This window comes from Ambystoma mexicanum, chromosome 1p (genome assembly GCF_040938575.1).
Source record: "Ambystoma mexicanum isolate Mex_15411 chromosome 1p, UKY_AmexF1_1, whole genome shotgun sequence".
Taxonomy (NCBI): domain Eukaryota; kingdom Metazoa; phylum Chordata; class Amphibia; order Caudata; family Ambystomatidae; genus Ambystoma; species Ambystoma mexicanum.
Window position 1 is genome coordinate 733712166 of NC_090921.1, and position 72089 is coordinate 733784254.

The 72089-nt window shown below is 48.2% G+C and overlaps 1 long non-coding RNA gene across 1 annotated transcript; it reads left to right on the plus strand.

Annotated features, from left to right (window-relative positions):
- Positions 1-5000: 5000 nt before the first annotated feature.
- LOC138563455 (uncharacterized) lies at positions 5001-30296 on the plus strand. The gene is made up of 3 exons (XR_011299483.1): positions 5001-5221; positions 21874-21982; positions 29949-30296. It is a non-coding gene; the product is annotated as an uncharacterized lncRNA (long non-coding RNA).
- The last annotated feature ends 41793 nt before the right edge of the window (positions 30297-72089 follow it).

The window sequence follows — 72089 nt, forward strand, 5'->3', positions numbered from 1 at the left end:
TCACTGGTCTTCTTGCATGGCCACCCCACCCATACTCATGGCAACTCTCATGACCTTGTTTTTCTTTCTTCCGTCATCTTTTGATCCGTCCTCTCCATTGATTCATGTCCATCTGATCACTCCTTGATTCACTTTCCTGTCATGATACCACTACTACCCTCCTCCTCCCCACTTTGCCTTTAACTAAAGGTTCTTTTAAACATGATGCCCTCTCTCCCTATTTCGTGGATGTCAGCGTTCTACTTTCTCTCTCCCCAGCCCAGGCATCAGTCAGTTGACTTCAGCTCAGTCGTTGACTCCTGCTTTGGAAACTACTGCTCCTCTCAAAACTTTACCCCAGCCACCCCTCGCACCAAAAACGTAGATTTCCCCTGAAATCTGCTGCCTCGAGGCAAACATGCATCTCCACTTTGGGCACTGGCACAACAGCCATTCGCCTCTATTTCTGGCCTCTTACATGTCTTCTCTGTCCACCCTGACTACCGCACTTGATGTACCTAAATCCAACTATTTCACCAACCTAATCTCCTCTCTCCAAACCTACCCTTGCAAAACCCTCCCGGTTTGGCAATGCTGCCCCATCCCCACTCCCCTCTCTGCCCATTTTTTAGACCTCTACTTCTTGTCCAAGATCTCCAAATTCCAAGACATGTTAGCTACCCTCCTCTCCCTCTCTCTTGCCTATTACTTCCCTTTATGGTCCTCCTCTCCCCCTTGTGCTCTTCTGCATCCGCTCCTTCTCCACTACTTCCCCAGGCAAATGAGTGCCAATTCTCCTAAGAGTCAGCGCACCCTGGTCGCCAGCTGACACTTTTCTCCTCAGCTAATAAAGGCAGTGGCTCATTTCCCCTGCCCCTACCTCTGCTCACTCGTCATGCTATCTCGGAAATCAGACATCTTCCACACCTGTTTCTAATTAGGCACAGTGATTATTAAACAGGAATCTTCCAATCTCAATAACTGTGTCAGTTATTGACCCTTCCCCCCTCCTGCCATACTAGGCCAAAGCCTTAGGTTGGGTACTCTTTAACTGAATCACCAATTGGCTGGTTCTCAGATCTCCTCACCCTCGCGTTTACACTTCCCATCAAGCTTTATCCACTTGTCAACCTTCTGTCCAGAGACTGGAGCAGTGCTGCACCACGACCCAGCCTCCCTCAATCTGAAAGCCTGGCTCCTGTTTTCTTAGAGTTTGGAAATGTGCCTTTTCCATCCATACTGTCGTAACATTTTGGCAAAAGCCCAGGCTTCATCCACAGTTTCTTGCTATAAGAACAAGCAGAAGCATTTCTCCACTTAGTGTTGTGGTTGTGGCCTCGACCTCTTCTGTGTGCAGGCTCATAACGTCCTGACCTACCTTTTGTCCTTGGTGCGGTCCGGTCTGGCTCACTCTTCCATCAAATTACACCTGGCTACCATTTCCAGATTTACACGTTCCCAGGGACACCTTCTCTACAGTCACACAGGCTTATCAAGGAATTCCTTAGAAGGCTGTTTCATGCTTTCCCTCCTTTCTGAGTACCTACTCCAGCGTGGGAGTTAAACATAGTCCTCTCAAAATTCATGGGCTCTCCTTTTGAGCCTTTACAAAAAAAACCTCTCTAAAGTTTATGTTCTGGAAGACTGCTCTGTTGGTTGCCATCACCTTTGCAAGATGTGTGGGGGAGATTCAGGCTCTCTCGTGCAGACAACCCTACTTGGCTTTTCATGGATTCAAGGCGATCTTTCATGCACAAGGTTCTGTCTTCATTCCACCTAAACAGTCCTGTGGTAGTATCTATCTTTTGTGGTTCTTCGTCCTCTCCTGCGGAATGCTCTTTGCACTCCTTGGATGTGGTACGAGCCCTGAAATTCTACGATTCCCAGACTGAAGGCTTGTGCAAGTCATCACAGCTGTTTGTAGTTTTTAGACCGTCTGGCAGGGGTAATGCTCTTTCCAAAGCATCCATTGCTCTTTGGTTGTCCTCCTGGATTCCCTATTGTCATCAAATGGCAACAGGCCTCTTCCGAGCAGGTTCAGGGTCCATTCCACCAGGGCTGTGGCTGCTACTGTGGGTTTCTTCTCCGGTGTTCCCCTGCAAGACATTTACAGGGCTGCCACAAGGAGATCATTGCATATCTTTGCAAGGTTTTACTGCATCGATTGGGATTAGATGGAGGAGTCCGGTGTCGGTCAAGCAGTGCTCCGTAACCTGCTTGGGTAAGGTGAGTGTTTTTCTGAGTGTTTTTCTGAGGTGTTTCCTTCAGGTGAGCTTTACCTCCGCCCATTGTTGGTATTGTGTGTACTGCTTTGGAATCTATTCAAACAGCATCTAAATCTATGAAAACTTCAATGCTGGAGAAGGAATAAGTTACTTACCTGTAACTCCTGTTCTCCAGCATTGCTATCTTTCATAGATTCACATGCAACCCTCCTGCCTACCCCTCTCATGAATCTTCTGGGTTCATATTGCCACATTCACGTGCACGTAACAATGGGCTAAGGGAGAGCTGTCAATTGGCTGTGGGGGAATATGGCCCCAAAATGTCTCTGATAGAGCACTAAAGTGACAATAATTTTCAAATTTAAATGAAAACTGCTTTACTGTTACCAGCCTGACGACAGGGAATATTCAAACAGCATGTGAATCTATGAACAATACCAGTGCTGGAGAACAGGAGTTACAGGTAAATAACGTATTCCATCTACCCTAATGCTCCTTCACCTAGACGACTGTTAAAGCCTGTTCTGGATCTCCGCGTTATTCCTTTGCACTCCTCAACAGAATCCTACATTTTGTTACTTGCAGTCTAAGCAACCTTTCCCACTCCTCCAGCCCTTCAGCTCATAGACTTTGTGCTGGCGGGCCCAGATGCCCACGGTCTATCCATACAAGTCAAAACTCAACCCTGTAACCAGAACTACCCATCCCTTGATCTCCTCTCCCCTATTCTATACACACTGCCCTTCATCTGACTGTAAATATCCGATCTTTCATTCAAGTTGTCTGCACTATTTGGCCCTTCTTAATGCTGCCAATATCTTCCTCTAACCCCTGGATCTCAACTACCCGTATTGCACCAATAAATAAAAATACGGATTGGGGTTGGAAACCCGCGGCTTGGAAGCCCGTGGCTGAAATGTTCAAGGGAGAAAAGACCAACAGTTATGTTTGCGAAAATAACTTTGTCTTCTCTCCCCAGAGAATTTCAGCCACAGGCTTCCAACCCCACCCCCCTACTTACCTTGTAGCGGCACACTTGGCTGTGTGCCACCAACTCGCTGTGTCCCTGCGACGCCTGTTCCCTTTCACTTCCGTGATCGGGAACCGGCGTCGCAGGGTCCTTTCCTTTTTTAATGTTTTTTAAAACTTTTTTCACATCCCTCGCAGCCCCCACTCACAATATAGTGAGCGAGGGTGTGGGGGACACCCCCACAACCCCAGCAGCCCTTGCCACCGAATGGGGGGATTTGGTCGAACTTTTCAGCTGTTCAGAATTTTTGAACAGCCGAAATTCAGCCAAATCTCCCATTCAGTCTTTTTTTTCTCTGGCTTTTTGGACGTTACTAAAAAATACAGGTCTCTGTGTCCGACAATGACTGCATGAGATGTAGGTCCATAAACTAAAAACAAAAGACCAACATGGAGCAAATCTCCTTTAAAACAGAAATATAACTGTGAGTAAAAGAAAACAATAAATGAAAGGAAAAGACACAGGTGGAAGATAGCTTCTTCTGGGGTCTACCTCTTGGTAGACCCCAGAAGACAGGCCCCAGTAGTACACTCCAGGACAGATCACAGAGATCTGAAATGGTTCCATGTTGGCTGTAAAACATTTAACCAGTCCTGGTTTTTAGGTTCGGATTGTATTGCATTTTGGTACTTGTAATACTGCATTCCTAGTCTGTACAGGAATACAAAACTGCAGGCGCTAAAGACGTCAGGGCCTACTAGCATGTTTCGAGAACTCAGTTTTGGCATCTCCTTAAGAAACAAGTGTGTGACTGAAGTAGTTAGTTACTTCTGCAAATTAAGTGGGTTCATGCCATGGGGCCACGTGCACAGGTATGTACACTCCCAGAGATCTTTGTGCAACCTGCATCTTTGATGGGGTACTCTCTAACCCTCAACCTTAAGCGGTCGATAGAATGTGTTCTGCTTAGTTGGGTAATAGTATCATGTTATTTATAAAGCTATGATGCTCATGTCACTCGCCGGGACTGAGTGGGGCATGGGGGCTCCCTTCTTTGACCTCACATTGAGCGATGCAGATTGCCATGGCAAAAGAAGACTTTCTCCCCGTCTTGCTACTTTCTGCTGGGATAGGAAGTCGATGTCCTGCAGACGAACACGAATCTCAACAGGCACATCAATCCACTGAGCTACCTTACCGCTGTCAGTGGAACCGATGACTGGAAGGGGGTGCTCTTCATGCGTATCAGAACATGAGCTATCTGCCCCAGTGTAGCAGTCAGCCCCCCGCACCCCAGGGTCTAGCGTCCTTTCATCAACAGTTTTTTTTCCAATGGGATTTTTTACGGAAAATGTTGAATGAAAAAAGTAATCGAGTTTTTTTGTTAAAAAATGTTCATTAAAAAACCCATGGAAAGGAAATCTGTCGATGAAATGACATAGAGCCCCCCAGATCCTCTATCCCCCACTGCTACACCTCCTGCCTGTACCCCCACCAACAGCCCCCTATCCCCCACGCACACAAACACACATGCCCACAACGGCTGCACGTGACGTCTTTATTTACCTACGCTGACATTTTTCGACATGTTGAACACGACCCATTGGGGTTTTCAGATGCTAATGTGTCCCGGCAAATAAACCGTAAATTCTGTCACTGAAAAGGTCTTATCAGGGGGTCCTCCTGGCGCCTCGTGCGTGCAAAGCACACAGTGCGTGCGTATTTGGGCCTGCACAGGGCGGAGGTGGTGGGTGGGGTGCTCAGACAATAGGTTGGGGGGCTTATAAATACTGTCAGGGTGGGACATGTTGGGGAGATATATCGGACCAGGAGAATCCTTAAGGGGGTCGAGGAAGAAGGGATAAAGATAGACAGCTTGTAAGCGAGCAGTCAAGAGGTTTTAAAAAAAGCGTTTTTAGAGCGGGCATTAGAAACATGGCTTCCTCCTGGTCGGCGTCTCATTCTCGAACATGGTTGCTGCTGCTCGCTTCCTGTGCCGCCTGGTTGGCCCCCGGCTGCGAAGGGGATTGTTTCTTCGACGCCAAGGGTAAGATGTCATAATCCACGCATGAATCTATTGCGTGCACCTGTGCGGGAACGCGGTGAGAAAGGGCCCTGGTGAATGGCGTGGCTCCAAGGGCCCTGGTGAATGGCGTGGCTCCATGCGCCTAGGGGAGCGGGGAGATGCACACACCAGATGACTGCAAGCTGTGTTCATTGGATCTCGTGTTGCTGGCGGCCTCATATTATGGGGAGGAGGGCTCTGAATGTCGGAACTTTTGGGTTAAGATGGCGTGGTTGTTTATTTCGAGTTAACACGACTGCAAGTGCCTTAGTGCATTCGTTTCTTCAATGGAAAAATTATCTCAGCCCCCAAAAATGTGGAAAAAAGCATTGGCAACGACAACAGTTTGGGCTTTTGTGCAGCCATGGGATAGGCATTGGCCAGGCACTGCCCATAAGGTATTAGCAAACTTGATCGCAAACCATTTGACCTTTTCGATTTGACCGAATTTTTTTGATCGTTTTTTCGGTCAAATTAAATAAAATAAATATATGAGGAGGGATAAGGGAACAGGTTACGGTGTGGGGGGGTTCAGGGGGAGAGGGGTGTTGCATGGGGTCTCCACCTGTATTTCTGACCAAAAAAAGACCCCAAAAAATTTGGTCGAATTGGAAAAGGTCAACTATTTTCGACCAAGTAGACCTAAAACTTGCATAGTAACACATTGCAGACTAAGCCAGTTGTTAGTGGTGCTTGCCTAGCTGGCACTGTTCCGGACCAAAGGGGTCTGAGTGGCACTGCCATGCCTTTAAGTGGGCCAGGGCTAGCACTGGCTCAGACCTGGCAGTTTCCAGATATTGCCTTTGAGCCAGGACTCTGCCAGGGCTCTCCCAACTGAGCTCCTTCCCTTAATTTCTTTCAAAATATGAGTGACAATATTGCTCTATGCCAGTAGATGTCACCTCCAGTAATGTTTAGAATCACAGCACCAGTTAAAGAAATGTGAAATTCTGTATTTTTCAAACAGGAAAGGGAAATTATAAGAGAATAGGTTGTTTGATTTTTGTCACACATTTCATTAAAGTATTATCATTAGAATGCCTTCAATTAGTATGTATGAATAATGGATGTCTTTCAGAAGAACTGTGTGATTGCATGGTGGGTGGAACCCTTTTGATTTGATTTTCTGTTTCATATTTGAATATATTTATTTTGGTCTAACTTTGTACACACATTCACCAGATTTAAATACATCTTTTAACCCAGAATGTTTTCCCTTTCATTGCACATATGTAAACTTGATTGGCTCTGTTAGGTCCCTCCTTTAATTACACAGGCCACTCCTCTTTTAAAGCTTTATTAGCTACTTGGGATTTGAAGCTGTGTGAGACCCTTTTTAGGTCCCGCCTCCAAATATTGCAGATATGTGTCTACAGTTAACCACTGATGTCCATGGCCCACCACTTCCCTCCTGGTGCTCTCTCTTTTACACAGCCATCACAGGACTTTACTTAGTTAAGCACTTTGTATTTTATTGGTAATGTGTACAGTGCCTACAGGCTAAATACTTCACTTCAAAGCACCAGGGAATTGCGAAAGAGATCAAGGAGGATAGGATAAAAAAAGGAATGGATGCCATAAAAATTTCGATCTCAGGCAGAGCAGAGGAGAGTCTACATTCCCAGAATGCCGTGCGCTTTTGGGAGTTGCCCCTCCAAATTTTGGGAGTTGTCCCTGCTTAATTTTTGCGTTCTGAAACACTTGTGTATGAGCGTGATACAAATAAAATATCAATATCAATATCAGATAGAGTTGGATGGGGCAAAGGTAATATTTCCGAGCTTCTGCTGGAGCGCTTTCCTGAATTTCATTTGGCATGGATGTTCTTAAGATCAGGATCCATGGCCTTCACTTGCGCTTATCCGGATCTTCTTTCCGGGTTTTATTTTCAGGTTCCTCATTGATGCCTGTCAGAAGCTTCTTGAACCATGGAAAGCGGTCACCATGTCTGTATTACTCTGTACGGTATTTTGGGCAGTCTTTCTTTGGGTTGATCCTTTGTACGGCAGGGAAACAACACACTGGGCCTCATCACGAGCCTGGCGGCAACCCTTAAATGCAGCGGTAGCGCTATTACCGCCACATTTTAGAGTTCGCCAGATCATGGGCATGGCAGATTTGCCCCCAGCTTTGAGCTGGGGGCAAATCCGCAGCAAATTTGCCGATTTTCAGCGCTATTACCGCCGGTGGGAAATTCGCCGGCGGTAATAGTGCAGAAATTCCCAATTGGACCCAATGGGGGATGAGGAATTCCCGAATGGGCCCAATGGGGAATGGGAACCAACTGTTCCGCCAAACCTGTGACCCGGCGCTATTAGCGCCGGGGGGGTTTGGCGGTAGCGCTAATAGCCCCGGCGGTAATAGCACTGGGGCTACCGCCCAAATTGTGATGAGGCCCACTGTGTTTAATGCTGGTGTAATGTGTTCAGAATATTCAAGAACTAACTTGTCTAAGCAAGCATTGACACTGCCAAAAGATTGGGCTTTTGTGTCGGCATGGCAAAGGCACTTACCAGGCACTGCCCTTGTGGTATTAACTTACAAGTGATGGTAGCAGCACGTGCAAAATGGCGTGAGTACCTGGGCATCTAATAGCAGTACCTGTCAAATGCCTAATATTTATACACAAGCCAAATCTGTTGGCTTTTCCAATGCTTGTTGTTTTTAACAGGACTTCCGTGAAGGACGTGCCTAGTGCTTATAAATCCAGTGGCTGAAGGCAGTGCTGGTTTAGACATGTTTATTACACCAGTAGCACATTTACAGCTCTAATTAACTCATTAACTCTCGGAAGACTGCTTTAAAATAACACGGGTAGGCACTTCGAGTGCAAAGTTTGACGGTAAGGCTTGAATAAAGCTAGCTCGAAGAGTTCTCATGAGGCGGTGCTTTGGGTGGAGATGGGCAGGAGATAGGTGGGAATGGCCATAGGGATTTGCATGGCCGTGGGCCGTCAATGCGTGGGCAAATAAAAAAAGAACACCTACAAGATGTGTGTCCCTCCTCATATGCCATTTTTCCATATCTGTACTGTGATGCAATAGTTTCGGCAACCGCCACCTAATAGCCCAAACTTAAAAGGGCAATTCCCCACCCCATTAAAGGTTTTGCCATACTAAAGGACCCCACGGGAGACCTCCCCCCGTGTAAAGCAGAAAGGGAAGGGGGGCGGGGAGGGGGGTATGCGCATGTGTGTGGGTTCATGTCTGTCTGTTTTTTCTTCATGTGGTCTTCAGCACATTGCACCTCTGTTCGCAGGCCAGTGATTGGCTTTTGCATTGCTATATAAACATAGCAGGGTGTACAGTAGTGGGGTGTTATTGTGTGCTCATAGTCTTAGGACACCAGGGATCTGCATCCTGAAAAGTTATATAATGCCTCTTTCACTTGAACAAGGGGGCACCTTATCTGCCACACGCAAAGTGCCATTAGTGAAACACTGTTAGAGTATTTATCAAACAGGGCGACTCCAGAGGCACACGATTGTTTTTCTGTCTTAGTGAACAGTTCAAGAAAATCTTAGCCCCCAACAATCATAATACAGAACTCTCTTGTGCTGCGATGTGATTGCTGCGCAGTCTCAGGCTACACCTGTTTGTAGTGAAGTTTTCTGCATCGGTATGCCGAGCTCCCAGCCATTCCCAAATCCCTCAGTCATCTCTCTCACAGAGAACAGCCTCCATTTTCCTGAATACATGAATGGGCCGAGGTTGGCGACAGTAATGAATGAGAATGTGAACTATATGACCAAGGCCTTTGCCAACTATGTTCCGACCCTTCTAGGACTAGGTCTCATTTTTACGCAAGTCATGTTTTCATCTAGTGCTTCATGCCAGATTCCCCTTGCTTCTAAGGCAGAGTTCTGCAACCTTTGTCTCTCCAGGTGTTTTGAACTACAACTTCCGTCAGCCCCTGTCAGCCTAGTCAATGGTGATGGATCATGGGTGCCGTAGTGGCAAATATCTAGCGAGCCACAGGTTGCCCATTCCTTTTGTAATTTGAATGTTAAAGGACATTTATACCACGCACTCATTAAAAAATTTTGAATTAGGTTATTTTCAAGCAGGTTTGATTATTGCATCACGTTATGTTAATGTTAATGCTAAAGGATATTTATACCGCACACTATCAACACCACAGTGGTCCCCTGGCACTCTGGCAGATCTGAAAGTCAAGAGGGTAGGATGAGTTAGTAGGGCAAAGCGAGAAAAGGTAGAGTGAGTTGCGGTGTGTTGTTGGCAGCTACAGTTCGGTTAACACCGTTCGCTGAGCATGGGTGCGGTTTCTGAGTCGATAGTCCGTCGTGTGCTGTTGTGTCAGTTTAAGTATGAGTTGTTTTGTTGTTGCTGAGTGTTGAACTGTGTGCGGATTGCTGTTGTGAAAGATATGAGATTTTAGCAGCTGGATTAGTGGGTTATTCAATCGCACCTCCTTGCTTCGGACATCTGTGTTACGCGTACTTGCTCATGTTGAGTATTCAGTTGTTCCATGGTGTGTCAATCTCCGAGGTCTATGCATAGTTGTGGCATGTCTCATTAACTGCTTAGTGGTCTATAGGGCAAGTTGGTGATGCCACCTCCATCCCCAGGTGTGGAGTAGGAGTCTACATAGGGGTGGCTTCTTAGATTATCGAAGGTTGTGCCTGCTATCACCTCCCAGTGTTCCTTGACGTGGGATCCCCTCCTTCTACGGGCAAGTTAGCGGCGGGCCTCCTCCAAACGCTCTCCTTAACTGTCTGGTGGCCTGTAGGGGAAGTTGGTGATGCTTCCTCCACCCCCATGTGCAGATAAGGGGTGTACATAAAAATCGTTCTAAGATTATCACGGGGCGTGACTGCCTTCACCTCCCTGGTTTTCTAGACGTAGGATCCCCTCCCTCCACGGGGCAAGTTATCGGTGGGCCTCCTCCAAACCCTGGGAGCAGACTAGGGAGTGTACATAGGCTCTGTTCTAGGATTATCCTGGGGTCTGCCTGCCATGACCTCTTGGTTACTAGAGCGGGATCCCCTCCCTCTAATTCTAGGGGGACACCCTTGGCTCTGGAGGTTGCCTGGTTGGTCATTTCTTCCTCTTCTATGGCTAGGTACCCGTCCCGTCACATGAGTCTCAGTTAGGGTTTTACACAGGTGTTGGTGTATGCTGGGCTCCCTTCCACCCTGGTATTTCTACTCCGGTGTGTGTTTTGTGGATATTTGTTGTATTAGGGAGGTGCCAGTGTTTTTTCATTTGTTTCCTTCTGGTTCTGAAGTGAGGAGCTAGGTTTTAAGTCGTTTTCTGAATTTTAGGTGATCCTTCATGTTGCGTATTTCTTTCGTGAGGGAGTTCCAAGCTTTTGCTGCCAGGTGGGAGTTTTTTTCTTGTGTAAGGTTTCGATTCCAGGCGGATGTCGTTGCTCGATCTGAATGTTCTTGTTGGTTGGTAGATGGTGATTTTCTTCTGTAGGAATTCTGCTCTTGGCCAGGGATTGCTGTGTGCGTTATGCACATAGTTTTGAACGTGATTTGTTGTTTAGCATTTTTAGCACTGGAGGTATAAGGACTATAAAAGGTGCTGCTATTACCCGATTCAGTCATGCTCAATTGTTCAACCTTGGAGGGATGAACGGCTGATCCAGTCCTTCTGGGATTTGAACCTGCGCACGCAAGAGGGAACTCAGATATCTGGGATGAACGGTTAGCTCTCTTCAGCTATCTTCCTTGATAGATGGGATGATGTATGCATGGATGGAATGATAGGTGCACGAACGGATGGGTGTATGAACTTTAGATGGATAGATAGAAAGGAGGAGTGAGGGATAGATCTGATGCCTGAATTGTATGTGTAGATGAAAGGGAAATGAGATGGGAAGGATGGAAGAGAATGAGAGATAGGAAGCGAGGTGGGTATGGAGGAAGAACGAAAGATAAATCCTGCGACAGCCTCTTGTTCGTTGAAATTCGCCCTTTTGACCCATATCAAATGCTCCTAGGAGGCGGGCCCCAAACCCCCCTTATAGCTGTTGAGCTCATTCGGGATGCTTTCGAACTCCAGGCAAGTGAAAAGAAAAAAAAAGGCATTTGGTTCCCATGCCAGCAGCAGGAGAGGAGTGCAGAGTCCATGCTCTCACCATACGATGCCCTGCCCTGCTCCCCAACACTTGCGCCAATGACAACAAGGATGGGGCTGGGGGTAGATGGGGAGGAGAGTAGGTGCACTGTACCCCTTGCCTGGGGTGGGCCGCCAGACCGAGAGGCTGGCCAGTGATAGAGGAGTGGTATCTGCCCCTGTCCTCTCGGCCCTTAGCAGGAGAGGTGTACATGCCCTGCCCCTACTCCTCTGCCAGAGTCAGCGAGGATGGAGAGGTGAGTGGCTGGGTGGGAGGAGGGGGACACCGCACTCATCTACCGGGTTGGCCCTCCTAAACATGTTAGCGAACAAGGGAGAGAGATGCGTGGGCAAGAAGCTAGACACCTTGTGTACGTGTTGCTGCCCATTCAGGGATGCCATCTTGATCTCACCGCCACATACCAGTGTGACATGGGGGGCAGGGAAGGCCCTCTGCACACAGAGCTGCCAGGAAGATTCGTTAGTAATATTTCCACATGTTCCATTGCATGATGGAAAGTGAGGGCATACTGCAATCCTAGATCTGAAGAAAGCAGAGCTGAAAACCGATGTGCAGTCTAGTCTTTATGTGGGCATGCTGAGGGCTATGGGATGCATCAGTGACCGCATGTGCCTCCAGCTGCTGCCCCCAGATGTTTTGCGCTTGAATCTGTTCTGGAGGAATCAAAGGTGGGAGGCACTTAATAATCTGGTCTGCTTGTGAAATCAAAGTGCACCACCACTTTTGGGCACAGTGAGCAGAGATATCTAAAAGAGAGGTCTTTTTTTGGTTCGCCCGCCTAGAGTCCAGAGGGTTAGGTATCGCAGCTTGAAATGTAGCGTAATCATAGGTTGACCTGCTTCAGAAGGGAAAACCATGGGCTAGAACTTTAGATGTTTCCAGCCAGCACATCTTTGCCGCTCTCTGTTCCCACAAGGATGCCTACCAGATATCACAGGCTTGGGCCTACAGGTGTCAGAATGCCATTGTAGAGCGGCATACATCCAAGAACTTGCAACTGTGGAAAATAAGCTTGCAGACATGATGGAACCCTTCTACCCTCGGTTGGCAGTCTCCTCCTGATCATTTTATCCTTGAGGCGTTATCCTGGCCGAAGGCCATTGACGCTGTCCTCTCAAAGATTTTGCCAAATTAGTTCCGCAGAGGTGTCTTACCTGCAGTACATCAATTCTCTAATATGCCTCTAACTCTTTAGAGTCCTTGTGCTAGCATTCCTTCCAGGAGGCCTGCCTCATTCTTCTGCAGAAAAGCTAAATCTTCATTTTAGCTGACATGACCACAGTAAGCTCGGTTACACCCCTCCCCCTTACTTTGCACCGCACCGCAGCCGTGGCCATGCTCAAGACCTGTGATCTTCGGAAGAAGGGTATAGTGATGTGGCATGTGTGCGCCAGAGACACCCGCTCATCCATTCAGGAGTGCGTGCCTTGCTGCCTTATTAAAGCCCGGTCCAATTGAGCCTTTCCCACATCGAGGCTGTTGGCTGGCGCCGAGTAGTGGACGTTTGGCGACTCCATACGCTCAACGACCCTGCTCTGAACCCATCCTCCTTTGCCAGGGTGAAGTCCCAAGAACCTCCTCATCCCAAGTAAGATGGCTGTCAAGAGTGAGAGGGAGCGTCCCCTGTCAAGGAAGGCATGTAGACTTGAACACATGTTACCCATTTAACATGTATGTTAAAATAAAAATAAACTCCAGTTTGTACCCATTCTATTTTATTTTTGTGAATCCTGGTGGGATTTGAAATATAATGTATGTGTTATTCGGTTAAAATCGTGATTTTATAGTTTATGTACATGCAAGTGCAAAACTGAAGGATGAAAGCTTGGACGGTCATGAATGGATCCTAACCACTGGCAATTGCTATGGGCAACTCCACATACTAAAGCTTTTCAGCCTGCCACACCATTTAGGAAGGAGAAGGACCATATGACAGCCTTAGTCCCACTCCAAAAGAGGGAGTCCAGCCCAAACTGCTAGGTCACAAGCCTTCTGCCAGAGGGCGCAAGTAACCCCAGGCATGTTTCGACCTCATTGAGCAACATCAGTGATGTGATGCTTGGGTCTCTTACCACAATCTGGGCACACCAATCCCATTCTGGGTGACTAACACAAAACTGAAGAGTGATGACTGGAAGGTTTTGAACTTAACCATTGGCAATTGCTCCAGACAACCCTCCAGTCCATCGTGTTTCAGCCTGCCGTGCCAATATAGAAGGGGAAAGACCATATGCAAATCGGACTTGGTCTGACACTGAAAGGAGCAGCCCAGCTGAAACCATCAGGTCCAATACCTTCTGCACAAAACTGCAAGCAAATGCAGCCGTGTTTCAGCCTCACTGGGCAACATCGGAGCGATGTTGGGACCCACATCTGGGCATGCCTGCCACACTCAGAATAGCTAATGCGAAACTGAAGGTTGATAGCTATAAGTGTTTAACTTCACCACTGGCTTTTTCTATAGGCATCCCTCCCAATGCAGTTGCAGAAGGGAAAGACCATAGGCAAATCAGGGTTGGGCAGAGGCAGTCCATCCCAAAGTGCAAGACCCATCCCTTCTGCGCAAGACCACAAGCAATTCCAGGCCTGTTCTGGCCTCCAGCGTCTACAAGTGTCATTTTGGGTCTCTTGGCCTGACTATTCAGCCTTGGGAGCCACTGGAGAACAGTAGACTTTCAAGCTCCTGTTTAGAGTTTAGATCAAGGCCTCAGCTGCTTGGTTTCTTGGGAACCATGATACACTCTCACTTGGAGTACACGTGAATGTTAATTACACATTTAGACCTTCGAGAAGCACACTCAAAATATAAACCGGTGCCTTGCCCTCTGTATCCAGAGGCCTTCTTGCACCTATACAACATCTTGGCCCTGGAAATATAGAGGACTGGATCATGGATTTCGCAATCCTCAGAATGGAGTCTCTTAGGGCGAATATTTCAATGGTAAAACATGTGTGGATTTGGTTAGAAAAGACCTGTGTGGTTGGTGTGGTGGGTGTTACACTCACTGGATTGGGGTCGGGGGAACGAGTTGACAGTTTGAAATAGTGTCTTCTCATATTTAAGGGCAGTTAAGCTTTTTGGGCTTACTGCACAAAACACCCAGACTCGCTTGTAGTGGAAAAGGTTGTTTTAATGTGACAGGCCAAAGCTCACAAATCACAAATAACCTGTCCCCTGGCCTTACAGACTAACAAATCTGTTTTTAAACACTTGCCAAACAAATTAATAATTAAACATTTCAATTCCCCCAACAATTAAATAAATAAGTCAGTTTAGATTCCTCCCTACCTATCCCTTGCTCCCTACCGTCTCCTTGCCATCTTCTTCAGCCTTCCTTCCCGCTTTCCCCCATCTTCTGCCCGGGGCCATGCCCCTCCATCTTCAATACCTGTTCCCCCTCTTTGCACCCCGTGGTAGCCCGTTCGTGCAAACAACACCCCCAATCCTTTCCCACACTATTCCCCCATTGTGCTTTCCTCCCCCCTCATCCAAAGGGGCCAGGCCCCCAGCTTCAAACACTTCATACCCCTTCAACTACCCTCTAAATCACACTCCTCCTTCCTCTGACCTGCAACCAGGCTGACCTGACACATCAGCAACAAAACCTTAAAACATAACTTCCCCAACTAATGCCCCAGCCTGTCACACGAAAACTACTAGTGCCCCCAGGCCCATATAACTTCCTGCCAAAAGCCAAAGATAACCCGATGTGGGGAAAAATGAACAACCCCAATAAGAAACCCCTACTCTCCCAGCAATTCACACCCTTACAAGTCCCTGATAAAGGAGGTGGGCGGGCGGGGACAAACAAACATCATAAACTGACGGCTGCTCTCGAACCTTCCCAGACCCTTTAAATAACCCCGGAGGCGCTCTATGTGAAGCACCGAAAACAACCCTGGGGGGAAACGCTTTGCGTTCCCCCCTGGGCTCCCATTTGGGCTTACTGCACAAAACACCCAGACTCGCTTGTAGTGGAAAAGGTTGCTTTAATGTGACAGGCCAAAGCTCACAAATCAACACTAACCTGGCTCCTGGCCTTACAGACTAACAAATCTGTTTTAAACACTTGCCAAACAAATTAATAATTAAACATTTCAATTCACCCAACAATTAAATAAGTAAGTCAGTTTAAATTCCTGCATACCTATCCCTTGCTCCCTACTGTCTCCTTACCGTCTTCTCCAGCCTTCCTTCTGGCTTTCTCCCATCTTCTCCCCTGGGCCATGCCCCTCCATCTTCAATACCTGTTCCCCCTCTTTGCACCCCTGGGGTATCCCGTTCGTGCAAACAGCACCCCCTCATCCTTTCCCGTGATATTGCCCCATTGTGCTTCCCTCCCCCCTCATCCAAAGGGGCCATGCCCCCGGCACCAGAAAAACCCTCCCCTGAGGTGTTCTTTCTACCCCACCCCTCCTAAATTACCTCTACTTCCAACTTGTACTATGTTTTGGACCACCCAGGTCAACCCCTAATTAATTAACTATTCCAGTAAACCCATAGATGCACCCCTTCCTCTTGGAAAGTAAATCCTCACTCAGCTATGTCCCTACCGCCCCAACCACATCCCCAACTACCCGTTAAACTTCCTCCTAGCCCTACCCGATGCCCCTTCAATACTGTCCCCCTGTAACCCTCCTCGGCGACACCTTTGTCCAGCCACCTTACCTTGAGCCCCACTCCCAAAAACCAGCTAGGTCCCCTGTTATTTCTATAGCAAAGCTACTACTCATTCATTTACTAAGCCATACCTCCTGCTTGTACTATAAATGCCTCCGAAAACCCATGACACTCCCTTCCCATTGCCAACATGGGCAGCAAATTGACCCCTCTAAATCCCTTATCTAATAAAACCCAGTTATGACTGCATCATCAGTTGTGTTCAAACAATCCAATCTCTCTCCCCACACCCCGCATTCCCAGCCCCAATAACCCCTCACTGGTCGCAATTCCACATCTACGGCAACTCACCTCTCCTTCAAGCCCCCATCTGCAAAAGAAAATAGTTATGAGTCTCTCTTCACCATTGCCAAATCACCCCCCTGTTCCTGCCCTCGTTCCCAATCTGCCCCCCATCCCAGGAAATCTCTACTTATATCCCTTCAACTTCCCTTATCCCAGCACGCCTCCCTGTTCCCCCCTTCTCCGCTAGTCCCCTTCCAACTACCTTCCCAGTGCCTTGCGCCAACCTCCTTCCGGCAACATTCCCCACCTCTGCTCACTCCCCACTTCCTCCAACCCCTCCTCCTGACCCCCTAATACACGTGCTGCCAGCACTGCCGACCAAAGCTTAATTCCTAAAAACCACCCTTCTTTTACACCCCTCTGCTTCCCCCAGACAACGCTTCATCACCTGACCAACTCCTTACTCCCACTCCGGAAACACCCCCCGACCCTTCCCTTCCTGGCCCGCCTTAACTTGTACCGTTAACCCCCTTCTTCTAACCAATGCACCTACCCCCACTTAGACCTCCTGCCTCCGCTATCCTATTACCCTCCTGTTCACACTTGCCCCCCACCCTCCATCACCTTACTACTATCGCCCCATGTTACCCACCCTGCACCAGGGGCCCACGTGCACCCCGTCCATGCAGGCCCATCTCCTCATTTCTCCTCTCCGCCACTGCACCAGGGGCCAATACGTGCGCCCCCGTCCATGCAGCCCAATCCACATAACTTGCTCTTCCAGCACCTTGTGTCCATTACACCATGTTTCCCCACTGCACCAGGGGCGCTCCCGCTCCCCTGTCCATGCAGTCACCTCTCCTCATTCCCCCCACTGCACCATTTTCCTTCCCAGCCAATACTGCCACTAAACCAAGCCGAACTTGCAATTCCCTTGACCTCACCTGCCAAGTTCCTCCCGTGATGTGCTTACTTAATTCCTGCCCTGATGCATTCCCTGTCTCCTGCACCTCATGCGAGCCGGGGCTACTACCGTACAATTGAAACTGGGATATCCGCTTAATCTCTGTGAGTCTCTCCGTATTCACTCTGTGCCGCTATAGCCCTCTCAAGTCCGCCCCAAAGCTTGCTCACCTTTTCGTGCAGCAAGCGTGAGGGCTTTGCCACAGCCTTCCGTGCCCTCCTAATGACGGCCACCACCCCTCATCAGTTTTCAGTTACATCCACCCCTGCAGACCAAACCTGCCCTACCTAAATGTCTCCCTCCTCACCCACCTCCTACTCGCTTGGGATCGCCCCCAAACCTCACCCCAACCTTTGCGCTCTCCCACCATTTCTGATAAACTGAGGCCCCCACGTACAGAAACCCCAACTTTAACTGGCATACAGTCCTCCCCCCCACCTCCTTACCCCGTTCCTCGCCCTTCCCCTCTGTCCGCTGCCTGAAAGAAATGCGTGATCGGATGCCGACCCGCTCATCTGCTGCACTCATGTTTAAATGTGCACATTGTCCTCGTGCAGCTTTCTTTATTGAACGCCGAACATGCTTCTGAGGGCTGTCCTCTGCCTCCTACCCCCGCCCCTCATGGGTGGGGTGACCAAAAAAGGGCCGGTAAGGCACTGGTAAGCCATTCGCTGTGTGTAACGTTGGGGCTAGCCTCGTCAGCGCCATCCACTGCAGCCAGAGATCCATGTCGATCTCCCCCCAAACCTCCTGGCTGTCCTTTGCCATCCTCGCCCTAAATTCCTTATCATAACACACCCACGTGAAGCCCCCTAAACTCGTGAATGCCTTTCTGATCACATCCATGTACTTTAACAGAGCCACACCTCTCTCTGGGATTTATCACAATAGACACTTGCATAGATAATAAAATCCAACGTCCAATTCTCAATCGACACCGGCACCTTTGCGCGCGCAGCCAGCTCCCTCTCCTCCTCCTTAGAACCCTCCTTTGCTCTCATCTCCCTATGTAGAAGCTTGAAAACGTCCACAAATTCCCCTGCCCATATCTAATCCTTTATGGATGTCATCAAATGTGCCCCCAACTGTTTCGTAATGCCCATGTATGACAACTTGTTCTCCTTTCCCTTTCCCTCTGCATCCTTCTCTTTTGGAACTTGTACCTCGGTTGCCAAGGGCTCAATCGCCCTGTATGTCTGCACCTCACAGAAGAAACATTCTTTTCCACAACCAAGGCCCTGATTGCCTGCAAGCCAAACTCTCTCCTTGCCCCTTGGACCCCCTCCCCATACCCTTCTTGCCTCCAACCTCGCGTCCCCCCTATGCATTGCCGCTGACCATTCCCCTTCCCGCTCACCTCTTTCTGCCCCACCGTCTCCCGACTTCAGCCTGGCCTCAGCTCCTCATCTCCTTCCTTACTGGGCTCCTGCTGTGGGGACAAAACATGTCAACAGTCTCACCCAGCCAGTTCCCTCCCCCAACCTCTTGCCCTCCAGCCCCCTTGCTCCTGGCTTACACCTTCCCACCTTAAACCCCTTCTCGCCCTATCCCTTCTCCTTACAACACTCTACCCTTCATCCTCCCAATGCCCCACGTATTCCTCTACCCCTTCAACATCCCCCATGTAATACTATGACTGTTGTGAGCACATGCTCGGGCCGTGCAGATCCTACTTTCGTGAGCCCAGGGTGCACCGCCCCGCCACTCCTTCGGCGTCTTCTCAGTGGTGCCATGGAAACCCCTTCCTGGTCCTCTTCTCTCGGGCGATGGGTCCTCTACTCCACCCTTCAATCCTCCGTGCGAGGAGCCATTCTGCGCCCTCCAGTCTGTCCTCTTGTCTCCTGCGGAGGGGCCATTCTTAAACCCACTCCCAACTCTACCTCTGGAACAGCGGGGGCTGTACTATGGCCTCCACCCGAAATCCTCCTAGCCGGGGAGGCCCTTCCGCGCCTCTCCCTTTCCTCGCTACTTGAAGGGGACTGCTCTTTCCTCCCTCCTGCACTCTTCTGCAGGTATTTTCCTCTCTTACCCTTCCGTACTGTTGTTCCTTACTGCACCCCAGCACCCCCATCCTCACCCCTTACCTGCCCTGCACCTCCTTGCCATGTCTTTATCCCCAAGAACCCTTCCTGAACCTTTCCCCACCTCTCCTACTCTCCTGGACGCCCTCCTGGGCATCTCCTTCGTGCTCCTCCAGCCCCGTTTCTCCCAAACATTCCCTCTACCGGCAGCAGGTATACATGCCACTACTGCCGCCAGAGCCCCGCCTGCGCTGCTCTCCGCTGCGGCCTCCCCCCACCATCCTCCTTCTCACCCGTAACCTCCCCTACCGCCCCTTCAAGCTGCGCCTGGGTCGCCCTGCTTATAATTGCCAGGGCCTCCCTCAAATCCTGGGCATCGATAAGCCTCTTCTTCTTAGCCCCTTGGCCCACCATTCTCCTGAAGGAGTGCCACCACACTGCGTGAAATTATCCCTTGCCTGCTCCAAATGGCCCCCGTGCCCAAAATATTCTCCCTGCTTGGCCAGCCCTAAAAAAAAGGGGGGGTGCAAAAGCAGGCTTCTGCCCTCAACCCCTAAAAACAAAGCCCCGAGGAGCTAGATGGAAACCAAACTCTGTGGGTACCTTAGCCTCCTGTTGTACTTTAACACCTGATATTTACTTATGTTACTGATATCACTTTTACCTCTACCGTTATGTTTAAATTCCCTTTCCTATTCATATTTTTTTTTCATTTTTATTTGTATTGCCCAGGCCGCCAACCCACAAGTCACTTCCTTATGGCCTGGACGCAGCTCTTCCACCTGCGGACAGTAACACTGCTCTCTCCCCTGACAAACACAAGTGCCGCCCTTTAAGGGCTCCACACTGCCCCCTCACGGCCGCGCAGCATCACCGAATGCAACTGCGATGCAACGGCTTCAGAAGACAGATAGCAAACCTCCCTGGGACTCCTGGCCGCTGCTCCCTCGCCCCCACAAAATGTTTCCCTAAAATGGCCCTTTTACCGGGCACCCACCGCCTAGAGGCTTGCTGGAAGCCTTAACCACTAATACATTCCCAAGGCAGGCATGCCCCTCTGCCGCGCAGCCGAGACACCGCGCTCAACCGCTGCGGCGCCTACAGACCCTGCACGCCCTAACCCTGCGGGTCCTACCAAAGACTAGGCTGAGCCCACGCCCTCCAGAACCTGCCCTCACGCCACACTGGAACCGGCACGAATTACCACAAGCCTCCCAGCACTGCTATGACCCACCGACACAGAAACGGAACTTGCAACACCCCTACGGCTGGGAAGGTGCAGCTCTGGTAAGGATGGGCGTACCTTATTTACGGTACACCCAACTACATATAAATAAAATATATATATTGTTTTTTTATACGGAAAAGCCTAACTATGCCTACCCGACCACCATGAACTACTCCTTACCCAAACCCTACCTCACCTCAGATAACCACTACACTATGAGCCCAGGCAGGGAAGGCTCGGGAGCAGGCGACCTGGACAAACGCACGTCCTAAACGGTCACCTGCTCTCGAACCTTCCCTGACCCCTTAAATAACCCCGGAGGCGCTCTATGTGCAGTCCAGCTGTGCAGCGCCCAAAACAAGGGGGGGGGGAGAATGCTTCGCATTCTCCCCGGGGCCCCCCTTTTCGGACACAACGTTAACATGAGTCCAAGGTACAAGATGACTCCAGGACAGGGGCACCCTAATTCCACGTCCGTTGAGCAGTTTCACGCAATGCTGGGGGGGGGGGGGGGCTCTGATCTTGGGTAACTTCAAGTGGTTAGATTGGACGGATGTACCCCAGTGGTCTGTTAAAGCAAGGTCTAGGGATTGAAGTCAAGTATTACCTGGTTACATCACAGTACAGAATGTGGAATGATAGGATGATGGTATTTTTTCAAGTGTTATTTCTGTAGTTTTTTGTAGAGTAATCGGTTTTTGGACTATTTCTCTTGAGCACACAATGTGAATTGTCTTTTTGCACTTAAATTATTAGGGTGCTGTTAGTCAGTTTGTTGATTGGAGGAGGGTCAGGGTGTTGATGGGCCCACCAATAGGTGGGCCAGACAACTCAATTTCACCAGAGGGACACATTATTTGTGCAGACCAAATTTTGCTCTCTCCCATTCCCCCTACATGACTCTGACAATGGCGGCTGCTATGCTCTTAAAACGCCAAAAGCTGGGTCCCGAAGCACCTTACCCGGGTCGCTTCTCAAGGATGCGCGCCAATGCACATGGTGTGAAGCATCCATCGCGCAGTGGGCAGAATGTGACATGAGCACGTGGCCTTTGATGCGCTTAATGCAATGACCCTTTAGACAATGGATGCCACAAAGCAAATCATCTCTCATTGCTCTGATAGAAGGTGTGGCCCTTAGCAGGTACACTGGTAAGCATGTTATCAATCTAGGACCCTTGAGCTACCTGTGATTTAAAGGTGACACACAGATGACGGACCAAGAATCCTTTGAGCTATGCTATAGGCATGTCAGCCTGTGGTCTGCTATGCTGTAGGCATGTCAGCCTGTGGTCTGATATGCTGTAGGCATGTCAGCCTGTGATCTGAAGGTCGATGCAGATATGTGGAGCGGGGCGATGAACCCACTGGCTGCCTCACCTGAGCGTCTCTCTCTCTCTCTTTCTTACAGGGGTTTGCCAGCACAAAGGGCGTGAGTATGGCATCGGGGAGACCTGGGTGACCAAGGACTGCTACGAGTGTATCTGCCTGAACCCATTCGGAGTCGGATGCTGCGACGAGTAAGTGCAAGGGCTGCAGCAGTGTGAAAAGACCAACACTGGGCAAAGAAAGGGGACTACATCAAAGAATAATATTGACAACAACATCAATGAACATACACATATGAATGCAAAATGCATTTACATTAGCTTCCTTCATTCCAAAAAAAGTGATGTTATGTCACGTGATCATTTGTAAAGCGGGTTACCGCCACAGGAGTGGTCGCGTGGTGCTGAAGCCTGTTTGGTAGTGCATTCGCACACATAACTGGATGTTTTGATAGGCGTCGGTTTGGTATAACTTCTCATGCACATATAATTACAACATTTCCTTGCAGTCAGAGTGGCAGCAATAACTAGGTTTTGTTGAAGAATAAAGAGGGGGGAAAAAATACAGAACATAGCTCCCTGCCCATGAATAGGCAGAGCAGGGGAAGTGATAGATTTAAACAAGAAAATGTTAAAAAAAAGAATTAAAAAAAAGAGAGACCTTTGGAAAAAGAAGACAAGGATGCAGAAGAGACAGCAGCTCTTTGGGGGGGTGGGCGGGACGGGGCATAGCCCCGAGTGGCCCGCAGGGCCTGATAACTTGATGACGACCAGGCCGCGTTTGGTAAGCGACCTGGTGTCTACCATTAACCTGGGCTGCGTGCCTGGAGCAGCTTTTGACCCACGGAGCTGTAAGGAGCTGACAGTCCACCCGGAATGCATGCATGATGCAGTCTGGGTGACGGAAGAGCCTCCAAGTCCGGGTCGCGTGCGTGGGTTGGTGCGAACCGGTCAACCCGGCTGTGCCACCGTCGGCCCGCCCAGAGGTCCGCGGGGCGGGCCCAGAAGAGAAGACATTGCGGTGTAGAGACAGTGACAGAAGACCACCCGTCACGTCAGGGAGGGGGTGAATAGAAGTTTTGTGCGGTCATGTCGGCTTGCCCCGCTGAGTAATGGGGCAGGAGGTGGAGTCTGCCTCACCCTGTTGGGTGGTACAGTGAGGCCTGGAGTCTGGCCACCAAGGTCCAAGCAGCCCATGTGAAGCAGGTAGCACAGGCATGCCGGCCAGAGCTCCGGGAAATGCGCAGCCCATCTCGTGCACCACTCAGACGCAGAGGCGTAGCCAGGATTGTCTAACAAGTAAGGCCAGAAGTTAACGTAGTTGGGCCCACCACAGTGACATTAACATCTGTAAATGCCCACACAGCACTTCTGCATTTACAGATTTTGGATGGGCCTTGACTGCTCAGGCCCTAACGCCCTAACCTGTCTACGCCTCTGCTCACACGCAATGGAGAGGGGTGGTAGAGGCACGACCTCGCAGCACACCATGGGCACGGTGCTGAATGACAGCAATGTCCCCACGATAATGCGACGCAGTCTAACGAAATAGCACAGCAGGTCACGCAGCAGAGATTGAGGCCCACCCAGAGAAGAATAGAATGGTATGACGTGGCTGGCCCTCCAGGTATAGGACCGACAAAGAAAACCTGAGAAATCTGCAGGCAGGGGAGGTGATAATGGATGGTCTGCCAAGGCATGGGGTACCACGCAAGATAAGAGAGAGCCACAGCAGTGACCTCAGCTCCCTAGGGCAAGGGGCTGTCATCAGGAACATCTGAGATTGCATGAATTGCGAACAGGTGGACCCATGTGGTGGGCAGGGCCACCCCGATAGACCAGCAAGTGCAGGGCTGCCGTGTAGACAGAGGGAAACAACCCCATATTTCAGCATGGGGGCAGACCGCCTAACCACCAATGACAGCCCCACTCAAAGGTATTGAAAAGGGATGGCTAACTGCTGCAGCCACCCCATATAACATAATGTCATAATGTGAATAGTTGGTGTTTTTTTATATGAATTGTATATCTATATGCTGTGTGTCATTGTTAATAGTATATTTATAGGTGTATAAAGGTTTAGTTGTTTATAGATATTAATATATAGTGCATGTTATTAAGCGGGGAATGTATACAGTGTTGGGAGGGTAGATGTGAAGGAGGGAAAAAAGGGGTTATTAGTGTCCTGGTGTGATGCAGGTAAGAGAAACGGCGGACTGCTAGAGGCAAACTCACCTTACCGTTACCAGTGCCTGATATCCCAGTGTTACCGGGATATTACGGGTGCCGGCAACGACAGTAAGTTCCCATTCCATGGAGTCCTATTGGACTCCATGGAATGGGCTTGCCCATATCACTGACACCGGTAGTAACAGTGTCGGTGATAGGGGCATTTCTTTGCCAGTAAGGGCCTAAACTCCCGGCAGGCCTTGCCCCTACCGGTAAACTCGGAGTAAGCCAGTGCAGGGAAAATGCCAGACCCGGTATTTCTACATTTTCCCAGCATTTTTCCCAGACCGGCTTCCTCGTAATGACCGCCAAGGTCTCACTGAGCGCCTCTCATTTAAGAACCAAAAGTCATATACAGATAGATTTGAGTTTTGAGGAGTGTATTTGTGTATTTTTCAAATTTTTAAATATAAGGTGACAATCAGTCATGAAAAAGCAAGTCATCTGACATTTTCAAACTTGTACATATATGACAAGAAGTCAATGTAATGTTCAACCGATCAAGCAAAGATCTATTAAGTAACATCCCTGAAAAAGAGCACAGCTCGAAACACGTGTTGGCTGATTATCTATTTTCTTTTCTATGAGTGATTAATTGTCACCTTTAATGTTCAATTTGAAAAAATACACAAATACACGATTCAATGCTTAAATCTATCAGTACTTGCAGGTACGTCATTTGGGGGTTGCCAGCGGTAGCAGCTGCTACCCCTGGATCCCCCCATAGACCTGTCTTTGCGACCCCTGGGCCACTGGACAAAGAGGCAGTGCCAAGAGCAGATATCAGTGTTGCAACTGAAAAAAGCAGTTGCAAATGCAGCTAAATGTGCCACAGCTTTCACCTTGAATCGAGATCTCGTTAGCTGGAGAAATATTAAGGATCTAGGAAATCCAAGAAGCCATCATCACTAACCGGTTGGCAGTCCATTAGTGAAGAATGCCTGAATGGTTAGGTTCAGAGGCGGGGCTGTATGTGCAGCTCATACCCAGTACTTTAGCAACAGAAAGGATATGGGGGCTAGGTCTAGCTAGCTGGGAATGGGTAAGAGCAGCCTGCAGTACTCAATGACAGCACAGTATGAACACAAATCTCATCAGTGTTTCTCCTTGTCTGCTTTGCACATCCTGTGTGCCACTGCGCCTGTGATGAGAGAGGTGTGCCTCAGTGACTTCTGCCACCAATCCTGCCAGGGCACTGTGTGACCTTACCTAGATCCGCCAGACCTGCATCACAGGCACAGATAGACGAAGGTGAGATAATTAATTTCCATGAAGTTACCCGGCGCCTTTGAAGTAAACCATCTGTTGCTTCCTTAAGCAAAAAAAAAGATATCTTTGGAAGGCAACATACTTGCTTTGGGAACAAGAGGATGCAGTGCAACATGGGTTTGGTTCCTGTTCCAGTGCTAATAAGCTGGAGGATACTGGCATTAAGCAAGCTCTAAAAGACCAAAGAAAAGAATAAAATAGGCCTTTTCTGGGAGTGATGTTGTGTGGCTGTAAAACATGCAATTACTGTGACCCGCAACACACCCTTCCCCCTCTAGCTACCAAATAAGCAAAACAGAAAGGGGATGGCTGTAAGGTTTCAAATAATTCATAACCACTGGCACAGCTCTGGGTTTGAGGTGTCTGCTTGAGCCTCAATGTTATGGAGGCTGGTACTGGAGACTTAAGGTGTTGTACTAGTGACATACAGATGTTGGGAGAGAGTGTTTGAGATGCAATACGTTGTAAGAGAGTTGACATTTATTGAATACAGATATTAGATGTTTGAGGAGGGCAATTTAGACTCCCACTGTTGGGGTGTTGAAGGAGGATACTGGGGACTTCAATTGCTATTTCTTTTTAGGGTGATGGTGTTGGAGAATGCTGGAGACTTAAGTTGCTGCAGGGTGGCACTATGTAAACATGAAGGTGTTGGAACAAGGCATTGGATATGTAAGGTGTTGGCGGGCGGGAGTGGGTGTCAGACATTTAAAGCTGTCGACGGAGGGCCCTTAGCGACTCACAGTGGATGGTGTGGTGCCTGTGGTGAAATTGTTGAGGGATATTCAGGCTCTGGGTGACTGGCGGGAGTGGGTTGCTGTACAATGGTTCAAAATGCACTATTGACAAAAAATCCCTGCGCATATTGTCCAAGTGTAAAAACATGAAGTGGTACAGCCTCTTATTGTCTTCTGGTTGGACTTGTGTTGGTCAGTTGCTGTTTCCAGTCTGCGGCCAGACACTTGGCAGGCACTGGATGTCTGCGCGCTGGGGTTTAGGCCTCTTCCAGATGCTCTGTCTGTTTACAGTTTAGCCTGAGTGATGTACAATAGTACAGGCTGTTGTGTTGGATTTTGGCTTACATTCACAGTAATTTGGTAATATGGGCCTATACACACTGATGGTGATCCATTCTTGTATGAAATGTATATCATATTACAGTGATATCATAACCATATTTTTCTTAGTGTACAGTGGAACAATGCTATGTGATGCCACTTCCTGTTTTGTAAATGGGTGAAAGGTCATGTGCTATCACTTCCTGTGATGTCACTTGGTTGTGAGGTCAAATGACATCCATTCTGTGATGTGATCAGAGGTCAAGGGTCATGTGATGTCACTTGGGGGTGGGGTCAAATGACATCCATCCTGTAATGTGATCAGAGGTCAAGGGTCATGTGATGTCACTTCTGCTACCCCTGGCATTTTGGTGAAATTACCTCCCTGAGTACATTACTTTTGATGTGAGAGGCGCTCAGTGAGACCTGGTGTGATTGTAGATTATCTTGGTTGAGGAAGAGTAACAAAAACCTTGTGAGGGGTAAAGACCTCACCACTGGGACAAAAAAGAGCAACAACAGCGTAGTGAGGAGTGAAGGTCTCACTACTGAGATGAGGAAGAGGCACGGATAAAAGTGGCAGGTTCTGCAGAAGCATGGTACTCAAACCAGATGCCATAAAACGGCCAGTACCGTTCCTCTCATAAAATGGGAAGATGGAGTGGGAAAAGAGAGAGGCCCTTCCAGGAGGAAGCAGGAGATTCAAACGCTGGCAGCTGTAGAGGAGACGGGATGCAGGCAGTACTGAGAGCGGGAAGCTTACCACCTTGCAAGAGCGCACCTAGAAGCTCTGTCACAGATAAATAGCTACAAGTGACAGAATCCTGAGCTCCCTTCCGGTCAGGAGGCCTGGAGTGTGTGGGGAAGCCGTGACACGCAACTCAGAGCCAGGAGTCAGCATGGAGCTGCCACAAGCCATGGAAGCAGTGAAGGGAAACTGTGGAAGCCCAGAGCACCCGCGAACAACTGAGAAGCACCAGTAAGCCCTCCAGAGAGGTTGGGGAAAATAGGACAGTTGGCAGGACAGCTAGTTGGAGGGAAGACACACGAAAGTGAGTCTGGTACCCGCACCCAAATACCTAACCATAGCCCCCACGTCAATCCTCATAGTCACAGTACCTGGCAGGATAATACACCAGGTTGGCTGTGACCAACAAAGTAGTGATAGGAGTATTAGAAGCAAAGTAAGAAGAACCTAATTAAAGACAACGTGAGTCTGGTACTTGCACCCAAATGAAGAGAGAGCTAAAGCAATCTTCCTATACCAAATGAGTTGTAGTAGAAGCAAAGCAAGAAGACCACAATTAAGGCGAGTCTGGGATTTGCACACACATGAAGAGAGAGCCAAAACAATCTTCATACCCACAGCACCTGGCAGGAGAGTATACCAGGTTGGCTGTGAAACCAAAGAGAAGGAGAAAAAGACCCTCATTGAACATTCGAAAGGGCACAACAATCTGGGAGCAGAGTTGCTCTTGAACACTAAAAGGGGAGAAGACCCTCAGTGGACACAACAACCTGGGCATAAGGTTGTCCTTCCTTTTGGACTTTACTTATTGCACCATTTTGGAACTTGGTTTTTGAGTGCTGAAACAGAACTTAATACTGAAGAAGATCGCCCTTGCACATTATTTTAGGTTCTTAGTGTGAGGGCTGAAAATTGTAATTTTGACACAATGGTGGACTTGTTTATTTTGGACTATCCTGACAAACTCCTTAGAATATTATTTCGAGAGAGGGAAAACCCTCTTCGTATTAGGGTCAGGAAGGTATTTCTCCAATCCTCATTGTTTAATAAAAGCCTCTGCCAACAATGATGTTACCTCCTTCAAAATCTCTGCCAACAATTATGCCACCTCCTTCCACACCCTTACACCCCGTATGAAGGGACCTTTATTATAAATCGGCACATGTGGGATACAAAGATATGTTTTTTTCCACGGATCCTACTGCAGGCAGTACAGGGTTCACTCATAATAAGAAAGGCTTTGGATCGGCCACCACTATTGGACAGATCTATGAAGATGGGTGGTTAATGAGCTTTAGTAATGCATGTGTGTCATGGGGCTCTGAAACTCTCATTGCCTTCCTGAAATATGCAGCCATTTCTGTGGCAGTTAGGGGGCCCTAGCCGGACTTCCCTGATTGGCCTTATGTGAACCCTGTAGGCACTACACTGGTCAATCTAAGCCTGGGTCATTCTAAGCCTGAGAGATAGCCTGCATTATAAGAAGCATGTAGGCTCACAAATATCTAAATTGATTGCTAGATTACGGGAGAAGTGGGAGGCATACTTAGGGGACCCAGTGGAGGAACAACAGATATCCATTATGTCCACTTACACAAAGGAGTTTTCTTGTAAGGCCTGCTTCAGGTTTATAATATACAAGGTTCTGCACCATGCATGCATGATTCCATGGTTGATTTATAGGTTTAGCACAGAGGTCAGTGCAACCTGCCTGAGGTTCAGACAGGGAGCTGATTGCTTTCATATGTGGTGGGGCTGCACAGGGATATCTAAGCTTGAGCAGAGGTTCCTAAGTACCTGGCAATGTATACAGGATGGGCACTTTCCTCTGAGCCTAGGATGTTCCTCCTGGGAAGACTACCTAAAAAGACAAGAGTAGGGTCCTTAGTAAGGTTAAATCATTTGGGCTGCTACTAGCGAGATGGCTGATATAGACATTTCCCCTCCCCATGATGAAAGCCTGGATCTGAGACATAATACTTTGGCAGATGGTGGAGTGTTCTATAAAGTAAGCAGGGGACTGGATAGAAATGGTCGCCCAGTTTACTCAATCCAGCATACATATCTCGATCAAGTGGATTTCCCATCTGATCTCCTGCCTCCTTGACACTCCAAATAATTAGGTATCTGCTATGTACTTTCGTTGTATACTGGGCACATGGCTGAAGCAGGATTGGGATATACTGTAGCACGCTAGCAGTTCCCATCACCTACACACTCTGCAAAGAATTGCATTAGAGATTGCCTTGTCACCAACTACACTGACTGAGTTGTTGATCGAGTTGTGATTGTGTAGTTGTATTGCTCTTTCAGCGTTATAGTAGGTTGGTCCTTAAATTGGATTGGTAGTTGTGGGGAAGCCTGGGGCTGTATGATCCTGCTGATTTAGTAACAAACATGCATTTAACAGAGTCTGTTAAAGTAAAGTATATGCCTATGGACAACCATAAAAAATGCAGTTTTTGATTCCTTTTATTGGACTAATTGGAAATATTATGGCAACAATGCATTCGCTTTCAAATCCCCCTATTTTTACCATCAGGAGGAACGGTCTTAGTTTGCATTTCCTTCCTGCTCATTTCAGTCTGCACCATCTGATGAAGAGGTCTCTGGGACTTCGAAAGCTAATGCATTGCTCAATCTCTGCATACCATTTCCAGTTAGTCCAATAAAAGGCATCAACACCTACACTTATTTTTTTTTAAAGTGGACTAAAACAGATCCAGATGTTTGTTTGCCTGGGTTATGGAAAATCAATAAATAAACGTTAATACAAGTGTATCCTCTGCGGTGTGATCTAAGATACCTTGCAGCCGGATCCCTCTCTGATATCTCCATGTTCTTTCTCTCGCAGCACCCCGCACCCCGTCGACTTCCCAGACTGGTGTGAAGTCATCCGCAAGCCCGACTCCTGCAGCCTGGCCGTTGTAATGAAAGCCAACCACCAGGTGCCCTGCACCAACGACATTGCGCACCAGCGCCTGCGCCCACGAGGGCGACAGGCATGGAGGGAACCCAACGAGTTCCTGTTCTGAAGGCACCAGGAGACCAGTGGGGACCACAGCGCGCCTTCACATACCTAGTCCCAGGCCTTGCATCTGTGTCATTGTCATTCACACTGGCCATCACTCATGGTTTAAGGCATCCTCTGTTTGGTATACATTTTGATTTAAATTAAAATATGTTTCCTAGTTTGAACTTACTTGGTCCAGTCTTGTTCAGTTATTGGTTTGCAGCGAAGCTGAATCAAGGCGTGTCTGTGCTCTCTGTCCTACCTCACCCCCAGGTGTTTAGGGCTTAGAGGTTTTGTTCATATTTGTACCTAAAAGGCAGTGAGAGTGCATGACCCTTCCAATTTTAGGGCTTTGAGATGCAGAACATACCACGTGGGTTATCCCAGTTCTAACGAGGTCAAAATGATGATAGGGAAAATTGCGTAGCAGAAGATACAAGTCATTAGTATTCAAAAACGATTAACAGTGCATCTCTTTCAGGTTTAAAGCATTACTAGCGAAGGATTCTAAGACTTCCAGCTGTAAACGAGGATACGAGCTGTGCACCCACTTCGCTGGGAGTTTCTGTGCACTACCTGTGCTATTAAAAAGTGTCCGTTTGCAGGGTTCATGCCCTCCTGGGTTCGTACATTAGCATGGCTCTATGCATGCCCCCACCTCACCAGTGTCCATGCAATTTTTTTAGTTTCCAGCGCATTAAGAGTTTTTATCATTCGCAATCGGGCTTTCTTCTGTCCCATTAGAGTGGACAGGGGACCACATACGATAGCCACTGTCGACTTAACTATACTCACTCCTAAAAGTCTCAGAATTCTTTCTACTCCTGTATTCTTTAGTTAAAGCACCCACTTGGCCGAATAGCCTCTCTTCAGGGTCCACCAAATCATGGGCTTGGCTGCATTTGCCGATTTTTGGCGCAATTACTGCACGGTAATACCGCCAATGGTGATCGCGCTGAAAATTGGGAATGGGGAATTACTGTTCCGCCAAACCCATGATCCGGCGCTCATAGCACTGGGGGGTTGGCGGGAACGCTATTAGCCCTGGCAGTATCCCAGTGGTGATACCGCCCAACTCGTGATGAGGCCCCCAGTCTTATTTCCCTCCTTACTCAAATTACGGTTGGGTTAATTTTCTGGGTACCCCGTATGAGTAACAATGGCAGTAAAAGTAGTGGTGCACTTTTACCACCATTTTGACCGATCTGCAGGATTTCATCAATGTGTCCCGTGGAGCTGCAGAGGAGAACAGATTTAACTTCTCTGCCTGCTTGTCCCGCTTCATCTGACAATTACGGCTGCATTACCACCAGCGTGTATCTTCATGCAGGCGGTAATGCAGTGGATTCCGATGAAATCCGCCTGAAATTATCACTGGAAAGCAGACAAATCCCTGAGGAGTCCATTGTAAAGGCCTCTCGGAATCGGCAATAGAGGGAGGCCATTGCACTCTTCCAGGCACATAGTGGAAAAGTGAAGAGTGAAGGCAATTTTAATGGCTTTCCACTAAGTCTTCGAAATTAAAAATAAATCACGAATGTGAATAATTTGCACAAAAATGCAAATGGACGTGTTCCCCTCCATGCAATTCACAGTTCAAAAACAAAAGGCCCAGTTCATTCGCCCCCCAGCACACTCATTGGCCTCGGGTTGCGGCCAGTGCAAATGCATTTCAAATGGGCAACACGTTTATCCAGCCTGAAGGATGCTTTGATGTTCTGTGGGAGATATGCCCTCTGGTTCCGGGATACTAGAATTCCGCTTGAAAGCGAAGGATGTGTTGCCTCTTAGTGGGTGTCATGAACCACCGATTCCAGCCCTTCTGGACTTCGTGGTCCATGATGCACCGCAACATCAGGTCGGCGATCCTCCCAACATGGCCGACAGCATGGAAACGCTGCTCCCTAGTGTCCATGAGCAACGCGCTGCTTCCTAGAAAATAGGTACGCCCCGCGGCTCTGCGCGTCTCAACGCTACTGATCCGAGTTGTTTGGCGTGTGTATCGTTCCCATCTGTCTTCCAGTTTCCAACCCTTTTCCTCCTTCCTGGAATCCCTTCTTTTTCCTGCCTCGCTTCGGTAAGGCCATTCTCCCCTTCATCCCGGAATCCGTCTCATGCTCGGTGCTGCGGGCTCCCCGGCACCCGCTGAGCATTGGACAACAGTTTCCCTTCCTTCTTTGATTCCTCCGCAGTAACTTCCCTGGATACTGAACGCAACCTGCTTAAGGCAGTCGGCACTCCTCACACTGGAGCCCGAAGACTCACGTCCCTTCCTGTACAAGTCCCGATCAGTGAGGAAGAAGGAAGGAGTTCCCAAGAAGAACGCAATCAAGGACAAACAGGTGAGAAAGAGGGAAAGGTGTGACAGAGGGAGACATAACAACTGGGCAGGATTAGGGAATCGAGGTGCGCCTGGACTTCTTCGAGGAGGATAAAGCAAACCAACCTTGATATTGTCAGCACAAGGGGACAGGCACAGTCGCATTCGGATCACTGTGGCCAATTTACAACTGCCTAGTCCGAGGGCTACACCTATAGGGGTCCCTCCACTTTTACAACACTTCCTTCTTCAACCATTCTCGTTTGCTTTTCTCAACAATTTATTTTTGGGTTGTCCTAAACCACTAAACTGTGGGTCAGTCCGGCTACTTTCTCTTTTCTTTCCCTCTTACCTGGTCATCTGTCGAGTGATTGGCCTCTACCCTACCTGGGCATTAAATCCCCTCCAGAGGCTTCTATCAATACTACTCTGCCATGTAGTTCCCTGGAGCATGCAGACCTATGTTCTCCAAAGGTAATTATTTTTTTTTTTAAAGTTTTTATTAAATTTTTGAACAAACAAACAATAAAACCAAACAAACAGTGCATGTTCAATAGTTTCATTACACTTTTTAAATTCCCTAACCACTACTCCCACTACCCCACCCCCCTTGCGAGTCTATCGCCTTGAATCATCAGATTCCACACCCTGTGGTTCGGTCTCCTCCTCAACCGGTTCAGTCGGGTCCTCTAACGACCCAAACAATCCGGCTATCAGTGATTTCCAGGCCATCAGGGACTCATTCTCCTCCTCCCCCCGTTGCTGCACGCCTTTTGCCATGTTCTCCAAAGGTCATTTATTTATTTATTATAATTTGTATAACGTGCCGCACACCCGTAGGTCTCAGGGCGCACACATTAAAATACAAACAGCTAGATTCAGGGGCAGCAGAGAGGAGGGGTTAGGTTAGGAAAGGTGAGTCTTCATTTTTTTCTTGAAGTCAAGGTTCAATTGGAAAGCATAGTGCAGTTTCCCTCGCTGGAATATCTGTAAAATTGGTCTTCAACAGTGAACCCCTGGGGCCAGATTACAGAAACTTTGCACCGGTGGAAGTGCAAAGTTGCACGGCATCAGCACTAGGGCAAAGTTTTCCCTGTTTTTTAAAAACACTGGGACATATTAGAACATTATTGCACCATGTCAAGTGCAGTTTGGCATGGTATAAGCACCAGGACAAAAATTGCCCTCAGGCAAAAAAGATACATTTTCACTGCATTATTGCAACAGGGCAAAGTTTGCCCTAGTGCTAATACGGAAGGATATTAGCACTAGGGCAAAGTTTGACCTGGTGAAAAAGCGCATTGAAAATGTCTCTTTTTTTGTACAATCGCAATTTTTGTTCTGATGCTTATACCATGTCAAACTGCACTTGTTATGGTGAAATCCTTTTCTTACATGTCCCAGTGTTTATAAAAATATGGCAAACTTTGCCCTAGTACTAATATGGTGCAATTTTGCCCTTGCACCAGTGCAAAGTTTCTGTAATCAGCCACGGATGTGAAAGTCAGTGCATGGTCTCTTCCCTTAGTTACCTCCCTGTGGAACGTTGCAAACCGACTTCAGTGGCAAAACCAGAGACCACCATTGTTCTGTCCTTCTTCAGCAGCAAGAGAAAACAAAAAACAATCCCGTGAAACATCTCAAAATACTACTTACCTTTCTTTTGCTAAATCTACTCGAAGGCTCATCCACACCTTATATGCAGCTTGAGGCCAGTCCTCTTTCTTTGCTGCTCTTCGGCCATCAAGTATTCTATTTGGGGTGCTTCCTTGCATAGATGCACTGAATTGTGGGGTTAATTTGCTGGGCATGTTCAATTATTTGTCAGTTGCGATATTGACGATTGGTGCTTTATCCTGTAGGTTTTCGCCACACATTGATGTGTTTATTCGGAAGGTCTAAATATTTGTCACCCTTGTGGGGAGGGCGAGACTTTAGCCGTAGCTCGTAGTGTGCTTATTCAGCACACTGCGTCATTGACTAACGCCCCTGATTATTGTGGGTGAGAGTTTAGATTCTATAAAAGACACAGAGGCGGCCATTATGCATTAACTTCTTTGTCTACTCATCCAGCCGCAAAGAAATAATATATACTTCATAAAACTTGTGTGTAAAGCAACAACAGTTTAGCAAAGAAACCTGAAATGAAGTGCATCACTAAGGAGAGGGCGTGACCTAAACCCAGCCAATCGCACCCTCCCTCTTCTTCAGCGCTGTGCAATAATAATTATAATTTGACAGTAACACAGACTCAAGAGGAAAATAGATGTCGCTGTGCAGGTCTGCTGCACAGGCGGCCAACCCACGCTCTTTTCACACTCTGTCAGTCCTTGCTAGTCAGTTGAAGACCAAACCCAGGGGGGGTTCCTGGGACCTTTGTATCTCCTTATCTTACCGTTAACCACACCAAGACGTCCGTTCATCTATTGGTATGTAAGTGAAGAGAAAAGGAACACAGAGGGTGGCAAGCACAGATGACACCACAATTTGTATTATTCAGACCTCCAAACCACAGTAGGCAAAAATAGCAAAGTAACAATGTCTTGCAATACCTCAGGGAAACTCTGAGAGGCAGGAAAACAGTAATATGTATTGTTGCTGACTGGAGTAGGCAATTTTCGTATGAATATGTATGCAGCGATGTCTATAGCCAGTAGGCCAGAGATCGCTTCAGACGGTATTGACTATGGCAGCTCCTTTAGACAAATCACAGGAAGTCCATTGAATCTTACGCATAAATGCATACATGACCAGGCCCCCCCATACCTGGTCCAAAGAATAGCTAAGCCTACCTCATCCAGGCCCACTAGAACGGCCTACGCCAACCTGATTTCCATTCCTAAAACCCGTAGAGTTCGTGCAGGCGGTACCAGCTTCCCCACTATGGCCGCTTCACATTGGAACGCTCTACCTGCGCACATTAGGCAGATTGATTCTCACATAGCCTTCCGCAAAGCAATTAAACTAGGCTATTTGTATGATTGTACACTGTACCTGCTCCTATCACATTAGCTCGCGTATGTTACTTATTGTCAGCACCAGCTGAAACTTACATCATCACTCAGTGTATTCTAATGTTGTAGCTACCTATGTATTAATTCATTCAACAATATGTATCTGTAACTAAGAATCTACACTGTTGGGCTGCTATCAATGTAACCGTGAACTACGCCTTCTTACATTTGCCTGTAACAGCGCCTCGATGCCTCTGGGCTGTAGCGCGCTCTACAAATTCAAATAAATAAATTACCCTGTGATCAGTATGTCAGACAGAGATCAAATATGGCATAAGGTACAATAAACCATCAGAAGCTTGTGTGGGAAAACATTCCCTGCAACCTACTGACTAGTGGCATACAAACATTGTTTTCGAGGACCACATTATTGCAAAACATTCACCATATTGTCCTGTTGAAAATAAGGGAAATGGTTCCACCCGATACTTCACTTCCTGCAGGTGTAAATGTTCTTTGTGCCAACTTCTATAAAATGGCCAATTGAGGTATGACAAATCTTATCTTGGGGTAGGAAAAAATGATCCTCCATGGTGAAAATGTAAAGAGTTGTAGGCTCCTAGCAGACCCCCTTGCCCAGTAACTAGAATGAAGTGAACCTCCCCGAGCTTTAAGGCACACATTCTACTGAGCCCTGGAATTACAGGGCCCAGAATGTGTATATTAAATGGTTACTGGGATGGGCAACCCACCTCGAAATAAGGATGTAAGGGAACCCTAAAGAATCCAGACAACTATAAAGCAAATTCCTTTGTAACAAATGAACTACGTTAACGTGGCTGCCCACTAGAACCTGGGGTAGCGAATTACAGAAATGTTGAAGTAAACACACCCAAGTCAAACTAACATTGGAAAAAAGGGGGCCTAGATCTCATTAGCCCTTTCCATACTTTCCATATGGAATGGATACAATTGAACCACAGGACTAAACTGTGTTAAGTACGGTGATCATCTTTACTAGGACAGTAAGCATACCGGATGGAATAAACAGCCAATTAAATCATTAAAATAACTTTCCAATCTGTGTTTTACCTCTGAACATTTCAATAGAATACCAACCAATCCGTCATTGACCCTTAAGAGAAAGAAAGAGATACTTTTCCTGAGCCATGACATGGATGAAGGTAGCTAGGGTGGAGCCCTGTTACCCATGAGGATCAAGATAACACTTTGTATTGACTGAATCTTACACCAAGAATTGGGGGCCTAAACATATGCCCTTGGCATACGTGGATGGCATGGTGTTGATTGCCAGGATGCAAACCCTGGGCAAGGGTTATGAGGAATAGATATATAGGAGAGATCTGAAGCTAAATTTAGCAAAATCAAAGGTAATGCACATGCGTGTGTAAGCCTAGGGGTTTACGATGCCCTGTAATGGCATCAAGAGATAAACTTCTAATAAGTGGGCTCCATTAGCTATTTAGGAATGACTATTAGTCAGATTTTTAATTGGGTGATGCATATCAGAAATCAGGCAGTTGAAAAGGTTCCAGGTGAATGGGGCCTTGTTAGATATGGGAAGGAAATACGGGGTATGCCTGTGGATTGTGCAGTCCACGTCTACAAGACTAAATCTGCGGCGGCTGCAGCCTACAGCTCCACCTTTTGGGGACGCTTTAGGTCTTAGTCACTGCATTTAAAGAAAACGACTTCTTGTGCATGATCATGGGACTTCCACAAATGTCCCCAGCTTATCCATTACATAAGGTAGAGTTACATCAAGGACCAGGTAGCAGCAAATACACTAGTATAGGATATAAGCCGGTCAGGTGGCACAGCAAGTAGAGCACTCGGCTGCTTTGCCATCCGTGCAGAGCCTCCTGATGCAGGTTCGAATCTCGACAGGACCACACACCATGGGTAATAATAAGCAGCCCTCAGATTCATAGCGCTATATAAATGAGAAATTATTAATATTATTAGTATACTGGATCAGACAGTGGCATAATAAAAACCTGAAACTCACACATCAGTTGGTTCAAGATGTGCTACTGTCGAAAATGTGCTGACTGATGTCATGAGGATAACAGCATTCTGATTGAAACCCTACTAATTACAGGTAAAGTAACATCAGGGATTGGGAACCCACCACTAGGACGGTAAATAAAGGGAAGGACATGTACAACTAATTCCTAGGCACACAGGGAAAGAGATCCACCCTCACTAGCAATAAGAAACAACCCTCCTAACACTGTCACCCGAAAAGTTGTAAACCTGGGTGAATTGTAAACCTATAGTATCACTTCTATAACTGGTATCCTCAACCCTCCACAACACTTCCACAGGGATTGAAGAAAGAGTGTTCCTCACTCCAGGAGAGATAAGACTCACATCGTGTCTTTAATAGAATGTAAACCCCCACTCATAATAGTGGCTTCCAATTATGCAAGTTTAAAGTTATCTTGCAATGTCCAACATCATGTGTCAGTGAATGAACAATTATGCACTCCACAGAAAGTGTCCACATCCCTGTGGTATTAGACCATAGTAATTCCAACATGCACACATCAGAAACATTGTACATCATAGCCCACCGGGGATAAAATAAATGGGGATGGATGTACTAAAACAGATAAATATATACATTTGACATGGATCCCTCAAAGGACTCGTACTAGAAATGAAAATGGAGGTGAAAGGAAAATCAATAGACCTGTGTATATGTATGTTCACTGTATCAGTCTAGGTATGCCAAGGAGAAGGGATAACAAAACATGACAGATAATGCTAATGAAAAATTCTGCATAAAACAGAACATTGCCCACCTGGGGAATAAAGCATCATGAACCAATAAAAACAAGTATCCGCTGTGAGGGGTCAGAAATGTGAATCGGACAACTTTGCAGATGTTTTTCATAAGATTGCATTTTATTAACTCAAAATTGTGTTTGATAAACACCCCACTACCCTGCCCTGACAAGGATTACCCTGCCTATCAAAATAAACTAAAGGAAACACTCTAACAAAAGGAATCTGTCCCTCACACTTATACATACAACAAACGTACCAAGGTAATGTATGGCAATTCAAATATAACAGTAATAACAGCTATGTTCCATATAAACCTGATCACTGTTTCTCTTTGTAAACTAGGTGAAACCCCTTCCCCACATTCAAACAGGATTTTCAATCAACAGTTCAAAATAGGAAAGTTCTGTCTTGCAACATCGATCTAATGATAAGGTTCTTCCGTCCTCGGAAAGTCTTTCAATTTGACTTTGACCAACAGTTCAAAATATTCAACAATTCTTTATCTCTCCACTTGTAGTAGGGAGCTCAACACAACTCCTAAGAAAGCAAGAATACTTCCGCAGTTCATCTGTATCAACAAAAATGCCTTTGTTAGGATGATTCAACAACAGTTCACATTATGCTTGCATCATCAATAATGATTTGTCAGGATGATTCCACAACAGTTCCCAATATTCTTTAGCAGTCTATAACCACAACACAGTACTTCAATGACTTCTTCCTGGTCCACTCACCTGCCAAGACTACTGTTACAAAGTCCCTTGACCTGGTATACTCGACTGCCAGGACTCAATGAACACTACTAACACTACTACAAGCACTTCTGTGGTAAAGTTTACTTCAAACAACTTAGCAAAGTCTTTGACTTTCAACAACATCAGTTTTGACTACTTCTTCTGGGAAGACATGAAACACATCGTGGCTGTTTGTTCCACACTTGTGATTGCCACGTGCAACACAGGTTATGCTCCTCTCCTCCTGCATACTCTCTATCAGGGCAGCTCTCCTGCCACTCTTGTTTTCCCGCTCCTACATCAGCCAAGTGCTGATAATGGCTTCTTATTACACTTGCTTCTCTTAGACTTAGACAATGCTTGAATATTTCTTTTACAACTCTTGCTCTTCCTATCCTTGGCAACATGGGTTATATTCAGCTTGTTTCTGAATTGCCTTCTCATGACTTTAGCAATGATGGTTTTTGTCAACTGGGTATAGTATTGCCCTCTCTTTGCTTTGGCAATATTGGTTTTTGTTCACTACTCTCAATATTGCCCTCTTTTGTCTTTGGCAATTGGTTTGATTGTTATAAGTATCATTATAACCTTCTTGTCTGTTCCCAAAGTGCTTAGTCTGCCACTTTGTATCAACTCAGCATTCAAAGTCATTATCAGTCTGCCACTTTACCTTCTTTACATCAGTTCGGTATTCAAAAGTATCACTAATGGCCAGTGGGTGATTACGGAGCGTTCCGGGGTTACACAGTATCAGCAAACTCACCGGTTACTGCATACGCATCTGCACACTCCGCTGCCACAGTGACTTCTGCTTCCCCTACTTCCTTCTACACAGCCGCCCGCTCCTTTTCACTTCCCACGGCCCTTGCGGGTCGCGAGAGGAGCGTTCCCAGCTACACGAACACTCGGATGATCCCTGCCAACAGCGCCCAACTTGTACTGCGGAAAGCTTTTCTAGTTTCATGCCACACAACCTCTGCATTCACGGCCCAAAGGGGGAAAGCCTTCCAAAACAATGCTTCCCACTGCCCAGCCTCTGCACACAAGTGGCCTGATCATGACTTGGCTATTACCACTGGCGGTAAAGTAATTCCCCATTGAGCCCATTCGGGAATGCCCCATTCCCCATTGGGCTCAATGGGGAATTTTCGCTCTCTTACCGCCGGCGGATTTCCCGCCGGTGGTAATAGCACAAATTTTTGGCAGATTTCCCCCCAGCTCAGAGCTGGGGTGAAATCCGCCGAAGCCCTGATTCGGCAGACCCTTAAATCTGGCGGTATTAGCGCTACCGCCGGATTTAAGGGTTACCGCCGAAGTCGTGATCAGGCCCAAGGTCTTCAAATCTCTCTCACCCTCTCAGAACAAGCATCCATTCTGCAATTAGCGGTGGCTACGGCATCTCTGCTCTACTTCAACTGCTGCTGCCACTGTAACATGGAGTCACAACAATCACTCCACCTTCTGCTACTTCTTCTAATGCCCTGAACCTGAGGGGCCCTTTATACTGCCCGTTCCTTCTCAAGCGTGGGTCATTAAGATCACTGGGCTGCATCTTGCAGTCCAGTGTATCTCCAACCCTCTTCCTTCTCCCAGTACTTTGGGCATTGTGGGACTTGCAGTCCCCAATGTTCCAATTACCCATTTTACTTAAAATGTTGGTTCCAAATTTTCCATCTTCATTTCTATTCTTAATTACTTCTTCCAAAGAAGTTCAAAGGGACTCAATGAGTGGTTCTGATTTAGAGAAGATGTATGTTTATCAGAATCTAAATGTTAATGTTCTGAGATTTGTATTTAGCCTTCCCCTGCTGTCTACAAAAGCTATCACCTCACCATAAATATGATCTACTTTGTGAAGGGGGTTCTCGCTCCAGATAGATGATTGATTATGACAGTTTTCACCGCCATCAAGATAAGTAGTTTTGGCAAAGGAAACCATTACATATTCTGGCATCACTGACATGTCTTCCACTGAGAAAGACAAATACTGCATGTCTCCCAACGTAGTCCTATTCCATGGGGCTCTTCTCCTCCAAGGTGACCCTTCTCCCCCAGCTAGTACCACCCCCAGGGTCAGGATCTGATAGCAGCTACCTTTCCCTAGGCACCTGGGAGGAGACTTTAGGGAAGCTTTTTGTGAGAACTGCAGGATTCATCACATCTCCCAATGAAAGTACACAGATGTGACCATCACCCTATTCCTTTGGGAGGAGAAAACGTACTATAATTGAAGAGGAATTATGTGGTACACTGATGTTAAATACTAAAGCTCCCTCCTTGTTAATAAAATATCATGTGGGTAAGCACCACATTCATTCCAGCATAAATGTATCCTGGTACTGGAAGCAGGCCCCAGACTGTTAGAGAGTCTATACCGTGCCGCCAATGCCATGCCGCATGACAGGGATGTCCATGTGTGCAGTCTTGAACAGATAAACATCTGGAAGGTTCACCTTAACCACTATATGTAGAAAGCACCACTTAATAGCCCAAAATATACATGATTCAGACTTTGGAGGGTTTATTTTACAGGCAAGGCTTTCCCAAAGAGATCATTTCTGACAATGGAGTACAGTTCACTTATTGGAGAATAAAATAATTTCTGGAAAAATGTGGAATTACAGATAGGAATCTGCCTTGTACCAACCACAAGTAAATGATTTAGTTGAGACAATGAATGAGACGATTAAGAGTTGCATACAACTATCACTGGTTAATCATTGTTCTTGGAGGAGTGCTTTGAGATATATGGGTGGTCTGCACCTAATAGTATTACTGGAGTTTCACCTTTCAAATCACTTACAGGAAGGGAAGCACATAGCTTGCTTGCTCCTTGGTATGTAAAGGAAAGCAGTGTTGCAATGGAAGTAAATCAAAAGGAAATAAGCAATAGAATAACAAAACATCAAAACCATTACATAAGGAATTATGATAACGCACATAAGGTTAAAGAGTTTTTCTAGAATGAGGGGCATGAGTGTATGTTCGGTATCCTGGACTAGTCAGGATATGACTGAGTGATTATAGTGACAGAAGAACTGATGTGAAATTAAGTAAAAATATAGCTATTCTTGATGATAATACTGTATGGTCGCTTTCTAGACAGTCTAAGTGTTGTCCAATGACTATATGGCAGAATTCAATGATTTCCATGGTCTCAGGAATATTGTTAGACTTCGCCCTAGGAGACAATGTAGACCGCCAAGAAGGTTGAAAGATTTCAGCCTGTGATTACCACCAATTCACTGGTTGAATTATTATGCACATATGAATCATCAATTTATAAGGGTTTTATTGTTTTGATTTCCAGCTTTGTGTATCAATTTCCTAACAAAGGGAGATGTGTTGTAATGCCATGGCCCTCATTCTGAGTTTGGAGGAAAGTAACGGTCCTAACCAGCATGGCGTAAATAGCGTGTCTGGGCAGTCATCAGTCCGCTAATAGAGGACTATTACGACTTCACGGGCACGAGCTTTACGCCATGCTGGTAAGGTAATTACCGCCATGCCGTTAAAGGCACCTTAAATTCCCTTAGCAGCATCACGCATAGCGCAAATAGCACTACCGACAAGGTCCAATGCGGCAATAGCGGTGACCCTTAGTAGCGGTGACCGCTAATAACGGTCACTGCAAATAACGGTCACCGCTAATAAGTGGAACCGGAAGTAGCGTCATCGCACAGGAATGGGAAGGAGCACGGCGGCCATCTTTAAAAACACAATCCATTGCCATCCTCACCACACAGGACCCTTTGGACTCTGCTGTTGTCGTGAAAAGATCCACCTATTACACCACTATGCCCAAGGCCCTGAAAAAGGGAGCTGCCCGCCAGCGGAAAGAAAGATTTAATGAGGATGAGCTGCAGATGCTGTTTGACACACTGCAGGAGCATGCTGGCATAGTATTCTCCAATAACATGAAGAGGGAGGCAATACTGAAGAAAAAGGAGATTTGGGCACTTGTTGCTCAGAAGGTCAGTGCTGTTGGGAACACCCCACGCACCATCAAAGACTGTTGCAAGCACTGGGACGACCTGCGACTGAGAGTTCGAAACATTCTCTCAGTGAACTGGAGCCAGGCAGTGGGAACAGGAGGAGGTCCCAGCTCTCCAATCAAGCTCACTTCATGGGAGGACATCTGCGCCAGCATGATAGCGATGGGGGGGATCGAATGTGTTGGCGAGTTGGAGTGTGGCGCCACAACATCGGGCGATGGAGGAAAGTGTCCTAAGAAAACATTGTTATGCCAAGTCTGATGAAAGTCAACCAATATGTCAGTCCAAAGAGTCAGGCCATGGTCCAACACACACACACTCCCAGCAAAGTAGGCAGACGCATCACAGACACATGCAGATACCTGCTGCAAGGCAATGCGATACCTGACACATACCACACAAAGTTGCAAATGCCATGAGTCACACAGCGTGCAGGCCCAAAATACCATGCATGTCAGATAGCATTGCTCTTGGCCAACATGAGTGACGATGAGGTATGCCTGCATAACCCACCCATGTATCGAACAATGTGCTCATCCATACACAAATGCATATTACCACCAATTTTGTGGATGATCAATTGTTCAAAAAGTATGTATGATGCCTATCAAAACATCACTCATGCCATCCCCTCTTCAACCCACACAGGCTCTGACCATGACAGCGATGGGCAGCATGCAACCCCTGCACAGACCACACCCCGGAAGAGGTCCTGGGATGATGCCAACCGCCCTTCGACCTCGAGGGGACAACCCAGGGGCCGCCGTGCAACAACTGGCAAGGCACCCCAGGTAGCCATAACACTGGTGCCACCAAGGCCCGTAGAGGGCGAAGCACCACCACCACCACCACCCATTGGCCACCCTGAGGAATCAGGCGAGGCACCACAATCAGAGGAGGCCAGTTTGGCTGGGGAGGTGGCAGCCACAGCACCCCTGGCTGTGGAGGACACACTGGATGACATATGGGTGCCCGTTGAGGACGATGCATCGGAAGTGGTCCATACGCCAAGTCCACCGGCATCCCCACAAATATCGTCCCTCGACACAGAGCACACCAGCACCCCGGAGCGCTCTTGTCAGGAGCAGTTGGAAGGGCACTTCAGTCTCATTTTGAAGAGTAGAGAGGCTGAGCAGACTGTGCAGGACAGCCAGGGACCAACAACATCCACAGGTGCACCAGCAGGGCCGCAGCGGTCGGAACAGCTTACTGCCCTTGTGCGGCAGTTTGTCGAGGACAACAGACTGGCCAGACAGGAGTGGCATGAGAACTTCGCCTCTCTAGGCCGGTCCATCACAGCCAACACTGCCTCCATGGCCAACTCGTTTGCAGACAACACCAGCCGCCTCTGCGAGGAGGTCTCGGCCCTCCGCCAGGTCTTAGGCCGCATAGCGGATGCCATGGAGGCAGGGCATCCCGCTACCCAATCCCAGCAGGTGGCCACTCATCTTCATCCAGTTCGAGCCAGATGAGCCAGCTCCGCAGTCAGCACATACCCTGAGGCGCCAAGACATGCCACCACCTGGACCAGGGAGTGCCAATTGAAAGTAGGGCAGCCTCATGTAGCCATTGGACACCTGATGGGACATGTGTGGGGGAGTTGTGGGGGGAGAGGAATGGGGGTTGAGGGGGCGTGGGGGAGAGGAATTGGGGTTGAGGGGGCATGGGGGTGCTGTGGGGGGTGTGTGAGGGGGGTGGGGGTGTTGTGGGGGGTGCGGGAGGGGGCTGAGGGTGGTGGAGGGTTATTGCACTTTCGTTAACATTGTTATTTTCAATACACCCGTTGTGTGAAAAGCAAGACCTGAGTGGACATTCATCATTGCGCATGTGTCATTTATTAATTTACAGTGCATAGTGTACATGTACCCCCACACCCAGTGCCCTCTGTCCAACTATCATGTCACCCTCGGCTGCCATGTGTGTCAGAAATATTGTGCAATCACTGACTGGCGCACAGCACGTCCCTCCTGTGCATCGGCACCGCGATGATGTCCGGCCACATCTTCTTCATCCCCTTCATCATCACCAGGTGGTAGCAGTTCAATGTCAGGGGGCAGGGGCACGTTCCGGCGGATATACATATTGTGCAGCATGACACATGCCATGATGATCTTGGCCACCTTCTCATGCCTGTATAGGAGTGCCTCACCCGACCGGCTGAGGCAGTGAAATCGTGCCTTCAACAGGCCAAAGGTCTGCTCGATGACCACACGGGTACGGGTATGGGAACGATTGTAGTCCTCCTCATACCTGTTCTGTGGATTTCGGACAGGGGTGAGGAGCCACGGCTTCAAGGCATAGCCACTATCACCTGTATGAGAGGCAATAAAAGGTAAATGTTAGTCGATTCATGATGGACAGCTGTACTAGTCCTACATGCCTGAAGGTTATCGTTGCCCACATGCACATGTCCCTGGATGTATTGACGCCATTTTCAGTCCCTCAATGTGTCCTGTGCCATGGACTAATGGTGTGGGTTGCATCTTCAAGATGATACATGATGTGCACTGACGTCTTGTTGCACATGCATCGTGTATGCATACAGCTGTGTTAGTGTCAAACTAGTGAGGTGTTGTGTTCTGTGAGATTTACTTAGAGGGAGCGTTGGCAGTAGTCTGTGCAATATTGGGCAATCAGCGCTGATCATTCCCATGGTGACATGCAGCACTCCTGTGGGTGTGCCGGCCCTGTGACAGACAGTGGATTCCCGAGTTGGTTCAGTTTGAAGCACTCACAGGGATGCTTGTCCTGTGTGGTGATATGCTGGAGACAGTAACATAGTGCATATGCACTGCAAGGTGCTGGATGGCGTTACGGAGGGTGACGGCCGCTGCTGAATGGTACACGTGTTGTTGGATGTGGGGTGGTTTCCTGTAAATCATGTAGTGATAGGTGTCGACCTTACTTCATTCATATGGGATTTGGGTGTCATGTACCATTTGTGATGGTTTGGGGCACAGTGTTCGGTGATGTGCACATCGTGCAGTCACATCAACATTGACAGCATGGTGGTGTGTGCATCTCTCCACCCATTTCAATGCCATGTGCCAGTCCTGCAATTTACCAAGCAGCCAGGCATGTTGTCCAGCATGTCGCTCCATGAAGCGTGGTAGCGTGGAGTTCCGCAGGACCATAGAGTCATGAGTTGATCCGGGATATCGGGCACAACAATGTGTGATGATCTTGCTGGTGTCGCATACCATCTGCACATTGATGGAGTGATATTGCTTGCGGTTGCAGTACACCACCTCCATGGCATGCGGGACCACCAACTCCATGTGGGTGCAGTCGAGGGCACCTACACAATTTGGCATGCCTGCCAGTGCATGGAAGGCAACATTTGTATCAAATATCTCCTGGGGAATCCGTGGTAGGAATTTGTAGTCCCTTGTGTGCTTGAGGAGGGCATCCAGCACTTGGTTCAGAATCCGAGAAAATAAGGGTTGTGATATGCCATGCATGTGCCCCACTGTGTGCTGGTAGGTGCCTGTGGCAAGGAAGTGGAGCACAGACACTACCTTCAGTAGAGGGGGATGGCGGTGCGTTTTTCAATGAGGCTCACTGTGTCGTCGTGTATCAGGTCCACTATGGTGGTGATGGTGTCCCGGTCCAGACGGTACAGGGTGTGGATCTGCTCAGGGGTTAGGTTGAAAGGACTGGCTCTGATGCGAGGGATTGGGGGCTGCCGGCGTGGTAACGGTGGCTGCACTGGTGAGGCATGCTCGGCCTGTCCCACCCTCCTTCTCCTCCTGTGTCTCCTCTATGTTGCCGGCTATTGTTGTTGTTGTTGTTGATGTTGTGGCAATGCAAGCATGTCCTTCAGCTCCAGTAATGCTACTATTATTGGAATCATCTTGGTGTGGGAGGGGGTGTGCTGTGTGGGTGTGCTCCTTTTGTACTGGGCCAGACTCCATTGCCTCCACCTGTGCTGATTGTGTGCACCTGTGGCAGTTGGGAACACTGCTCAAGGCATTTTACGGTAGGTCAGCGATGCCGGTATTTACGGCATGCCGGTAACCACTTTTCCCGCCTTCATGAAGCTGTTATTTGCATGTCCGCTTCACTTGGCATCGACTTCAGTTTACGGCATGCCGCTATTGCCAGCATGATGGGTCACGTGCCCGCGCCCAGACCGCTATTAACGGCACCGTACTTTACGATGCTCCTAATAGCGGCCAGGCTGGTCAGAATAGCCCGTAGCGGTAATCGATGCCGGTATTCTTTTACCGGCATCATTGTTCCCTTAGCACCAACCTCGGAATGACCCCCTATGTCATCAATTCAGAATGCCCAGCCCCCAGGAATCCAAAAGAATAGAGGCCAGACTCCCAGAGAACATACTAGAGACCAGAGTTCAGACCAAGGACGCCAAACCAATAAACCAGACCCAGACAGGTCCCAGAAACCATACCTGATCCCATAGACTAGAGCCCAAAGACAAGACCAGATGCCAGATACCAGACCTAAGAGACAAAACCAGACAACAGAGACCAGGTCAGACTGAAGAGAACATACCAGACCACACTAAGGGACGAGATCAGACATCAGATACTAGACGCCAGAGACCAGGTCAAACCTCAGAGCTCAAACAGAAGGGAGCTCTGAGATCTTTTTGCGTGTGTGTGTGTGAGTAGCATGCATATATGTGTATGAGGATGCTGGTTGTGTTTGCATGTATGTGTGCATGCATGCAAGGGTGTGCCTCTGTAAGTGTGCATATGAGTGAGGGTTCAGTGTGAATGGTGTGTATGCATTGGTGTGAGTGTGCATGTGAAAGCTCTGGGGGCATGTGTGGAGAATACATTGTGAATGTTCTGGGGCACATATTACTGATTGAGTGAGATACGCTGTGTGGGTGAATGGGTATGAATGTGTGTGTGGTGCGCGTTGAGCGGAAGTGCATTGGAGCAAGTTTGTTGGACTGTCTTGCTGTCCGTGATCCCTGCTCCTTTCTGCTGCTTACTTGGCGATTGATTGGCTGTGCTGGTTTGGTTCTTACCCCAAGCCTGCCTTCCTCAATTCAAAAACACGCCGCCCACGCGTGAGCGCGCACACGTTGACCGGAAGTGCATTGGAGCAAGTGTGTTGTACTGTCTTGCTGTCCGTGATCCCTGCTCCTTTCTGCTGCTTACTTGGCGATTGGCTGTGCTGGTAGGCTTTCTGCTGGATGTCAAGCTGGACTTGGACTAGAATCATCTTTGACCCACGCTGATCCATGATCCTTGTTTTGTTTTTCCTATTTTCTTGTTGTTAGGTTTGGTTCCGCCCCCAAGCCCGGTTTCCTTAATTCAAAAACACGACGGCCACACGTGAGCGCACACGCTTTGAGCGGAAGTGCGTTGGAGCAAGTGTGTTGGACTGTCTTGCTGTCTCGCTGGGTAGCGGGGCGGGGGCCATTGTGAATAGTTCTTGACCCTCTGAACGCTAACACTTTGAAAAACCTATTAATATCTATACTTTTCCTCTTTTCGCAATTTTGAGCTTGGTTGTACGTTGAATGCATCATGTCTACTTCTATCATGTCGTTAAAATCAGGCATGCCAAAAATTGGTGCAGACTTATATAATATCTCGCCCTTGGAATCTAGAAAGATGTTTTTTGCGAAGAGGTTAAAAGAGAATCAAGAAAAAAAAACATTCAATCGCACTCAATGTTGACATTCGTACTTTCTGTCAAACAGATGGTGCGAAGAAACAAAATATAGTCCGTGCGGAAGTAATGAACGTTCCAAATTTAAAATCATAGTGTTCCTTGTCAGTCGCTGTACCTTTAGAGGAAGCTTCTAATAAGGTGAATTTGCAAGAGTCTAATGCGGAAATTACAAACATGCCCAACAAAGAACTAGCTGATGCCTCTATTGCCTTAGCTTGCAAAACGGGCGAAATATGTATCACTCAAGTTCTTGATGACGGTGTTAAAACACCCCTGGTTCCTACTGGATCACCGTCTAAAAATCCCCCTTTGTGCACAGTGCAGGCACAGCATTTGTTAAGAAATGAATATGAGAAATTGACAATGGCTGGTGAAATTGATGCAGTTCATGAATACATCAAGTTGCCATGAGCCTGCTACACCTGTATTAGAGCAGAACTGCTCTAATAAGGTGATTTCATACACCTTAATGATGGATCTGTCCAACAAAGCTTGCCCATTAGAGACAATTCTGTCTTGCAGGACAAACATGTGGAGGAAGATAATCAAGAGCTGTATAAATCACCAGTGATGTTTGACAAATCTCCATCTAGTGTCTCTAATTGATCGCTCTGCTTTGTAGCGCCCACTCCAAGGAGAACCCATTTCCATGAACCCATTGGTAATCATCCATATTTCATACGCGATCCTCAGACTAACTATAATGATAACAGGTTCTCCTTTCCTGAAGCGCCTGCACTTAACAATACTCTGACTGCTATGAATACAGCGCTTCTCTCGTTGGCTACGTTATACGAGTTGTTGGATGAAAACATAAAAAATCAGACGGATTTCATCCACCAATCCCATGTAAATATTGTCCGAGAGATAGGAATAAACATAAAACCAATTACTAAACTGCCATCTAACCATATCAGTCAGGGATCACAGACAAATATACCAGAGGAGGTTATTTCCATCGAACCCGTCTTAAAAGAACATGCAGCCCACACAATTTGCCCTGACATAGTTGTTATTGATGGTCCGCAAGAGTCTACGCAAACAACCTTGGTGGTGGGCCATCCTTACCAACTGCGCCTCCTTTGAAAACACCGATAACAACATTTGCACCCATGTTTTTTAACACAAAAATTCCCCCTTCAAATATCACAAATCTTAAGGAACCATCTAATCAAATGAAAACAATTAATGAAGCGAGCCCTAGAACCAAAATCAAAAAGGCTTCAAGATTAATGACGGCAGCCAAAAAAAAAGACACCTACACTTGAAAATGGATATGCAGTTACACAAGAAAGTGCCATTAGCATATAAACCGTTGGATGATTTAGTTGCCATTACGTTTCCTCCGTCTCTTTCTCAGTCTGCAACTCTTAGCCTCAATCAGAAACCAATAGACATCACAGCAACAACAAAAATAGTAAAGAATTCACATCTAAATATGTTTACAGGTGCACAGGCGTCAACATCTGATACAGATAACACCATGCCTCTACGAGGTGTTTTGCGTTCTGACAATCATCAGGCAAATGAAGGGTCAGCTAGAAATATAGATTGCACATTACAAGAGCTACTTGATGAGATTCGAGCCTCTTTTGCTAACTATAACAAGGAAAATGAAAACATCAAGCAGATTATGTTGCAGCAAGGGCAGCAAGGGCTGTCTAACGATGCTAGTCAATTGTTACAAACTGCATTTCCCAATGTTAAACCGCTTCTGAAAGGCCCGGGGTTGTTGACCCAAGACCATGAATCTCAAGTGAGCATGAATTCCAAAATGGTACTTCCAGATTGTTCGGGTGGCAGATTAGATTCCAAGTCTAATAATGAGCCTAGATCAGTTGCCTCAACCTTCAAAGGTCAGGCTCAATATAAAAACCACCATCGTCTAGTGATTAAATGTCGAGGCCACCCTTTTACCAACTATGATTTGAACTGTGCTAGTGTGCTGAATATCTGCATGGAAATAAATGCCTTAGAAGATCTGACTTCAGTCAGCAGATATTGATCTAGTTGTGTTTGTGAATCCCCCTGATCTAACTGAGGCTCGCCTGTATAATCAATCGGGAATTATACTCAACACCTTATGGTTAGCCCGGACAGCCTTTTATAATCTTGATTTTACCCGGAGTCAAAATGTGTATATACGAGAACAGACGATGGTAAAATCAACTCTACCACAGACCAGAGTTTACGGGGATAAAAGAGTCGCACAACTAAATTCTGAAATGCGTGCCCACGATGCATGGGCCAATCGAAACCATAGTGGAAGATCATAACAATCCCAGATAGTTGACTCTGTCAGTCTTGTCTCCTGGAATACTAGGGGATTTAAACATCTTAACAATAACAAAAGTAGGGATCTCTTACAATATGACATAATAGTACTTCAGGAGACCTGGCTTCGTAATGCCCCAGTATGGGATCTTTATGACATATATCTGGTACCTGCCATTGCATCTCTAATGGGCAGGCCGATGGTAGGCTTAATGATGGCTTTTCGCAAGGACAAACATTTTGTTGTAGAGTGGCATCATTCCATGTCTCTGTGTTTTCAAATCATAAAAATATGACGAGGAGTAACATACTGTGCCATTGTAAATATCTATTGGGGTAGGAAACATCTTATCTCTGATGAATTATTTTATCAATTTAGTATTATCCTGGATCAGCTCTTATTGGATAATTCCATAATGGACTCCATCATGGGCGACTTGAATTTGCATTTATTGTCTGAGAGTACACCATCTCGAACAATGGATGAACACTGCTGGTCCATGTTAATGGCTAATAGAAATGTTGTGATGTTGAATGGATTGTTACTGGGAGATGTTCCCCCCAGGGCTACATGGCATAATGATGGCTGTCATTCAACGCTGGACTAGATTTATGTTAATAACCAATTTTTTCCTAAAATATCATCCTTCAATATACAATCCACAATAATGAGTGATCACAGTCAACTTTGCATGAGTTGTGAATGGCCCTTGGACCAATCTAGGGTCATCACCCATAATACATCGAATTTACTAGTTAGTAATGCGGGCAATCGTATAAAATGGTCCAGGTATAAATTACTTTGTTACATGAAGAATGTGAGTGATGTCTATTGTGATTCCAGCGACTCTGACAGCCATTGTTATGTCCATGCTATGCAATTGCTTGCTTCAAAGGGAACGCTAGCTCACCGGAGTCATCCCATCCTCATACGCAATTTTGACATTGAGGTAAAAAACAAAAAGAGGGAACTAAGAAAACATATAAAGATGTTGTTGAGGGCCCCCAAGGACTCTTTAGATTCCAAACTTGAACAGATAAAACGGTTAAAAGAAATCTTATAAAAGATGGCATTTGGGATGTCGTGCCATACAATATCAACGTGATGGTGAAGCCATGTTGAAACAGATCATTGTTAAATCGTCTGGGGGGATATGGGCGCTTTTGAATAGTGCCTGTGATTAAAATCAGACAACGATCCAGATTAATCCCATTCCGTAACATGGCTGGAAAACCTTTTTTGATAACATCTATCGTACTCCATTTCCAGAGATTTCTTTAGAATGGGATGCAATAGATGCTGACCATACAGTGAACTTTGACTTGGAAGATATTATTCATTATATATCCAAGCTGAGTACTTCTCGAGCATCTGGCCCAGATGGGCTTCACAACTCATTGATTAAGCAGAACAAGGATTTATGGGCTGATATATTACATCTAATTTTCTCAAAGATCATGAGAACTGGGAATCTATCCCCATCCTGGAAAACCTCAGTTATTCTCCCTATATTCAAGAAAGGAGACCCTACAAATCCAACCTCGTATAGACCCATTGCTCTCTTGGATTGTCCGTGGAAAATATTCGCCCGGATGATTTTGGGGGAATTCAACAAAGGGTTAAATAAATTGAACTACAGGCACCCGTTTCAAACGGGTTTTATCCCAGGTTTGGGTACAGCCATTAATCTCATAGCCCTGAATTCCATCATTTTGCAGGGGAAACGGTGCAAGCAACCGATCTATACTGCTTTCGTCGACTTTAGGTCGGCTTTTGACCTTGCACCAAGAGAATTACTATTCAAGGAACTATTGGATTTGGCATGCCCCTGGTTCATTCTAAAATGGATCATAGAATTCCACTCCAATACCTCCATACAAATACGGTTGAGTAATGAAGGGCTATTGTCAGAGCCCGTAGGAACCACTTGAGGTTTAAAACAAGGATGCCTGTTTGCCTCTACCCTTTTTAATTTCTTTATTTTGGATATTGGGTTTGGTTTTCGCGGCCTGATCACAGATCCAGTTAAGTTAAAGGGTTCAGAGATTGATTGGCTTCTTTACGCTGACAATATGGTTCTTATATCAAAAACACCAGTTGAATTACGTAATATGTTGAATGCCTTAGATGTTTACCCCAGTAGAAATTGCATTAGCATCAATCTTAAAAAGACACAAGTCATGCAATTTGGAATCAAAAAAAGACGTAAATGTTATCAGTGGAGGCTGCAGAATATCGAACTCCAGCTAGTGCATACATATATTTATCTTGGAACCTGGGTGAATGATCACATGTCTGACAAACCGTACAAAGATTATCTTCACTTAAAACAGAATACGGCCTTGTCACAGATGAGACTCATTCAAACTAAATACTGCAAATTTTCCATCAATCCCTTGATTATATATTATAAGCAAAAGTACATTCCTACCATATTGTATGGCTCAGAAACAAAAAGGTGTCAAACTTATACTTACTGGTCGAGGTATGAAAGTGTTTATTGGAAGAGTAATTATTGTTACCATTGTCTGAATCCACACCTGTCATCAGGCATGAGCTGGGACTTATTTCTGTCTTTGCAATCTACAAATGGAAAGTATGCCAAATGTATAGGAAATGTATAATGAGAGAAAATAGCAATGGTTTACTATTGATTTTGTCCAAATATCTATTAACATCTGAAGACCCTTTTGCAACAAGCTGGCGTGCTTTTGCTAGCAAAATTATGATTGAAGCAAATATAACGCTATCACTATTAATAGAAAATCCAAATAAGGCCAAAACTAAACCATGGCGATCCAATTGGATCAAGACAAGAGTTGCATGTATGAAAATACAAAAATTCAATCAGAATTCGTTTGCACTTAAAGGCTATGGTCAAGTCGAAAAATATTTACAGCAATCACCCAATCCGACTCATCGATCTGATTTTATGAGATTTAGATTAAACATATGGCCAGCAAGAGAAATCATGTATAAATGGGGAAACATTTCTGAAGATAACATTGGATGTCGATTTTGTAATCAAGTGATCGAAACCATGAAACATCTAATGGTTGAGTGTAAAGTTTTGCTACCGCTTCGAATTTTTCACTTTAAGCAGTTGTTTAATGATGATCATTTGCTATTTCCTGATGAATTGTGGTTAATAATGCATACTGGGTATTCAAAGCATGCAAGATATGCAGTTGTGAATTATTTAAATCAATTGAAGATCAAAGTCAATGTTAATGTTGAGGAATTCGATTTGAGTGACAAGATGATTAACTTCGCTTGATACATTTTAGGTTAAAAAATGTTGGTCATATGAATTTATTGAACTTAAAGGAATCTAAAAGTAATTGAATTTATATGTAATTGTATAGACAAATTTAATTTTATGAGAATGCTTTTACCTTTTGTATACTTATGTAGATTAATTTCTTGATCAATCCAACAATAAAAAAAAAAAGAATGTGTGTCTGCGAGACTGGAGCCCAGGGTATATTGTAGCATTGACGTCTTCTTACAGTGAAATTACATGTTACATGTTCTACTGCCACTTTTGGGCAAAGCCAACTTGATGAGTTATGTAGAGGTACATACATCCGTTTTTCCTTTGTACAAGTGCATAAAGATCTGTACTAGACACAGATGTTATAAGAAACTCGATTGTGGGTGGAACAACGTATTCAATCAAGATTAGAAATTACATGGTTACTGAGGAACCACAATTTCTGAAAATTGAAAAAGAAGCACAGGCTAAAATCAAGCCAAGGTGCGCTCACGCCTATATTTAAATATAGATGCTATACTTGTATATGGGGTATACATAAGTAATAACATTACTTGGAAGAAATATATTTGTCCTGAAGAAGGCCATATTATCAAGGGTTTGACAAGCACTAGAGATAGTGCCCAACTTTACCCAGGGGCCGAAACATGTCGACTACTGTAGAAGACTAGAAAACAACCTAAGTCTTTTATCTAACTGCTACAATCTAATGTGGTGTGTTGTATTTATGACAAAGAACCCCATCACAGATAGACCTGTGTTTTAATAATGTTTAATTGTGTTTTTTGGGAATAATAATTCTGTTTTTATGTATAAATATGTATTTTCTAATATTGATTAATAAGTAATTTTGATAAAGAAAATAGTGGAGAGTGGTTCATCAGTAATATCAAACGTGTCCTAGTATCTCATGCAACAACAGTGATTTAGTCCAGTGGTCGAAGGAAATATGATGCCCTGTATTGCATAATAGAAACTATCACACAACCCTATATTTATAGGCGGAGAGAGGGATAATCTGGTTCTTCTTTGTGTTATATTTAGCTAATTATTGTTCTCCCGCTCGCGAGAAACAGATCCCCCCTAACAAAATATAAGGGAGATTACCTTAGTTGAGGTAACTAATACATTACGGTGCCAGGGGCCAGGCACTGCAGCCCTGTTTCTATGCTAAGTGAAAGATTTAAGGTTAGATTAAAAAAAACATACTTGCATCTATCACCTTAAAAAGTGTGGAGTGCCACTGCAACAGCATGATCATCACAGGCATTGCACATGCTTAGCGGTCCATGCTGGCTCGAAGTGTGGGATAGCTCACGCTTTGTTAAAGAGCTTGGGGAGGGCCCCCTCACCATGGCTCACAGGTGGGCCCCCAAAGTTAGTGTTATACCACTGCTTAACAGTGTTAGTAAAATCAACAAAACACAAGATTCTTAATTATCAATATGATCTAAGGTTAGTAGCATTGCAAATATATATTAGTAGTAAAACATAGTGCATTTAAAAACAAAAACGATATTCCCAATTATAAAATCACTATACATGTATTAACAGCATCCCTTTATCGTAGTTTCCACACAGAGATGCCGAAAACCCAAGGTAAGAAAGAGAGCAAAGGAATAACTGTGCAACATCTCCTGCAACAGGGAAGTTCAGAAATTGAAAACATGTGGAGGGTAATTCATAGAATTCAGCGCACAAGTGGCACACGCGGCTGGCGCACAGTGTGCACGTGCGGCAGTCTGAGCCAGCCGCGTGCGCCAAAACCCATTTCAGCGCACAGCGTATTCATGGATTTCAACATCCATAAGCAGCCGTGGCGCAGAGTGGCGCAGCGACCCTGCAGCAGCGCCAGTTACGCCCCCCAACTCCGCCCCGTGCACCATGACCAGCGCACAAATCCAGTACATGGCGCAAAGGCCAGTGGACCAGCATACAGCCCCCCAACCACGAAAATGCATGTAAAACTCCCTGCGCACCCCTCAGAATACACATACCCCTCCTGTGGCAGCGAAAACACGTGTAAAACTCTCTGTGCACCCCTCTGAATACACGTACCCCGCTCGCGCCAGGTAAATAGCATAGACAAATCACCCCCCCTTGTGGCATGGGCTGCCTGTGGGGCATGCCCAGGGTGGATGGGATGCCTGTATGTTTTTGGGGGGTGCGCGTGAAGTATCACACGCGATAGGCCTTGTGCGAGCGGGGTACGTGCATTCTGGGGGTGCGCTGGGAGTTTCACACATGTTTTTGCTGCTGCGGGAGGGGTACGTGTATTCTGGGGGTGCGTGGGATGTTTTACACGCGATAGGCCTAGTGTGAGCGGGGTATGTGTATTCTGAGGGGTGCGCTGGGAGTTTTACACGCGTTGTTGCTGCAGCGGGAGGGGTACGTGTATTCTAGGGGTGCGTGGGGAGTTTTACACGTGATAGGCCTTGTGTGAGCGGGGTACGTGTATTCTGAAGGGTGCGCAGGGAGTTTTACACACATTGTTGCTGCAGCGGGAGGGGTACGTGTATTCTGGGGGTGCGTGGTACATTTTACACGCGATAGGCCTTGTGCGAGCGGGGTACGTGTATTCAGAGGGGTGCGCAGGGAGTTTTACACACATTTTCGCTGCCGCGGGAGGTGTACGTGTATTCTGGGGGTGCGCGGTACGTTTTACACGCAAAAGCCTTGTGCGAGCAGGGTACGTGTATTCTGAGGGGTGCGCGGGGAGTTTTACATGTGTTTTCGCTGCCGCGGGAGGGCTAGGTGTATTCTGGGGGTGCGCGGTATGTTTTACACACGATAGGCCTTGTGCGAGCAGGGTACGTGTATTCTGAGGGATGCGTGGGGAGTTTTACACACGTTTTTGCTGCCGCAGGAGGGGTACGTGTATTCTGGGGGTGCGTGGGACGTGTTACACGTGATAGGCCTAGAGCGAACGGGGTACGTGTATTTCGGGGGTGCGCGTGAAGTATCAAACACTATAGGCCTAGTGCGAGCAGGGTACGTGTATTCTGAGGGGTGCGCGGGGAGTTGTACACATGTTTTCCCTGCCGCGGGAGGGGTACATGTATTCTGAGGAGTGTGCGGGGAGTTTACCATGCGTTTTCGCTGCCGCAGGAGGGGTATGTGTATTCCTGGGGTGCCCCAACACGAATTGGCAGTGTGTGTCCTCCCAGGTGTGCACTCTCCCCCCTCCCCAGGACCTGCAGGCAGCCCACAACACAGGGGACTACCCTGTACCCCTGGCCATGCCCCGCAGGCAGCCCATCCACCCTGGCCATGCCTCCCAGCCAGCCCACATGTCACCATGCACAAGTGAGCAACGACACATGTCCCCCTGCGCCGCCACCCACCCAGCAATGACAGGCACCTGCCAGCAGGCTCCGACTCATGTCCCCCACCCACCCAGCAGTGACAGGCACCTGCCAGCAGGCCCCGACTCATGTCCCAGCACCCCCACCCACCCAGCAGTGACAGGCACCTGCCAGCAGGCCCCGACTCATGTCCCCCCACCCACTCACCCACCAGCAGTGACAGGCACCTGCCAGCAGGCCCCGAATCATGTCCCCCCAAAGACCCACCCAACCAGCAGTGACAGGCACCTGCCAGCAGGCCCCGACTCATGTCAACCTACCCATCCACCCACCCAGCAGTGACAGGCACCTGCCAGCAGGCCCTGACTCATGTCCCCCCCCCCAACACGTCATGACGACCCACAATCATGGGCCTCTTGGCCACCCAAATCACACGCCACGCCACCCTAGTCCAAAAACACAACGAGGTATTACATCCACTCCACTTTGAACTCCCCATCACATGATACATCCCAAATGGAGAGTATGCACATCAACACATTTCCGTCACACACACACAATGGGTGCATGTGGTAGAGAAATCACACATTGTGACATGCATGAAACCAAAGAGAGAATACCAGACATTGAAGTATGAAATAAAAATGTATTAAACACAAAAGCAAGGGAATAGAATGAAACACACAATAATGGAAATAATGAAGAAAAAGCTGCATGTCCAAAATATAAAATAAAAATGTGTGAAAGCAGAATCCAAATCAATCCAAAAGCACATGGGTCCAAAGTGTCTGTCCGTCAAAACAAATCCAAAGTGAAAAAAACAAGACAAAACCATTGATCCATGGAACAAAAAAAAAAGAAGTGAAATCCAGTGTTGAACTATATACAAAGTACAAATCCAGGGTCCATGAGCCCAACCATTGAAAGGAAACCTACAAAAAACCCTACCTAATGAAAAATTATATACAAAAAGGTGGAGCATTGTCCAAGCGCCCCAAAATAAATAAAAACAAAAAGGAAACCTAACACTAACTAACTGGTGGCGGGCAAGTCCTACGTCTCACTCTGTGATGTCCCAGGCCAGGGAATCATCGAACTCCATGTCGATGTCCCGGAGGCGGGCCTCTCCCCTGGCCCCAAGGCTTCGAAGGGATGCAGTCATGGCTTGTTCCAACTCCCTGCAAGTTGCCTCGAGGCACTCAGCCCACCTCAACGCCCTGCGAATGGAGAACTCCGCCCTGACCATTGTGAGCCGTGCCTCTTCCGCCCGCCGCCACCCCGCATCTATCCGCTGGCCCAACCGCTGCCACACAGAAGACACTCCCATTCCAGGGTCCTCCTGACCTCCGGCCGATGCCTGCCCCACTGATGTTGATGGCCCCAAGCCATCATTGCTCCCACCTTGAGCCTGCTGCTGCTGTCCATGTGCCCTGCCCGATGATGCCGGCACATCCTCCATCTGCTGGTCTCCAGTTGGTGGGGTGTCCACCCCTGCTGGACCTCTGACTCCTGACTGCGACAGGGATGTGATCTCCACCAAGCTGGCTGCGTTGGTCGGGCCAGGTCCACAGGGGGCCCTGGTGGTATCTGGGCCGGAAGACGTCAGGGAGAACGACTGGCGCATAGTCTCCACAGAGGAGGAGAGGGCCGCCAGAGTGCTCGACACATGTAGGAACCCTCCGACCAGGGCCCCTCCCAACTGTGCCACGTTGCCACGCAGCTCTTTGTGATGGCGTGCGTGGTCCCCCCAGGAAGCACGCACGTCATCATGAATGACACGTGTGCGCAACGCGACACCAATCAGGACGGACCCCATATGGTCATGGGTCTCCTCGTCCGCAGGTAGTCGAGTGCCAGATGACGTGCGCCTCCACCCTACCTGTGGACGGGCCTGGGACGGGGCATCCCTGCTGGTGCATGGTGGTGCAGTCACAGGGTCAGGGACAGTGACATGCACAGGCCCCTCGGCGGCGACCTGTGCTGCCTCCTGCCCCTGGCCCTGGACTGCACCACTTGCACCAGTGGTACCACCCCCACCAGGCCCCATGTGCGGCTCAGTAGCGGCCTCCTCCTCCTCTGTGGAGACCACCAACCTGGATGGATCCGCACCGTCTTCTGCCATCACAAGCCCCTGTGGGGCTCACCCGGCCCTTCCGCTGCAGCCGTAGTGGCAGACGCGGCACCAGTCCCCTCGCTCCCAGATGATGGTAATTCCTGGGAGGGTGGCTGGGCCTTGCGTCGCCGGGCCGTGGAGGCATCCTCGCTGCTTTGCTCCACAGCGCCGTCTACGCCCTCTTCTTCACTCAATGCTGTGTAGAGGGAGACATAGAACACAAGCATCAGGGTACTGTACAATAGTCCCCTAGACAGGAAGCAATAGCATATGAGTGGCACTGTCAAAAGTCACTTCCATCCTGTCCCTCCACAACACATGGGTCAATGCAGGCAATACACATGCAGAAACAGGCACGGCACATGCAATAAACATTAGCATCCATGTACAAGGGCCTCTATTGACATAAATGTTGTCTTCAAACTCACATGCATCATAGGTCATACTGATCCCATGCACACACATCACCGGAGGGGCATGCATCTTGCCTCGTACACCACAGACACAGTGGATACAAGGATGACTAGACTGCATCAGTGAATCAACACATCGTCACGGACATGTGTCATGCATCCATGGCATTTAAAAGTCACACACACGCTACTCAGACACACAGACATGTACACCATACATGTCCATGACAGCAGCACCCATCTCTCACATCCCATTCATGTCCAAGAACAGAGACAGGCATGCATTCATGTGTCCATTCCGCATGCTGCTCCCCATGTTGCATTGGAACACATGCACCATCCATGTGGTTCACGCACGACTGGTCTCACATGCAGCACCATGATGGCCCTGCACACACACATCCATACATGGCCTATGTCATACATAAAGGCAAGTAGCTGACAACCAGCACACTGCAACATGCCCTGTTTCACACAGCACTTACCGCTCGATTCCATACGGGTCTGCCTCTGAAGGATCTGGACGTGGAGCGCTGGGCTAATGCGTTCCAGGACCTTCATCTGGATGTTGGTCAGGCTGACCCAGAACCCCTCTGCATCCTCTGCCTTGAAAAGGCGCTGGGCCTTGCTGAGGGTCCTGGACCTGAAGTCCTACCAGCGCTTCCGGATGTATTTGATGTCACGGGTTGCCACCCCCTCTGCGTTGATGGCAACCACTACGTCCTCCCAGATCCTCTCCTGTCCTTCCTTGTCACAGCGCGATGGTGTGAAGAGGGCGTCATAATGCCCCAGAACTTGCTCCACCACGATACCAACTTCCTTATCACTGAAGCTGGTAGCCCTCTGCCTCTCTGGCTGGGGGTCACCAGTGGTCTCGGATGGTGTTTGCCCCAACATGGCGACCCCCGAGGCAGGTCTAGGTGTGCAACTGGGTCCTGGGGCTGGGCTGTGGAGTGATGGTATACCAGTCTGGAGTCTTCTGTTCCAGCAGGGGTGGACACAGCAACTGGACCCCTGCAGATGGCTGACGTGCGGGCACCAAATAGCAGGGCACGTGGGCAGCAGGCAGGCAGCTGCAGATGGCAGGTGGGAGCGTGCTCGGGGCTCTGGGGGGCAGTAAAATGGCCTTCTGGGCAGGAGCATGGTCCTCCGTGTGTTGTCGCGTGGCAAGCTTGATACGGAGTGATTTGGCACGTGAAAAACTGCACATCAGCATGTAATTCGAGGAAAGGCCCTTAGCGCGTAAGCGCGTCTGTGACGTTACGCGCATGGCCGTTTCCCTCGTGACGGGTGCATAGTGATTCAGCACGTGAAATACCAGCACGTCCGCGTGTTAATGCGTGTAATCCGAGGAAAGGGCCTAAGCGCGTGAATGACGTGACCCGCGCAGGCGTTTCCCTCAGCACGGGTTAAAGGTGAGCGGGGTCAGCAGTTCGCTGTATGTGCCTTTCGTGGAGACCGACGTGTGTGTTGCTACTTCGTGTTGTTTCCTGCGCCATCACAACTTCACAGCGGATCAAGGACGTATCTATTCTTTTGGCAGGGGTATTGGCTACAAGTGTTTTTCATTATCACGCTAGTCTGACGGTGAGTCGCGCACGCTATTTTTCCCACTGCGGGTGCCCCTGTGTATCACGTACCCGTTTTCGAGTTCATAGAAGCCTGTGTGTCCCAAGCGTACGTGTTTTTCGTGTCCCTGGTTGCCACACGTACTGTGGAAGGTTAATTCCACACACGTGGGCTACCAGGGGTTGCGTGCACAGTTTTACTGCAGTTTTGGGGTGCCTGAGCGTTGCGTGACCCGTCACTTCATCACCGGGGTCACATACAGCCTTGCAGGTGCAGGGGTGCTGTTAACGTCTTGTATCCCACCCCCTTCACCCCAATTGCCCAGGACAATTGTCGTGTGCACCTCCCATTGGCACTACTCCATCTGTGCCGGCACTACTCCATCTGTGCCATGGCTGGGAAGCCACGAAAGGTGAGGGGCGCCTCAGCTGGGTGTACTCCACATGGTGGGCGTGGTCAGGGACATGGCCGGGGTGACCAGGGAGTAGGGGGACTCCAGGTTGTCCAGGGTGGCTGCAGAGGGGGAAGAGGCAGGGGTGCAGCAGCTTGGCACGATGTTGTGCCACGTGTTGGTGCAGTCATGCCACCACCCCCTGTGGCTCCAGGAGATGCCGCTCACGCATCTGACACTGGCGCCCATGTGACCCGCCATCGACTGCCACGGGTCCAAGGGTAGTGGTAGCTGCAGGTGCAGCTGTGGACACCCCCACCCAGGCTCCGGGTCTGCCAGCGCAGGCTGCATTGGCACTTGAACAGTCCATGGCAGAATCCCAGGTGGTCAGGAGGCACACCGTAGGTGCACGCAGGGCTGCCCCAACCGAGGAACGTGTCCCTGGGGCAGCAATGTCATCTGCTGCCCCGACCAGCCGGGTGTTGGCAAGTGCAGGGGCAGATGCAGCCGACAACACCCCGGTTGTGAGTCTACCAACCAGGACAGTCCCAGTCAATGACCCTGGCACATGGATGTTGCTGTGCAGGGTCCATTCCAGGGCACCCAGCAGCCACTGACACAAGTCAGGGCCTCACTCCATGTTCCACCCGCCACTCCCTCGGCTCATTCCACCAGCGACACTACCCATACTGATCAGGGCGGCATTTGCCAGCCAGGGTCCGGACCAGCGTCCAAGAGGAGGAAGGTTGCACCTGCAGTACAGGCTGGGACCCCAGACACAGCTACGGCCTCGGGCACGTTGAGGAAGAAGCCTTTCTGCAAGCAGGAATTGGACTTCCTCGTGGGCTACGTGCAGGACCACAACCGTGACATGCTAGTGGGGCCGAATTGTCAAACTACGGCTGCCCATTGTGATACCCACTGGAAGCAAGTTGCGGAACATGTGAGTGCATTCGGCCATGAGGTGCGCATGGCGCAAGAGTGCAAAAAGCGTTGGAATGACCTCAAACACAGCGCTAAGGCGAAGCGTGCCTCAAATTACAACATGACTCTGGTGACTGGCGGCGGGCCACCACCTGAGGAGGAAGACCTCACTCCGCACAAGTCACTCATTGCAGAGTTCATACCACCAGAATTGGTCGAAGGAATGGGAGAGATGCAGGACTTTGATGCCCAGTCCAGTGAGTGTTGTGCCATGTTTGTCGAGGCCATGTGTGTTTTACTTGTGTAATGTGTTGTGCATGACTGGCACTACATGTCATGTGTACATGGTTCTCATGTGCAAGTCATGCAATGCTTCACTGATGCATGCCTGCTGTGCACGATGGTGGACATGTAGAGCAGACGGGGACTGTTCTCATCACCACACTTGCGCCCTACTCACATGCCAGTCACCCGGATGCCCCTCCGGTCCATGTTCCAGCTCACTGGCCCATCTGCATGTAGCCTGGGGTGTTCTTCCTCTCAGGACTGGGACTATGTCATTGCATAACTGACGTGCATGTGTCCTCTGCCTGCATGCGGGTACTCCACGTTGGCATGCTCCCTTGCCCCTCCATCCCCCCTGCACCCCAATTTCACCATTGCACTGGTGTGCATCATTTTGCCGTGATGCAATGCCCTGTTCAAGCCTCCTGTGTACATGCAAACTTCCACCAGCCAACCGGCCAGACACATGCAGTGGGGTACATCCTCTGTCCTTCATGCAGGCTGTCTCACTTGGACTGTGCAGATGGCAGATGCTCTGCAGGGACATGAGTGCCCATTCATGCTCCATGTGCATTCCATGCATGCTCCTATGTGTCCTTGACTGGATGATCATTGTAGTACGTGTCCAGGGTGACCTACATTTCGTGGCATTTCATCAGCCTTCCCATGGCCACGCTGGCTCAGTCCTGCGTCCCAAACATATTTAGGCTGTGACAGTCTGTGTGGGGCACAGGCCTCACCCTGGTTCAGGCCCACTGACTCTGTCCAACTGGTGTAGTGTCTTCTGCACACATGGGTGTACTACTGAGGGTTCATCATGTGTCCTGCTCACAGGCCCATCATCATCTGCTGTGTTGTCAGTTGACTCAGATGATGCAATTGATGTTAGTCAACACTGACAATACACAGGTCTGTGGACATCCTTTTGATACCATGCAAGCCATCCCTGCATTTCCACTTAGGGGGAGGGGTGGTTTGCTTGTAGCCATGCAACCCATTGCATGCACATTGCACATGATGCCTGAACTTGCCCTTGCACTGCCTTCACATATATTCATGCACATCATGATGCACTTGTTCATGTAGATAGTGGGTGACCTACACATGTACTGCACTGCATCATCCCACTTCTGAGCTGTGTTACACCGTTCTACATGCCTACTCACTGATGCCATGTCAATGTGACCTTGCATGCATGGCAGGTTCTCAGTTGTGTCTGACATGTCTGCTTGATGTGTTGGCTGTCTGTGTGATATCTATGTGCGTGTGTGTTATGTGCTTCTGACATGTGTACTGATGTTATTTTTCTCCACTTTTCAGATGATGACGCAATGGAGCCAGAGGATGGTGTTCTCATGCCAGGCGCAGGGTTGTTATCACAACAGCAACCCGGCATAAGTGGGGGTCGTGGGGTGGTAGACCACGAGAAACCACATGTGTTTCAGACCATCTTGTCTATGGCTGGCAATGAGTCCAGCCCAGATGACCACTCTGACATCCATGTCGAGTTGGATGTGCATCAGGTCCATTTGTCAGGCATGAGTGATTCTGATGTGGACGCTCCTCTGTCCACGACACCTGTACTGAGGGGCCAGACGGTGGTGGGACCTCCACCTGTGGTGGATCGGGACACAGAGTCACCCTCCGCACCAGTTACTTATGTGCCTGGGACATCACGTTGACGGGGGAATGTAGTCCTGCAGCTGCGGGCGGTGCCGACCTGACAAGGATGGCCGGTCCTTGGGACCCGCAGGTGTCAAGCCCAGCAACGCGGTGGACGCGCGCCACTGAGGTATACTGAGTGGGAGCAAGACATGACTGCCAATTCAGAACGGCATAGGGCAGCAATGGAAAACATTGCTGTGAGCATGGAGCATGTGGCCCAATCAGTGCTCCCCACTGCTAGGCAGGTGCTTCTCCAGCAGCGGGCCGCACAGTCCACAGCCCGCTCGCTCAGTCTGGGCCTCAGACAGGGCACGCCAGGCTGAAATGTTGTCTTTGCGTCAAGCAATTGCTGCTCAGGCAGAGGCACACATGGAGGCCCTGAGGGCTGCGTATGAGGCCCTGAGGGCTGCGTATGAGTCCCTCAGATCCACTCTGGGTGTCCTCTTGATGTCCCAGAGGGTGTGGTCAGAGGAGAGGTTTGAGCAGCTTGAGCGTACCATCTCGGCTGAGCTATGTGCTTGCCAGGAGGTGCATCAGTTGTCCAGCCAGGCCACTCAGGAAGAACTCTGTGTTACACGTGTTAACTTGCAAGAGGAAGCACTTGTATCACGGGAGGTTCTGCATGCTGACCTATGTGTAATCGCCACACAGAACCAGGCTCACCCGTCCGGCAGACTTGCTGCCGACGAGGGGCATGCTGCGCCTAGGCGTGGCCGGGCTCCTGTGCCATGTCAACCTTTTGGGGAAGAGGCTGACTAGGACTACTAGATATCTCCCACACAGGTCGGGCTGTGCAAGCGTTGAGCCCATGGAGGTTTTTTTTTTTGTCTCAACATCATCGCATGTGGGTGTTGAGGTGCACCCTGTACCTCCCCCGTCCTGGGTGCCTCCCCCCGGGTCGTATGTGGCCATTTTTGATTTTTGATTTTAGTTTAGTTAGTTAATATTGACTATTTGATAGTTATTTTAATTAGGTTATGTAGGTTGTTCATTGTTAGTTCAATTAGTTAATATAGTTTAATATTGTTTGCCTATTGTGCATTCATGTTATGGTGTGGTGCTTTGTGGCTTTTGAAAGCATCCACTGTCTGTTCCAGCTGGTCCCTTCAAGCTTGTCTCGTGTATGTGTTTGCAGCTTGGGGTCCTGACTCACATAGGCCACTCCTGCTTCCCTTATCCATGGGCTTGCTAGGATGGTTTGGTGTAACAAACATTTACACAAGGGCTTTGGACTTTCATCATAACTGTGGCCTGTCTGCTCCTGTACTACTTGTGTTAACACCCCTAGTGGGGATTTGTAGCATTTTATCCACCCCATGTCTGTAATCAATTTGGGTGAGTACGTGATTGATGTCTCCATTAATTGATGTGGATTGTGATGTATGTTATTTTCTTGCCTGTATATGTGCTTGAGGCCCTTCATGCTGTAGACAGTAGCCTGCACCCTTGGCCTGTCAAAGTCACACTGATAGTGGGAGGAGTTGGATGTAGGTCTGTAACCTGGCCCAGTGACAACCAGCATGAATACACACTCACAGGGAACTCGAGCCTTATTAATATCTTTTATGCCCTTTCTGCAGGCAAATGAGCCTCCACACTACCTTTGTCAGCAGACACAAGGACGAGTAATCCTGATGACTGGCCACGTTCGGTGGTGCAGACGTGTGCAGGTGTGCGCAAGCAGAAGCACAGGGCTTGTGCTCAGATGTCCGACAGAAGCAGACGTGTTTCCAGGAGCTCCAGGCAAGGTGAGCAGCACAAGGGCCCACACTGCAGCCAACCTTCCACCAGGCCACTTGCACATGCATGCTAAGTTGCACTAGTGCTGGGGAGCTTTGCCAGGCATTGTTGGAGAAGCGCACAGTACAGCTGACATGCGTTGAGGGCCAAATGCAAAGTGGCTATACAAGTTGTCAGGGGCACATGCAGGGGCCATCGAACATATCCTCGAGTACCCCCTGCTCCATTGAAGCAGAGTTATTAGGGCAGTAGCGTTCCTAGCCAGAAACTGACACAGCGCACCGGGACACCCTGCGAGGCACAGACTTGTGTGCAGTGCATATCATTTGCATGTGCAACTTGCCACCTGCACTACCTATTTAAATCCGCGGCTGCTGAAGTTGCACCTCGCTATACGCGTGTAGCAGCTCATCCAGGGACCATTGATTCATGTGTGATTCTTGACGCATTGGTCTTCCATTTCCCGCGCGACCACATGCGGCTGCCTTACTGCATTGACAGTGTATGAACCATGAGGGGGCCAAGCTAATGTATGGGTACAAAGCAGCAGACAGGAGTGTTTGTTTGTGGAGGAGTCATTTACTTTGGGGCATGGATGGTGTTGTGTGTGTGTGTTGTTAACACACATTCATATTAGTAACTCACACTCTCTTTGCAGCATTGAACTGCTCCTGTTACCAGACCTGAGAGTGCACAGGCAGGAGGCCAGCACTCACCCCAGAGATAAGTCTCTCTTTGGCTTGCTTTTGACTCATTTGGTACAATGTGCATGATGAACATGTTTTCTCAGATTATGTGTTATTGTGAATATTATTTTTTTGTATTTTGACTACTTTCCCTTGCCAAACCGACTCCCCTCTCCTGTCCCTCTTTCCGGTTATCCTGCATACCAATGCCTGTCCAAACAACATATCCCTGACCCTCCTTCCCCGCCGGGGTCTCATGTCATGATCTCTGCTTCCAAAAGGTCAGGGTTTTCCCAACTCCCTTGGAAGCAGATCCATAACCCAGGTTCTGAGTGCCAAATAGTCCCAATTGGGACCTTTTGGACCCAGTCCTGGCGCCAGTGGCACCAGGCTCATAAATATGCCCAGTCCCAGCGCTGGAAGCGCCGGGCTCATGATGCTTGGGTGGACTTACCTGCAGCAGGCCATGCTGCTTACTTGCCTGCCAGTTGAGTCTCTGATCCTCTTCTGTTTGGAACTACTTTTCCTGTTGGGTGGGGCAGGAGCCACTCCCTAGATTCAGAACACTGGAACTCTTCTGGAAAGCAGGAACTCTTTTCTTACCTAGGCGTGGCTGTGGAAGGAGACACCTAAGCACTACAGGAGGCTATTTAAACCACACCCGATGGATGAATCTTGCTTTGCGTTATTCTGCATCCTCAGCAGCAGAACGCTCATTGTGTCTTCTGCATCTCATCCTGGGCCTAAGGAAAAAGGCTTACCATTCTGAATCCAGTCTTCAGCAACACCTATAAAGACAAGAAAGAACAGGTTAGCATTACGGTCTTCAGTGACAGGTCTTCACTTACCTGGTCCATCGGCTGTCACCAACGCCTCGCGCTGCATTCCGGCATCTGAAAGACAAAGGCTTACCTACTCTTCGTGCGCTCCGGAAGTCTTCACACTGCATTCCGGCATCTGAAAGACAAAAGCTTACCAACTCTTCGCACGCTCCGGAGGCCTTCGGCGCTGCGAAGCGCATCTGAAAGACAAAACAAGGTGCGTTTAAAGACATTGGGGAACTTTAATACTCACGTGCCATTACTCCTTTCCACATCTAACCCAGTGGGTATTCCGGCACCCTGCAGCCGCCCCGAACTTGTACCTGCAAAATAAAAAGACAGTTAGAGCGCATCGTGAAGCAGGCAACAAGCGCTTACGTGCTTCCAGGCACTTCTATTCATCACACGGGCTCCATCTTCAACTCACTTCAGCCCGCCATCCCCCATCGCCGGAACCCTGCAAAACAAGAGACATCATTACTAAAGACTTTAAAGACATTAGAATTACTCGAAACTTACCGTTCCTGCAGTAAACGACGGACAGCAGTCCTCTGAAGTCAAGAGGCCTGCTCCCCTTATCCAGTGAATAAACTGGTTACAGCACCCTGCCTCGAGGCAGATGGAGAGCACGGCGTTCACTTACCTAAGACATCTTACCCTTCGAGCCAGACATACAGTGCACAGAGGTCCAGCCCAAAGAGCCAGCCGTGTGTTACACATCACCTTTGAAGATACGGTATACGCCCAGTCAAGACCGGCGCCTCTACGGGAATCAGGTGAGCGTTACATCTCAGAGGCCTGTGTAAGTTTGACCTTGCAGGCGCACAGACCACGGAGGGGGTGGTTGGTTCGTGCCACTCCTGTGCCTGGACACGGAGCTGTGACACTAACCATCAGTTGTTGCATCCTCATTGTATGTTATGTAAATGGTACCCATCCTGTAGGACCATTGTTCAACTGTGCTACCTTGGTTGTTCTATCATTGTGCTTGTACATGTGCTTTGACATTTCCTGCTACTTCAATTCATCTACTGGGGACTCTTCCTGGGTTTTTTGGTGCCTACAGGCTTTTTCCCTGGTTTGTGGGTTTGGCTCCTTGGAGTTCTCTGCGATTTGGTATTTTTACCAGTCAAGGTTGCCTCTGAGGGGGCTGGACCCTATTTACACGCAAGCTGGAACATGGAGACAAAGGGGTAGGGTGATCCTGTAGCCAGGTAGACTTGAAGGAAGAAGGCTACATACCCCAGACACAGTTGTTCAGAAGGTCACGGTGATGTGTATATGAGGGAGGGCCTTTTGTGGTTGGACAGTTGGCTTGGGCTACAGTGTTTTGGGCACTCTGACATTGTAATTGTGGGGTACTATGTACATTATGTGTTGTGCTGGTCAGTGCCTGTTCCTGTGTTGTCTTTACTTTTCAGGTGTCAGGGGATTTGTGTGGTTTGACATGATGGGGTGTTCACATGGGCAATGTTCACATGCGATGTGTACAGGACACTGAGGGTCACTTTATTTCAAATGCATATATTGAGTGCATGTCCCTAATAACACACACAGTTGCACAATGATCCACCACACGTACAACCACCCTTCCATGGCCACAGGTGAACATAGATTGCATTCTCTGGCCCGCTGTGTCTCTGCAGCACATGATATATTACCATTTGGGTATCCTGTACATACGTCATTTGGTTATTGATTTGATATTGTCATTTTCATGTGATGCTCAAGGTGTATCTGCAACACAATGGCTGCTCAATGTGATGTGTGCTGAGCAGTGTGTTGCAGGAGACACACACAGCACACGAGTTCGGGAGTAGGGGATTTGCCATGCCCAATGTGCATGTGAACAGGCATTCAGTGTTGTGTTCATGCTACGACCGGTGGAAAGCATTTGTGTCTGACTTTGTATGTGTCTGAGGTTGTTGGTCAGTCATTTCATCTGATTCCATGTCAGGCATCATTGTCTCGTGCCAGTTTTCATTTATGACATGTCACTTCGTATCTTATTGGTCGTGTGTTGGCCTTTTGCTATTGCAGGCCATGTCATGGTGTGGCAGACAAGGGTGATGTGGGTTGGGAGGGTTTGGGTGACATACCAGGGATTGTGATGGCCTATTTTGCGGGGGTGGGGAGTGATACACACCTTGCATTGTTCCTTTTGGTCACACAGGATTGGTTATGTTTAAGTAGCTAGGGATGCACACAATGTAACACTTCCGTGGCAACATTCTCAGGGTGGTAAGGTTGTGACAGTTGACTGTCTCTTTGTCATCATTGATTGTCACCTGGTATGTGCCAGGCCTGTGTGCACTCCGCAGGGGTGGGAGTTTAGGTGAAAAATGTGGCCACAAGCTGGGTCCGGGCTGCCTCGCCATGTGCCCTTTACCCTCCCATGGGCAGCGCCTGAGCCTGTGGTTGGGGATGTGGGGGCACCACCATGTCCACCGGTATGTCCCGCTGTGTTGCAACATTGTGCAGGACACATGCTGCCACAATGATCCTGCACACTACTGGGGGGTGCATATAGTAGCTGGCCGCCAGAGCAGTCAAGGGAGCGGAAGCGTGACTTGAGCACTCCGAATGTGCGCTCCACTATACCACTGGTTGCAATATGGGCAGTGTTGTATCTTACCTGGGATGGTGTGGTGGGGTTCCGGATTGGCGTCATCATGTGGTTGCTCAGAGGGTAGGCACTGTCCCCTGGGGAGGTGATAATGGTTGTGATTATTGGGGTTTGTGTATTTGGCTGTGTGTGACATGCATGCATGTGCACAGGCTTTTGTACTCACCTAGGAGCCATGTGTCGCCATGCTGTCCAGCTTCCAGGGCCTGGCTCAGGGCGGACATTCTGTATATGAAACTGTCATGGGTAGAGCCAGGGTAGTTTGCATAGACAGAGGTGATGATTCTCTTTGCATCGCATGCGACCTGCACATTGATGGAATGCCAGTGCTTGCGGTTTCAATAGATGTGCTCAGTGGCCCTAGGTGGACGTAGGGCCACATGGGTGCAATCTATGGCACCGAGGACTTTGGGGAAGTGTGCCACCCTGTAAAAGTCCTGGACCATGGCCTGCCTTTCTGCGGGTGTTCTGGGCATGTATATGTGCCTGCGGACTGAGGGGCGTGCAGTGATGATTGCCAACACCTGGTGTAGACAGCGTGACTGCGTGGCCTGTGAGACCCCCCCCATTATGGCAGTTGTCTGCTGAAACGACCCAGTGGCCAAAAAATGCAGGACATTGAGCACCTTCTCCAAGGGGCTCAATGCTTGGGAGCACAGGGTGAGTGATGTAAGGTCATCTTCCCACTCCCTGACCATGTCTAGGATGATACGGGGTGGAAACCTATACCTGCCATAGACCTGGTCGTCAGGCATCCCAAAAAGGCTAGTCCGGGGAAAGAAAATGCGGGCCCTGGCTATTCTCCTCCTCCTGCGGTGTCCCACGATCAGTGCTGTGACAAATGGGGCATTCATTGTAGCTGGATATACGTGTTTGTTGTTTGTGCGCACTTTTATACTGTGTGCGGGGACGCTTTCGCCTGCCTTTGTTTGGCGGACGTGTTGATGCCTATGCACGTCTTTTGGCGTGCGCGGGTTTCCGGTATTCGATTCCATGAATACGTGTTGTTTGAATGAGTGTGGGCGTTCCGTGTATTTCCCTACAGTACTTCCTCAGTTACGCCTTATTTTTCACGGGTTGTTCCCCTTTCTGCGTGTTACGCCCCGTATCCCGCCGTGTTTTTGGTGTGTGCGCCGACGTTGTGCGCTTTCCCTGTGTGCGTCGCGCACAGCGTTCGGGATGTTGCAATGATGTGTGCGCCAGTGTGCGCCACGCACAGATTTGGCGCACATCCTTGGGGAAACACGCGCAGGCACTTCCCTGAATCTCACGCGTGCGTGTGCGCTTGCTTTTTAATGCTTGCGCCAGCTTACGCCTGCTTGCGCTGCGATTTGTGGCACACATTTGTTTCATGAATTGGCCCCCTGATGTAGGATGCAAACAATGGACAACTATAGAAAAAAAGAAGGTGGGAACAGCAGAGAAA